This window comes from Petromyzon marinus, chromosome 9 (genome assembly GCF_048934315.1).
Source record: "Petromyzon marinus isolate PM22_M1 ecotype Great Lakes invasive population chromosome 9, UKy_Petmar_22M1.pri1.0, whole genome shotgun sequence".
In the NCBI taxonomy this organism is placed as follows: domain Eukaryota; kingdom Metazoa; phylum Chordata; class Hyperoartia; order Petromyzontiformes; family Petromyzontidae; genus Petromyzon; species Petromyzon marinus.
The window spans coordinates 10,195,778-10,267,866 of NC_133675.1; the positions used below are offsets into that span (position 1 = coordinate 10,195,778).

The window sequence follows — 72,089 nt, forward strand, 5'->3', positions numbered from 1 at the left end:
ATCGTGAGGACTGCGCGCCGTGGTGACGCCACCGTACGTGCGAGTCGTACTTCACCAGGGTGGTTCTGTGCGGGTTTGGGAATAACGGGGAGCACAGACGGGGCAGGGTAGCGGTACTATCCAGCGGTGGATTTTGTTGCACTGCCCATATGCAACACTGCCCGCCCATTCGAGCGCTATGCAGGCTCAAATCTGCTTGGCTTCCGAGATGTGGCGCTTGCCGGCTCCTGTACACTTACCGTAAGGCACGAAGCAATACCGCCACCCACTGCCTCAGCCAGACATTTCTCAGTGTGCTCGTTTTCCATGCGCGGTACATTTTGACCATGGGCCAGAGCAGACATCGGTAGCAACTAAGGCGGATTAAACTTTAGTGGTACCGCTTTATACGGCGAATGAGTGATTGAGAACCCCTCATTTCAAACGGTGTTGACATAATTCACTGTTATTGGCCACATACGGACATTGGAAACGCTCAAGTAATGTCATCTCGGGAGAAAGTGAAAATCTGGTCTATGCTCACGGTTTAATTTAACCTTGTTCAAGAATATCGCTGCACTACCATATACTGCTCATATTGCATTGAAAAATTTCCCCAATGTATTCTTAACGAGTTATTTACAGTACCCACGGGGGAGGGGGTATATCAGATGGGCTCACGAACCCACATGATGCAATGCTAACCACCTTTCTGCAAAGCCGGTTTGGGAGTTACTCAAATCTGCATGTGATCCACCAAACCTTACTTCCAGTATGCTGGATCATGGCAGGTTGCAACCAAGCTCAGCTAATTTTTCAACTTGCTCAAAGAAATCACAAGACTCCGTGCGGGTTTCTCACGTAAATATTTCACGTAAATTAACCAGTGTGCATGACGCATGGTGATGCGTGCTTGGAAATTCACACAGATGTTGAAATTCTTTTGCACCGTACGTAGCCAACCGTGCTAATCAGAGGTGTGGGGGAAGGACAAACTAAACACCAAAAAGCAGTTCTAAAAATAATTAAGTTTTAAATCTAGATTTAATCGTGCATAGCTCCAGTGGCTTCCTAATATCGGAAGAGCGTTCCAGACGACAGCAGAAGCGCATCTGAAAGCGCCCAATGGAGTGACCGCGTTAATTCGATGGCTCGCCAAAAGCCGCTGCTGCGAGGATGACCGTTAAGAAAAATGGGCTCGGGCAGGGCAAGTTGAGTCGGTAGAAGGGATGGCTGGTGGTCACGACTACCGATGTAGTGGCAGCCAAAGGAGCGATCGTGCCCAAGGTTACATCCACCACGGAGAGAGCGACAAAATCGGCCCCTGTGCAGGTACTATTTGGATCGTCACATAGCAGGACGGTACGTACGAGGGTGGCGAAGGGAGGCCCCCTTCATCCAGATGTGGATCGATCACGGCTTACGATGATGAAATTTGTCGTCACGTCTATGCGGCTGGATGTCCGTCACTGTTAAACATGAACAATTCGGACAGCGATGGCATTCGCACACATCCACGGACGAGACTTGACTAACATGTGTTTTTTATTACGAATCTGCAAGCCCTTTATTTGTATTGATAGTTGTATAGTATGTTATCAAACGCAAAAGCAGGCATGTGAACGAGTTCAGTACTGCAATTGCCATTGCTTATTTCTGTCGGCAAACTTCAAGAGAATTGGTTTTAGGGCATCAGCCAGTCGATGACACCGCACGCGAGTTTGTGACTACAAGTCGAACAAACCAAATTAGTTAATTCCCGATGCAAGGCGAGCCTGCTGTAACTACCAACGTTGTTGTATTCAAGTCGTACATCATACAGTTGTGCGCCATCGACTATACATTTACGCAAAAATGCACGCATTTCAGTTAAACGTACATTAAAAAAAAAACATCATTGCTTTTTTTCCCCCTACAAATGGACCCCTTATATTCACATCTTGCGAAAGAATCTGAAACCAACTCGGAAAGATTCATCTACGTCGACTCTCAAAAAAAAATCTACTTTATATCATTCCCCACTCGATAAAAAAAAAAAAATCCATCGCCACACCAAGTGGACAAAGATATGAATTCGTGTCACGGCCGCAGAGATACACCTGGGTTAAACCCAGCACAGGAGCTTGCAGCGTAACTGTCCAGTGGCTTTTACAAGTAGCACATTAGAAGTAGTTAAGTTGGGTGTCTCATTCTTTAAAATGCACATGGAAGGTGACGTACACACTCAGGCTCATATTTGAGACAATTAAAAATAAAAGGACAACGTTTAAAGCGGGGAGTATTATGCAGATGATTACTGCCCTTAATAACACGTCCTAATTTGAAACACTGCAACACAAAAAAACGTGCACTTTATACAATAAACTTCAAAAACGTGCCACAAAATGTACGTTTTATATTTACACAAAAGGGTGTAGACATGACCTTAACTTTCTAACATTCATAGACAATTATAAGATCCTTTATCATATGTTGCAAACATTAATGAGCATTCCTGGATACGAAGGGTGGCAAGAATGTGGACCACGATATTGATCCACTTATCAGTAGCAGGACGTGTCTCGTGGCTTCACACTGTGGCCAAGGTGGTGAGAAGTTAACTACCTCGCCTGGATTGCACGAGTTTTGCATGTTCTCGCCGTGGTCACGTGGATTTTTCTCCAGGCCCTTCGGTTTTCTCCCCACATTTAGAATCAACATCACGCATTTAAAGCATTTTTGTCACTATAAATTACCACGCAATAAGCCACTTCGTTGAGCTATTAGTTGTGGCCAGGTTGCTACTGGAAAAAAAAAGTTAAAGAGCTCAGTGGGCCTTAGCTGGTAAAATAAAAAGTAAAAAAAAAGTAGTTGACTTTATTGCTCAACGATCAAGTTCACACTTGGCCACTCGCTTTTCCTCGTGTGATCGATCAAAATAAACCAAATTCCAAGAACAAGAAATCACATTGAAACATCAACGTGACCAAGGAACGGGGTTCTCTTAAAAGCCCTGGAGAAATGAGACCTCTTTCAGCACCACGTGCACGTTTACACCGTTTTAAGGCAGCGTTGTTCTGATCTTACACGAGCTGCTCAACAACTCTTACTTCCGATATTAGGAAGCCACTGGAGCTATGCACTCTTTTAAATCGAGATTGGAAACTGCCTTCTTGAGAACTGTTTTTCGTGTTTAGTTTGTTGTCCTTCGCCCGCACCTCCGATGAACACGTTTGGCTACGTACGGTGCGAAAGAAGTTCAACATACATACATACAAACAAACAACACATCAAGCACTGTTTGTAAGTGACATTTTTTCTTGAAATTCTACAATTGTTTCCCCTACAAGGAAACAAAAAAATATTAACTTCGTATTCACACCTACTTGGTTATTGGTTTACGAGGATTATTTTTCAATTAGTTAGTATCGTTAATAATTGTAACTTATAATGCTATGGTTAGGGCTCAGTGTTACATATTATAGTTTGTTGTCCTTCGCCCGCACCTCCGATGAACACGTTTGGCTACGTACGGTGCGAAAGAAGTTCAACATACATACATACAAACAAACAACACATCAAGCACTGTTTGTAAGTGACATTTTTTCTTGAAATTCTACAATTGTTTCCCCTACAAGGAAACAAAAAAATATTAACTTCGTATTCACACCTACTTGGTTATTGGTTTACGAGGATTATTTTTCAATTAGTTAGTATCGTTAATAATTGTAACTTATAATGCTATGGTTAGGGCTCAGTGTTACATATTATTTTCGCAGAGCATGCTATTCTGTCGCATGCATCAAACGCAATTTTTCGTAGTCACGTCACAGAAATGACAAGGCCATCGTGTCACAGAGCAAGCACCAACAACCCAGGCAGTTTTAGCAGCAGCTTCAACACAAAAGTGGTTATTGATCACAACTTAGTGTTTTTAGAAATAAAAACTTGTAAACATTAAAAGTTATAATTATCACTAAATAAGAATGTGCTGTTAAACGCAAAAGACAGTACACACCAACTTAATCCCCCGTCGTCTTGAAAACGCGTTGGTGATCGTTGGATCGCATTTTTTGACACGCCGCCATAAAGCAAGTTTGTGTTCGTCTCCAATGAGACGACACGATCACACCATACAGCACAAAGTGCATTGCTTTGCAATACTGTGCAGATTTGTTTTAATAGCTGTGTCGATTCAAATAGAAGGCATTCTATGGATTAAGTGAGCGGCAGTTCCCATGAGATGCCCTGTGCAGCGATGGAAAAGTTCGGCACGCATGTGCTACTGCTGAACCAAGTGATATTACAGAGGAACCTGGCCACCCAGACATCATCTGACCAACAACCTTGCCTTCCTATCTCACAACCCAAAACCCACCAACTCACGTCATACGCTGGGCTTCATTTCAGACAAGGTCGGTCCAGGTTGGCGATGCGAAAAAAAAAATTTCTGCGCCCGGCACATCACGTCAAGCATGCACGACGCTTACTTATGGCGACAAGTCACAGTTGTGCTTGACCACACAAAGCATGTGCAACTGACTTCCTAATCCAGTCGGTCACACCTTGACAATGGTCCCCCGTCTCTCTGTCTCCAGGCCTGTGCTCCCCATTTACCAACAACCTTGAAAAAAAATATTTGGCGAGAAATTAAGCCCCGATCGTACCCGACACAGTGTTGGTAATGGCAAGTTGTCTGCAACTGGTTGAATGGCTTTTGAAGGAGAGGCACAATTGCCAGGGTGGGCTGGATCGATATGTCCGTGCATCGGTTGCTGTGCGTGCGTGGCTGAGCAGTGCAAATTGTATCTTTTGACAGCGTATTGCATATACACGTCTGGAAGCCACTATAAAAAAAAACAAAAAAACGGCCGAAGATGTGCAAACGCATACCAATTAAAGCACTTCTGCATTTACCCAAATACCGCCGACGGAAACTTGGAACCTGGTCTGAGACACCCGTCGCTCGGAAACCGCAGCCGGCAGCAACTACAATCGAGAGCTTGCCTGTTTTGACCAAGGTGTTATATATATATTTCCACAACCTCGACCGCCCACCCCCCCCACCCTCACTGCTCAAGGTGGCCTTCTCTCCTGAATTATCATTATTATTTTTTTTGTTATTAAAGGCAGACGAGCGGCGGCGTACGCGTCCGTGGCCACAGCTCGCAACGCCAAAGCGGCAGCGAGCGATCGACCGTCGCTCCGTCGGAAGTGGGGGTCGGGGAGGTGGATGGGGGCCGCTAGCGTCGCCGGCGCGGAACGTGTCCGCGCCGGCGACGCGGCGGAGGACGGAGCGCGGTAGAAGACGATGGCGCTTGGCTCAACGGGGCCGGGCTTTGACGAGCGCCGTCATGGCGTGAACTGCAGCACGAACTCGGCCAGCCTCTGCATGCCGGCTCCCGCGCGCACTCCCTCGGCCACGTTCAGCAACGTCCGGCTCTCCTCCTGCACCTCGGCGAGCACCTGGTTCGTGATTGTCGCAGAGCGAAATATAAAATGATTAGGCGTGTCGCAACAGCATTTCAATTGTGCGGCTTAAAAATGTAAAAGACTGACGCGTACTTATTTGGTACCAATGTAAACGACGCGTCGGATGACGAGCGATTCCTGAGCTCGCAATGCGTGCGTCAAATCACACGCGTGGGTCAAAGAGAGGTGATGCAAATTGCATGGAAATTACATGCCAATGTTGTGTTTAACTGCATGAAGCCATCACAACCAGAGACGTAGAATAAATGGACATTTTTTTTTAGTAAAATTGAAATTGAAGAAATACGATTCTTGTATTTCAAGCTCAATTGTGACAAAGGGGTGTTATGGGAAAGGAACTTAACAAGCATCAACATCAGAAAGCAGGCTTTTTGTTGACGGACAAATTACGTGGACTAAGAAGCTGTAGCGAACCAGTAAAGTTCATTGTGCGGCCCTCTGCAGGTAGACGGTACACTCGCGGATTGCAGTGTTCCAAGGAAGTTTAACACGTAGGCTTTCGCGACCAATATTATTCATAATAAAGGTTTTTGGGTGAGATTGCGCGTCGTAACCCTCCACCACCCAACACAGCCCATTAGTAAGGCATTTCTCACGTAAACAAACGCCAATTAGTCACTACTTCAGCCCACCGGTGTGTCGGAGAGTAAATCCACGAAATTAACAATTTGAGTACAACGTTTCGCTGGTATTTACATCCAGCATCATCGGGCGATTTGCCAGGATAGTGAAGCAATCCACCTGCTTCCGGTCTTAAATAGAGCAGCAGGACGACGTCATCACGGAACCCAATCAGGTGCAGAGATCAGAGGCGGAGGAGTGTTCCAAGGAAGCCATCATGTGCTATTAGTAAAAATCTTGGTTATTAACTTTTTCCAGGGCGCCGTTCAATTTACAAAAAATCACCGGGGAGGGGTGTAGACTGCAGCCTGCCGAGTGTGTAACACGTTACAGTTTAATCAGAGCTTATGACCAAATCACCTCGAATGAGCTGATGTGATCAGATCTCGACAGCTAAAGCAAGGTTAGAGCCGAGACGGTGCTTGGATGACGACAACCACAGACATAGAGGTGGTCATGGGGCGCTGTGGTGGCCAGTAGAAGGCACTGCAGACAAAGCAATTGCTGTACAACTGTACAGGCGGGCGTTCCGGTTTTACGAAAGACCGATCCACATTTACGACATTTAAACGATGCCATCACGGATCGATTTGCGACGCAGGAACTCGATTTACGACCGAGTCGTCTGGCTTTCGAAGCGACTTTGCGAAGATTTTTGTTACTCTCGGGTGTTTTTGTGGATTTTTTTGGTACCTATAAAATCCTGTTAAATGTGGCTGATAAACAGGAAAAGCACATCGGCCAGCAATGTTTCCACTGTTTTTGCTGCCTGGGGGAAAATAGGGCACCGATTAACGGCGATCCGAATTACGACGACAGTGATTTCCAGGAACGCGTTCTAACGTCTTTACGTCACAATGCGTTACCAGGAGGCCCCGATGTAACACTGGATTGACATAAAGGCCATGGATGTATGCAAAGGGGTCGGTAACCTGCGGCTCTTTAAGGACTGCTTCGTGACGTTATTCATTAAGGATCACCGTTTCGTAATTCACACATGCGTTGCGGCTCTTGATAGTCGTTTTTTTTACCGAATTCGAAAAAAATGTCTCTTTATTGTTATTTTTGGTTGCCGACTCCTCCCATGCCCCCGTGTATGTAGGCACACAATGTAATCAGCAAGCACTTACTCCGATCTCCTTGAACGTGGTCACGGCATTCCTTGCCAAACTCATGGTTGCGCTCTCATCTGAAACGCAACGACATGGGGTGGGGGGTGGGGGGGGAGGGAGAGAGGTGGGGAGGGCGTTACGCGAGTCGGGGACGCACGCTCACGGTGAACGGAAATCCTCGCCGACAACAAAACCGTGCCGAGGGACGGAGACTCACCGAACCCGGCCACGTGCCGCTCGGTGCGGTCCAGGAGGTGGCGGTGAGCCTTCTTCATGAGCTCGCTCTCTGGCGAACACGCGGAACAACGGAAGAGCAGCCAAAGAAAATATTTTGTTGGTGGGGTGCGAGGCCTGCATGTGTGTGCATGTGTTTTGTTACGGGGCTTTGTGACATCTGGGTGAAAGGCGCAAAGTGTAAATTATTATCGGCATCGGCAGCCGTCATGAGAGATACCGGCAGCGGAGGAAAAAAATTCAGTAAGATCAGGGTATCTTCTTTGGTTCTTTCGGTAAAGTCACGTAGAATGAGAATAAAATAATAAATTGATAAAATAAAATAACACAATAATATTCTCACGACGTTTCGGCCACAACACAAGCGGCCTTCATCGATCTTAAGGATATGTGGAATCCCTCCCCGTAGAGGCGGTTAAATTTCGATTTAAAGCTTTCGTGACTGCAATGATTCATCTTCTTTGGTTAAATCGAAATTTAAGATCAGGGTACTTGGTAAACTGTTTCAAATGAACAGCTGGACGATGAATGCAGTGTTTTGAACAGGGAGATCCCCCGGCGGCAGAGACTGTGCAGATCGCAAGAGACCCCAAGTGGTGGCGAAAGACATTTCCCAAAAGCACGACTGGTGCTCCCTGACAGCGAGGTGCCAATCCCTTCTTGCCCCCCTTCACTGGAACAAACTTCCACTGCACATGAAACAAATCATCTTCACTCACCTGCTTCCATCCCCCCCTTACGACAACCCCTCTTTTCTCCCTTGCCCATCCTACTGCTACTCTCTGCCCGCTAGCTAGGACCAGGCCTACCCATTCCTTAACCACTCCCAGTTGTCCTCTTGTTACCATAAATACACCACCACTTTTAATTCACCCACTCTTTATTCTAACCACTATCTTCATGTACGATGTTAAAATTATTGTAAAGTGCCTTGGACTAAGGCGTTATATAAATCTATATAACAGCAAGTTGTATTTGTTGATGACGGATGGAATGGACTGGTGCCGATGATGACGATGGTCAAATCAGCACAGTGAGGGATTATGAAGACAACAATACCGGGTAGCGGCTCCGTCAGGCCGTGCAGGAAAATGGCCACCGAGCTGTAGGCCTCGATGACAGGGCCAAGGATGCGCTGCAAGAAAATCATCCAGTCGAGCGTCTCCGACGGCACCAGAAGCTGCAAAGACAAAGATTCCCCGTTTAGCCTACATTGGCTGTTGGGGCAAGTGCTTTGAACGAGCACCTATTAAGGCCACCATGGTGGTACGAGGCGGTGGTGTGGCCAGAGCTATGCCCGGCATCAGTTTGTCTTGGCAGTAGCCCGTATTTACACACTGCATTTGGTACTCAATTAAGGCAGTCAATCTTGCGGAGACTCGGGACCAGTTTCACATTTGTCAGCGATGTTAGCCGAGGCCGTGAGTTGAAACCTGATGCTGAGCCGTCACGGGAAGAGGAGAGCAACTTCGAGACAGGCAATACAACAGCGTACACAGAGCGTGCGGTTCTGTGCTGAATTCTGGGAAACCTTCAATACAGACACGTGTGTAATAGTCAACAAGCGCATTGAGCACAGTGCCAATTAACACCATTTATAATTCTGTGTCAGTCATAGGTTTGTTTGGACCATACTTCAGCACACTGGTCAGTGCGGTGTGGGCTAGTTACAATCATTCTCACGATAATCGTTTCAATATTCAACTTGCTGGGTGTGTCCCTCTTCAGCGTCTTGTTGGGCAGTGGTTCTCAACCTGGGGGGTACGCGGACCCCTGGGGATACGTGGCAATGTCCAGGGGGGTACGTGAGGTGATTTATAAATGTGTAAAATTATATCAAACATGAGTCATTGGTGAATGATCATGTATGAGTCTGCCAATATAAAATAGCTACGGTGAAATTTGAATCCATATGGCGACCCAGAATGATATAAAAGACCTTTCTAAACTCAGTGGGTTTCCAAGAGTAACCAGCGAGTGCGAACAAATTACTTCGTGCATGCAGAGCGTCCGCTGAATTTAGTTTTTATTCGTGTGCAGTTAGTTAGGATACCTCACAAAATGTCCAATTGGTTAAAATATCGATGCTCATTATTGTCATCAGATCTCATACGTAAATTAATCTCAGAACCATGTTGGGTCAAACAAGGGTGTACTCTTAACACGTATGCTTTCACGACCAATATTATCCCTAATTGAGGGTTTTTTCCAGGTTAGATCGCATAAACATAAATGTGTCGTTAAACCCGTCACCACCCGGCAGCCATTTAGTAAGGTTTGTCACGTAAACAGAACGTTCCAATTCATGACTTGTTGTGGATTTGTTCTCCCACACACCGGTGTGCTGTATTAATAACGAATTGGCATGCTCTGTTTACGTGACAAACCTTACTAATTGGCTGTGTCGGGTGGTGGCGGGTTTAACGACACATTATTATATTTACGCGATCTAATGCCCCCCCCCCCCAAAAAAAACTAAATTATGGAAGGGAGTACTTGGTTGAAACAAAATTCAACGAAAGTACAGAAGCCAAACAATAATTGAGAACCACTGCTGTAGGAGGGTGCTGCGTTGACAGCGTTCTTGCACCTTGAGCTGGCGGCCGCACACGGCGCCCTCCTCGCCGAGGCTGTCGCTGCCCTGGTCGCTCCACGGCGCCAGCGTGGGTGACATGCGTCCCGACGCACGGTGGCACCGCTTCGTCTGCTTGCCTGCCACCTCGTCCTCGTCGTCCTGCGACGAGGCACGCACGCACGCGCACGCACATATTGGCGCACAACAAAGATCCCCCCCCCATTGGCTTTAACGAGCTCGTTTGGGGCAAGCGCTGATAGCGAAGGCCACCTATGAAGGCTGGAAAATTGTACTGAAATGAAATCTCGCAAATGAATCTTTGAAATGTTTTAAATGAAGGTTTTTAAACAGAACTTTAATTTGCTCCAAACAAAACTTACTGGTGTTGTTTTCGATTTCTTATCCGATAAGCTTTTGAAATTCACTTTGTAGGTGGAGTTTTAAAGTTCCGAGTTGGCTATGATATTGTAGTCTTTGTGGCAGCTCCTCCCGCCGCAGCACAGTAGCCCACACATGAGGTTCACAGGTAACGGAGGGGTTTGTTGGAGCGCGGGTACAGCGAGGAGGAGCTGGGCAGGACCCACCTCGGTACACGTGAACTTCCCGCGGTCAATAAACTTCTGAACGGTCTCGAAGCAAGTCTGCTCCAGAGTGTGGCAGGGCTGGAAAAGATGGTTTAATGAACATTCAATGAGAAATGCCATTTAAAATCATGAATACAAATGTTCACTTTCCGCTAACTTCACCTACCACAGCCACCTCCTTCAAAATCCCCACCATCACCTTTTAAACCATCACCTTTTCGCAACCGAAATCCACCACCTGTACAACCTCCGTCACCTTCACAAATTGCAAAACCACGTTTTAAACAAATTCCACCACCTTCAGCACCGCCTCTAATAACTCTACCAGAGACAAAGATCCTCCATATAGCGTTAACAGACTGTTGGGGCAGGTTCTGTTAGCGAGCACCTATGAAGGCCAGAACAGCACACACGGGAGTGGGTGGCCAGCACCACGCCTAACCGCCTTCGTCTCCGTAGTGGCGATGTTGTTAAGCACCACACCAGGTACTCATTTGAGGCTTAGTCGACCTAGGGGAGGCCCAGGACCGGTTCAGATAATCGTCACTGGTGTTGGCCGTGAGCGGGAGTCGAACTCGGGTCGTCAGGCTCGTAGCGCAGCACGCTAACCGCTACACTACCGTTCCCAACCAACACCGTCCCCCATATGCCATCGATCCCAATACGCCGCCGACACTCCCCATACGTCGCCGCCACCACTACGATCATCCTACCGGCAAGAGGTTGAGCTCGAGCAGCAGCAGCGAGGAGAGCTGCGTGGTCTTGAGCAGCAGGGCGCCGTGGTCCATGCTCACCTCGCTCGGCGCGTGGCCCATTGCCACGTCCGCCAGCCTCAGCTGGGCCGCGGCGTTCACAGCGCACGCTGCACGCAACAATCCCCCCCGCAACCACAGGTATAGCCTCGGCAAAATGATGGGGAAACGTGTTTTTAGCGAGGGCTTATCGTACGTAGATAGGTGCGGTGTCAAAGGATAGCACGGTGCACAAGAGGATGGTGTGGTCACAGCACCACGCCCAACCACCTTCGTCTCCCCAAGTGCTGATGTTTGAGACACTGCACTAAGTACTAATTTATGGCTGAGTTGACCTACAAAAGGCTCTGGACTGGTGCAGATACCACCATTGATGTTAGCTGTGGCCAGGATTGGAACTTGGGATGTCAAGGTTGTGGCGCAGTGCACCGACTACCCACGCTACCGCACGTGCACTCGCGCGCACACGCCCCACTGCCATCTTAAAGGGGGGGGGAGGGGGGAGTCGTTGCACTGGGAGCCCTGGATCAAGTAACTTGAAGAGATGGTGGGGCACCTTTCTGGGTGGCACTACGTCGAGGAGCAAGGCCTCTGGAGCCCCCTCCCCGCGGAGCTGCGTGTTTTGTGGGTGTCTCCGGCTCGCCATCAGGCGTGACGATGAATTGGGGCGTTGAGGCCATCGCTCTCACCTGCGCCCCGAGTGAGCAGCAGCCCGGGTGGGTGGGGTGGCAAGGTGGGGCAGGGTAGCGGGACAATAAGGATGATTGGATTTGTTGTGCTTTGTTGCTTTACTCTCACATTTAAGGGATGGTGGGAGGAGGCGTTTTCATTGTTATCTGGTCATCTTTCTTCATATAAAGGACTATTGTATAGGAGCTGTTAATGCTTTTGCGAATGGTCATTTCTCACTAAAAACATTACGATCGCCTCTTCATGCTGATGAGTTCGTTCCACCGTTCACCGCCAAAGCTGGAGTTAAAGTAGCAGACCAGCTGGCGGTGCAACATTTGGGAACTGTTTAACCCCGATTGGCTACCCGAATTCGTGCAATCAAACCGAGAAACTCGGCGGTGCAAGCTCACTCTGACACCGTCCCCACGTCGCACCCCGCCACCACAAGCCACTCACAACGTAACCTTCCATAAACGTCAAACGCTGTTTGCGCGCAAGTGCAGCGCTCGTACACAGCCTAAGCTTGCGAACGTGGTGTCTCCGTTTGTCCGAGTGTGTCCCGCCGTGGTAGGCGAGATGTTAACTACCTTGCCCGGTATACAGGAGGTCGTGGGTTTGATCGTGACCACGACGCCAGTTTATTTTGCATTTGCATATTCTCCCCGTGGTCGTGTGGATTGTTCTCCAGGTCCTCGGGTTTTACGTGCCACGTTTAGAATTATCATGCGTCTAGAGTATTCGCCTGCTATAAAGTACCACGTAACAATCCACTTAGTGGGGTTTAGTCCCCCGTTTGTGGGATCCGTACCTACGACAGCCTCCGGGCCGAAGACGGGCAGCAGCCCGCTGGCGTAGTAGGACATCTCGAAGACGGCGGGCACGTGCGTCAGCGGGCGGACGGGCAGCGCGTCCCTGTCGGCGTCATCGCGCTCAGCGCTGCTGGCGCTGGCGCCCGGCTCGCTCGCCCTCATGACGCCGTCGCTCAGCAGGCCCAGGGCATGCGCCACGGCGTCCTCCGAGCGGCCTGAGAAGCCGATGTCGTAGTGGCGCGATAGGACGAGCTCCTTGAGCCAGGAGAAGTCCTCCACCAGGTGGGCCTGGCTCACGCCCTGAGAGGCATCCCAGGAGACAAAGGCGGCCGATTATGATGTTGGCAAACCCAACCTCCTCATGTGCGTGCCAGCCTTCATTGGTTTGTGTGGGGAAAAAAAAAAGATGTCACGCTTTCTTCCAACGTACGTTTGTCTTTGGAAGCCGATGTGGTAGATTCACTTGCATAATGGCAAATAGCCCTGAAGCATTGGACTAACCACTAAAACACTGCTGCCATGGTTGAATGCATAAATAAATGGACTATTTATTAGGCATTATATTCTTGTTTTATATTTTTATTCTTTTATTATTTCCCTTCTACGTGACTTTACCGAAAGAACCAAGAATACGAATCCCTGCAGTCACGAAAGCTTTAAATAAAAATTTATTAGGCATTATTCATCTATCTTTGGGGGGAAATACATTTCTGCAAATTTTCAGTTTAAGAAATTAAGTGTTTGTAATATAATTTAAATAACATGTATTAATGAAATTTTGATTTAAAGCTTTCGTGACTGCAGTAATTCATATTCTTAGTTTTTTCGGTAAAGTCACGTTGAAGAGAAACAACAAAATAACAAAATATATATAAAACAATAAAAAAAAATTCTCACGACGTTTCGACCATAACTCAAACGGTCATCATCAGGTGTGTCGGTTTGCATAAATTTATTTTGAAAATGGCATATTTATTTATATATATAAAAAATAACGTTTGCGTCACGCACAACGATTGGCAGTTTGCCAGGACTAGTCCATCTATTTTTTTTTTAAAAGAGGAGGGGGGAGACGAAATTTGTTTTTTTATGTATGCTGTCTGAAAGCCACTGTAAGCGTGAACAATCAATCAAGAACTGAAATGATTTATCAAATCTTTCCAATGATTGCTAAGATAGAATCCATCTTCTCGGTTGAAATTGTCTCTGTGTTTGTATATGTGGATAGCCTCATGAACGAATCTCTCATGGAAGCCAGATGGCTTACAAAGAACCTCCGTCTTGGAAAAGTCAATGGCATGTGAGCCTACTGAATTAGAACAATGATCTGCTACGGCCGAGGTGTTGGTCCTACCGTGTTTAAGGTCTGCTTTATGTTCACGAATGCGGTCCGAGATATGGCGTTTGGTTTCTCCAATGTAACTACTACCACAGAGGCAACTTAGTTTGTAGACACCAGGGTATTGAGGCAGTCATATTGTCTACATGTTCCCAATCCGATGTGGACATTATTGCCGTCAATGATAAGTGTGATTTGTAGAGTGTCTTGTCTAACTGATCTAGTTCTGTGCGTATAAGTCTGATTTTTTCTGAGATAAGAGCTAAGCTAGTTTTGAAAAGAATTCGTTTCGCATTAGAAGAGAATTACTCGACGATGGTAGTTATACAAAAATAAAAAGAGATCCCACCAACAGCCTCGTCACACAAACCAACAAAATAATTTCTGATTCAACCGCATTAATTGATCATTCTAAACAGTTTTCGTTGAAACCTTCTGCTGCCAGGCCACCAAGATTATACGGCTTACCAAAAATACATAAAGTTGATACACCTCTTCGTCCCATAGTCTCTACTATCAGCTCCCCCACCTACAAACTAGCTCGTTTTTTGTCTGAAATCCTGCGTCCTTTCACTGGAAAGACCACCTCTGCGGTACAAAATTCTACTCACCTGGTATCAACAATCAAGGGTATTTCCCTGTCCCCAGACGACCTGCTTGTCAGTTTTGATGTAGTTTCCTTATTCACCAAGGTTCCTGTACCTGACACCATTGCAATCATTGAAGACTTGGTTCATCAAGGACTAAACACTGAGGTACCCCCCCTGGTGAGACACTGTTTAACCAATACATACTTCACTTGGAATGGAACTTTCTACAAACAAACTGAGGGCACCCCAATGGGCTCCCCCCTTTCTCCAGTTATAGCTAACATTTTCATGGAGAAATTTGAGACTGACGCCATCCAGACTGCCACTCTGCGCCCAACCTTATGGAAGAGGTACGTGGATGACACTTTTGTCATCTGGCCACATGGCCGGCCTGCTCTAGACCAATTCTTCGACCACATCAATTCCATACACCCAGCCATCAGATTTACCATGGAAGTCGAAATAGATGGCAAGATACCTTTTTTGGATGTCCTAATTAAAAAGAGACCTGATGGTTCAATGAGCCACTCTGTCTACAGGAAAGCTACCCATACAGATGCTTATCTGAAACCGGATTCCCACCACCATCCATCACAGAAGAATTTTCTCATCAAGACTCTGTATCATAGAGCCCAATGCATATCCGACCAGGAACACATAAGCAGTGAACTCAAGCACGTACACCAAGCTCTTAGGGCTAATGGTTACTCCGACTATACAATCCGCAAAGCTATCACTCAAACCATGAAGAAGAACCCTCTTGAGGAGCCTTTCAAAACCATCACTTTACCCTACATTGCTGGGATCACAAAAAAGATCTCCAAAATCTTGAATAAACACAAGATCCAGGTCCGTTTCAACACATTACATAAAATCCGTGATCTGGTTCCGTCTGTAAAAGATGTGATTCCGGACATACAATACCCTGGTGTCTACAAACTAAGTTGCCTCTGTGGTAGTAGTTACATTGGAGAAACCAAACGCCATATCTCGGACCGCATTCGTGAACATAAAGCAGACCTTAAACACGGTAGGACCAACACCTCGGCCGTAGCAGATCATTGTTCTAATTCAGTAGGCTCACATGCCATTGACTTTTCCAAGACGGAGGTTCTTTGTAAGCCATCTGGCTTCCATGAGAGATTCGTTCATGAGGCTATCCACATATACAAACACAGAGACAATTTCAACCGAGAAGATGGATTCTATCTTAGCAATCATTGGAAAGATTTGATAAATCATTTCAGTTCTTGATTGATTGTTCACGCTTACAGTGGCTTTCAGACAGCATACATAAAAACAAATTTCGTCTCCCCCCTCCTCTTTTAAAAAAAAAAAATAGATGGACTAGTCCTGGCAAACTGCCAATCGTTGCGCGTGACGCAAACGTTATTTTTATATATATATAAATAAATATATATGCCATTTTCAAAATAAATTTATGCAAACCGACACACCTGATGATGACCGTTTGAGTTATGGTCGAAACGTCGTGAGAATTTTTTATTGTTTTATATATATTTTGTTATTTTGTTGTTTCTCTTCAACGTGACTTTACCGAAAAAACTAAGAATATGTATTAATGAATTAATAGTCAGCCATGATCATTCCACTACTGGACAAAGGCCTCCCTAAGCAGTCACCATCTCTCATGCTTGCTGACCTGCCCACTGGACATCTGTAAAAGAGGGCTTAATGGCTCATTGGATTCCTCCAGTCAAATTAAAGATTCTGATGCACCTCGCTTTGTCTAGCACCTTGCTTCATCTTCACAGTGGACATCCTCTTGGGTGCATCTCAACCCTCGTTTGGCTGCCACTCTGCCCTTAGTCTCGGCGGCCAGAGCCATATCACGTGCCCTGCCCAAGCCCACTAGCTTAAAACAAAACATCATTGGAATTATGTCATTTTCACCTGCATGTGTAATCCATGCATTCCCCCTCTTCTCCATGTAATTCCAGGGATGCATCTTCACACCACGTTGTAATTTTTAAAATGGTTCATAAAAAAAAACATGCCTGGTGCAAAACACACGCAACGTTGACAGGACCAGCAAATGTTCGCTCACCTGCCTGTGCTTGTACAGGAGCAGGCACGCCACGATGTTGGTGGACATGATGGCGGAGCATCGTACAGCAGCTGAGAAGGAACACACGATAACACGAGCAAGGACACGGGGTTGACGTTAATTCTTGTGACGAACTTCTGCCCAATCTCGCAAGCTGGTAAGCAGATTTAAGGCAATCACGATGGGCTTACACACAAAACTGGAGCAGTTTGTTGGCTAATAAGGCTCGGTAAACTTGCGCGAGCTATGCCGGGGTACTTGTTTTGAGAGTACGGTCCAAACTAGAGCCGTCACAATGTTTTTCCTCCCGGAGAAAACAACATTCCATTTTTTTCCTCCCAAGTACAGTACCGCTAAGTGATTCCATGGCCGGAGGACTTGCGAGCAACCAGAATAAAGTCCCTTTGCCAATACGATTCCATTACGCTTTTAATTTATAGAGCACCCCACATGCAACCAAATCTGTTTCATGCTTTTGAAGAGGCACCTCGAGACACGATTTAACAGGGGGTAAAACGAGAGAAGGGGGGCCTTCAACCTGCAACGAACACCAACATAACTCGATTCACAGTGCTGTTACGAGTCACACCGTCTACAATTCAGGCAGACTGTGTGATGTCACGACTTGGGCACGTGCATCAACTCTTTACGCGTTGCCTTTCGACAAGACGAGATATTTGTGTTGTTTGGGATTCACACTTCTTTTAAACCCGTGTGACCACATGGCCCAGAATGCACCTTGATCTCCGCCACATCTCGGAAGATACGCCAGTTTGGGAGCCTGGATAAGTGCTTTGACAGAGGACCACCAGGACACAGAAACAGGCGCTGTAGGCTGCTGCTGCAGGCCTACCTTCGCAGCAGAGGGCAGGCCAGCAGAATCCATTGTCGTACTATCCTGAGCGGCAATGTCGCGATGGCTCCCCGCTTTCACAAACAGTTTATGAAATGCGCAGCACGACTCATTACGGCGTCACGGAGGCTCTCGTGCGGCGGTAAGCGTTGTATTAACAACATGGATTTGCGCGCGTGTACGTGCGCGTTCCTCGCAAGCGTGCGGGATCCCACTCACTGTAGAGGGCGTGGCTCGCAAGGTTGGCGACGTTCGCTCTGTGCACGGCGTTGACGTCCGGATCGGGGCGCCGGGGAGGCGACGTTAAAAATGGTGAACCGCGCACGCCAGAGGAACTGCGTCCAACAACGAGAGAGAGCAAAACGAAACACAGCGGAGGTTGCAATGTACGTTCAAAAACTACCCGCAAATTAATTATAGATTTGAAGCTTTCGTGACTGCAAGGATTCACCTCTTTGGTTTTTTCGGTAAAGTCACGTAGGTAAAATAAAATTTAAAATAAAAGAAAACTAAATTAAATCACGACGTTTTATTTTACCTACGTGACTTCACCGAAAAAAGCCAAAGAGTACCCGCAAATTACTTGTTTGGGTTTATACAGAGCAACTATCACCCTCTGTTGGCAGACTAAGTGCCCCAGGTTACTCTTGCAATTGACTCTATCCTGGTATTGAGATCTCACACCTGGTTAAACCTAAAAGAACTTGAAAACTGAAGTATGGTTATGAAGTCTAATTTACGTACGTTTCACATTATCAGTGTTTTTTTTGTTTTCTCCGGTCTACCCCAGATAACAGAGTTGACTGTCCAACGTGGTGCCTCGTATGAGAGCCACATGGTAACCTGGCCAGTGAGCAATACTTGCATGACTACAGCTTAGGTAAATAAACTGCACCTGTTGTTGAGGATGGATGGCAGCAGCTTGTGAGGCCGAGATGCAGCGATATCCATCGAGTTCATCGTCTGCATGTACTCCTAGAGGACAACACAAAACAATGCATCAATCCAGCGGTACAATTACAATTCGATTATCAATGATGCTATAGCTGTAAAAAACATTTGCGTTGTTTGTTTACCCAGTGAAAGCCACAGTGAGTCGCATGACTCTTATGCAGAAGGGTCCTGCCAAATTATGCACAGCTGGGAGGGGATAAATGCTGTGGCGATTCAAACGGAGTAAATCTGCGGGAATAGTTTCCAATTTGGGCAAAATTCGGACCCTTGACGCTGTTACACAATGTCCCAACTCTCTTACGGGTGACATCAAGGGATCTTGAACGTCCGCTGTGAAGCATACGGCGATTAGCATTTGTACGGTTAATACACCCGCGGTATTAATTCGGGCGGCCGATGGATTCCAACGCTGAACCTCTGCAACAAGCGACAACCGCGCTTCACCGCCGGGCCGCGTCACGATGATTGTAACGATAACGACAAATATACTGAAATGCCATTACGTGTTACGGAGGGCGTCCATTGGTTACCCATGACCTTATAACACATTTTTTTTTAGTGTGGCATGACCAGCACACGTACCGTTAAGGAATCACACGCAATTCCAAACGTCGCATAGTGATCCTGGGACGTGGACCGTGAGACTCGCTCGCCCCAACAGCGGTGCCCACTGTTGGATTACCGCAAGAGCCGCACACCTTGAGCGAGTAGGGCTGCGCAAAGTCCACGCGCACGTAGCCGTAGTTCTTCCACAGCATGCGCAGGGCTCCACCCAAGATGCCCAGCAAACTCTCGCTCTTCTTGGGCTGGCCCTGAGGGCACGTAAACAACAACAAAACACACGTCAAACACCACCGTGACGCTATGGTTCTGTGCAGCTGAGTGTAAAACCGTGGCTATGCACGTGGTCTGCAATCCAGCACCGCGGATGCGAGCGTTCGATTCCCGCTCACGGCCAACACCGTGAACCGATGCTGGGCCTCCCCTAAGTCGTCTCAGCCTCAAATGAGTATGTGGCACGGTGTGCGTAAACGTCGCCAGTCGGGAGACAAAGGCGGCCAGGCGTGGTGCTGGCCCCCCACCCTCCTTGTGTGCCGCACCGGCCTTCCTTGGTGCTCGCTAACGGCACTTGCCCCGAGTCCGTTAAAGGCTACACGGTGGGGGTAGGAACTTTGTCTTTTGTACCAGCTGCTCGCGGTTGAAGTTGCCCTCAAGGGCGCGGTCGTAGGCGATGCCGACGGGCACGACGAGCGCGTCCGGCACGGCGCCCTCGTTCACCGCGTCCACCAGCACAGAGAGCAGCCCGGCGCGCGCCGTGCCCGCCCGGCCACTGCGCGACCTCGTGCCCTCCACAAACACCTCCAGCCACTGGCCCTGCCGCACCAGCTCCTCCACGTACTGGGGACACGACCGGCGTCAGAATCGTCAGAATCGGAATATACATTTAGGCGACTGGAGGAATCCGGGTGAACCGTGAAGGTCTTTTTTTTCACAGACGTCCAATCGGTGTGGGCAAGAATGTAACAACTCGTACAAACACGGTAGGAGTGCAAAGTATAGGAAAGGTAAGCAAATCACTAACAAAAATAGACAAATAAAACGAATTACTAGGTGAAGTCAACGGAGCTATTTTGCTTCTTTTTTAGAAGTGACCTGGGCACAAATGATAGCTGCACGAATCGGCTTATCACGCGGAAATTTTCGTAGCCAATTAATCTAAATAATCGCAACGATGACCCGAAACGTACGGGTGAACGGACGGACAAATGCACACGGGCGCGGAACAGCGTAACGTTGCGAGGTTACGTTAGCCGCACGGTCGCTGCCGCTTCAAGCTGTGATGAACGAGAGGTGGTCAAGGTGGCGCAGAAGTCGGGGCACTGAGCTAGCGGCGTAGAGATCCTGGGGTTTGAATCCATGCAGTCGCCTGTGATTGAACCGGGTTCTCAAGCTTTGTGAACAGATGATATCGGCCTTGTCATCAATGATTACACACCATGAACACAATTACATCATCGCATTAGAATGGGTTCTTAACGTAATGGAGGTAAATTCCACCTCTGAGGTTTACTCTGCCATGTGACGAGCCACACTACTCACCGTATCAGGGAAGGCAGAAATGCGGCGCCTCATTGTGTGTACAAGAAATCGCACGAAGGAGTCAGAGATAGTTCTGCGAGATCCGCTTCTGCGGCCGCTCTCTAACACGAAGGGTTCCCGTGGTTCTGGGCGAGTACATGGAATTTTTTTTTTTCAATTTGGAGAAACATGTCTTAATTGTGGAAAAAGACAAATAAACAAATCAACAAAACGAACAAAACTGAAACAATAATAATTTATTTTTTTACCCTTTTATCTGGCAACAAACTGACATCTCTTTTACAAGGAGTCATGTTTGCATTGACCACAATACCTGCTGTCGGAATGCAAACAAAAAAACATAACTCTGATAATGTATGCACTGTCCTTGAAATTGATTGGTCCACACCCAAGACAGCTTTCCTGAGAGCCTAGTCTCACATGGTGAGTTATGTTTTTTGTTTGCATTCCGACCGCAGGTATTGTGGCCAATGCAAACATGACTCCTTGTAAAAAGGTGTCAGTTTGTTGCCAGATAAAAGGGTAATTTTTTTTAATCATATTCTGCTACTGGCAAAGGAGGTTCCAATGGTGTAAAAAACTGAAACAAGTCGGACAAAACACAAAGCTGTACACCGACGTATTCAAGAATCCGTTGCCGTACTGCCACAAAGGTTTTCTGCAGTGAGACTGATTCCTGTGGCCTTCAGGAGAGAGGACCTACCGTGTGCAGGAGAGAACGGTAGAGGATGTCTTTGCGGCCGGCCTCTTCATCCATCCTCCTCTTGATGAAAAACCCGCCCAGGTTTCGGATGAGACGCCTGAGACAGAAGGACCGCCGCACAACGTGATTGAGCACGTGGTGCAATCTGATTTGGGAACTCAATCACAGCCTCTTATGGAAGCCCCAATGAAACCAGCGTGTCTTGTTTTTAATGTCAGAAGTTTGCGCAGCACAATCATTATCATCAGCCACAGTTGGATCCATTGCTGGACGAAGGCTGCCCTAACCCCCTTGCCATCTCTCACAGTGCTTCGACGCCACAGTCCATCTCGCTGCCACACACGAGTTCATGTCATTGCTTCATCTCCGTGGTGAAATTCCTCAGGGTGAGTACACTCCTGTGGCTGCCATCCCGTTATTGATCTAGACCACTGGCCATCATCCCTTCTGGTGACATTGTCGTACGCCTGCACCCCACCCAGAATATTTATTTATACTGAAGGAATCCGATGAGCTTTAAAGCAATTTTTCACCTCGCCCACCCCACCGACCCCACCCCACCCACCCGACGATGGGCAGGTTGAGGTTGTCTCCGGACACGATGTAGGGCGCCTGCAGGTCGTGGCAGAAGAGGATGAAGGTGAGGAGTAGGTAATCCACGTGAGACTTGTGCACGGGTAGGAAGACCAAAGGCACACGTCGCTGTTTAACAAACACAAGAGACAAATAACCTATTATTTCGAATTATTCTTGACACCAGTGTTTTTTTGTATTTTGGGCAAAACATCTTGAAACCTGTCGTTTTTGATATTTTTTTGTCTCTAATTATCTGGTGAAAAGTGTTCCGGATTAAGTGTTTTAACCTAAACATTCCTTTTGCATTCCGGCAACGCCCGATGAGTCCAGCTTGGAGAGGTTTTACTTTATTTTTGGTTTTGTTTCCCAAGATTACAAAAGTGGTTTCCTGCGCACAATGAACATCGACCAACACTTCTGTTGAAGCCTAGTGGTGGAAATTCCACATTACTATGGTGGGGGACAGTCTATGCACAAGGCAACACTGTTTATTTACTACAAAATGGTACCGACTTTATTTACGCCTCCTCTCTCAGTGGCAATTGAGCCACACCAATTTATAACTGTGGGTGCACACAACTGTGATTCAGCACTATAGAGGCAAGAGTTGGTGGATATCACGGACTGTGATAACTACCACACATGCATGGGGGATGCAATGTGGTAATAAAATAGCAGTGCCTAAAAAGGTGGGTTCAGGAACGTCTGGATTATCTCCTCATTTGCGTAGTGAGTTTTCGCTCGGTAATTTAGTTTCCTTCTGTACAAAGCAATACATTCCTTCAAATAGAGCTAATCACACAGCATGCCGTTGCGAGACCATACTGAAACAGCATCTGTATCGTCAGCGAGGCTTTCCTGGATCAATTATTTCATGACTTTTGCTTTGGCTTATATTTAGCCTAAGCCTCGCTTTGCAGCCTTATTCATGAAGTTATCCTGGAGAATTAATTGTTTATATCATTTATAGTTATGACTAAGACACGATCATCATCAGCAAAATCTGAGATGAACATGATTTCCATCCATAATGGTGAATTCAGCTCATGGTCAGCTGCGAGATGGATCGTTGTACCTCTGCATGGCGACGGAGACCGCAGTGAATGGATGATCATAATCATCATTATTATTTAATAACAAGCTTAAATCAACAAACGCACACGAACACACAAAGCCAGCACTATCTTGTGCTGGAGCTTGTGCGATTGTTTATCTTCCGAGGGGAAAAAAAAACACCCATCAAAGTTTCACATTTCGTCCAGTCATCATGACGTGCCCGTAATACGGCCACAACAAGAACTCCCAGCCACCGTAGCAGGCATGTACAGTCTCTGGGAGCGTACCGTTCTCAGGTGCATATATAGTCAGGAACAGTCATAACAACTCCAGGGTGGCTTCCTCTCATTGGCACCTCGCGCTGGGAAGTCAGTTAGTCACGTTTGTGTGTTCATGCGAAGGTTGAAGAGTGAACCAGGAGGGATTCAGGAAAAAAGTTTAAACTTTATTTTTGTTAAACCAGGTGACAACTCAATGGACCAGGATAGTCTCATTTACAAGGGTGAAATGAGGCATTCGTTTGCGAGTAGCGAGCGATTATTGATATGTATAGACCCAATTTGGTAATTTGCAGGTAATATTTTGGCTGCTATAAATATCCACATAAGCCACTTCACCGGGCTCTCATTTGTGGCCAGGTCAGTGGACCATACCTGGTAAAATAAAAACGTGATATTTTTAGTTTTTGGTATTTGGCAAATTTGGGAGCCTGGAGCAGCCTGGTGAATATCTGAAATGCTGTCGAACGAACGACCGAAGTGGGCAGTGGCATTACGAGGTGGTCCACGGTTTGATATTTGGTGACCGGCGTTGCTCTGCGGGCCATTTCTTAATTGTCCATTCACGGAGGAGACGTCCGCGTCTACCGTGCAACGTTCCGACGCATTTCAATGTAGACCACTGTTTGTGGGGTAAAATGAAACTGGGAGGTTCTTTTGTGGCGTCAGGGGATTAAGTGTTTGTTAGAGACGTTGGCATTGCCCCAGGCTACTCTCTCCCGCTGCGCCGCGGGATACAAAACTGAGAGGGGTGAAAAGGAGGCATTGGCAAGCGAGCGAGTGCGGCGAAAGAACGAGCGAGCGGTTACCTCGGCAGCCGCCTGGCGCACCATCTCCAGCTGGCCGCGGTGCACCAGCACGCTGCGGAAGAAGCTGTTGAAGAGTCGGAGGAGCACCCAGCCAGCGAGCCTGCACGCGCACGTTGTTCACACGCGGGAGAGCTTCACCCATCTGCTTAGTTCAGAATCAGGGAATATAAAAGACCCCGGGGGCTGCCCACGATCATTGAGACTATCAGATTCGTTTAACGGGTTCTTTGTAATTGCGGACACTCTTCTTGATGCGCAGACAATGGCCTGTTTGTACTCTGACGTTGGGTAGTGGGGTAGAGTAGGGGTGAAGCAGTTCGTGCACCGAGCTATGAAACTGGCGATCTGGGTTCGATACCCGGCTGCTCTGAACATCAGTTCCCTCTGGACCTGTCCTTTTACCAAACTATGCTGCTGTTCACAGCAAGCTGAAGTAGTGTCAAACAACCTTCATGGCCGACAGGGTGTAGAGACGTTCATCTAACAGTGGCTTGTCAAAAGGGCTGTGATTTATGATGAACTGGATGCCAAGGTTGTAATTAAACAAAGAATCGAGAGGCTGAAGTTCAAACTAACCAAGGCCATAAACAGTTGCCCTATTGACATTCCAACAAACAGAAGGGTAAATAAATATTTTTTAGAAACTGGCAGTGCTTCGGTGGCTCAGAGGGCCAATGTGATATCAGTAAACTGAGCTGGCAATGCTGTGATCCTGGGTTCAAATACAGCCGCCCCCCCCCCCCATGATTCAGTTGAGTGCAGTTAGCCAAAGGTCTCTGTCACCAGCGACTGCACAAAAAGACCACTAGATTAAATGTGGGCTCTGGAATTAAAATGGAATAAAATCTGAAAAGTGTGCAAAGTAGTATGGAGAGATGCATGCTGGTGGGAGGGGTGGTGAATCACTGCTTTCAGAGTCGAGGGGTTAACCCAACAACAGACATCGGCCCTTTGGATAATTTTTGTTGTTTGATTTTCATATGACAACACTGTGTAACAAATTGTTCTTTTGTTCTATTTTTTGTTTCTGGGTAATAAGTGTTATTTCCTATTTGCTTAAGCCTCAAAAGTACAAAAAATGGCTATTACTCACCAGAAACTTTGCTTTTGTGACCAGGACAGTGATATTTTGAAATTTACCAATTTTCCAGAACATTCCAGATAGATTGAGTGCTGAGTAAACTTGGAGTAACTTCTAGAACATTCTAGAACTTTCCAGTAATATAAATAGTAGCATAAATACAGGGGCCTTAAGCCCACTGGAAGGTGCTGATGCCACCACCGCACATCAAATTGGGCCTCATGAAACAATTTGTCACAGCTGTAGGATAAGGAGTCGGCAGCCTTCAAGTACCTTCAAGACTTCTTCCCTAAGCTGTCTGAGGCAAAGGTCAAAGCCGGTGTCTTCGTCGGACCACAGATAAAGAAGATCTCGAAGTGCAATGAATTCCCCAAGAAGCTCACTAGAAGGAGAAAGCGGCTTGGGACAGCTTTGTCACAGTGGTTCGTGGCTTCCTGGGCAATCACAAGGTCGAAAACTATGTGGAGCTGGTTGAGACTCTGCTGAAGAACTATGGCACAATGGGCTGTAGGATTGTCCCTCAAAGTTCATACCCTTAATGCTCATCTTGATAAATTCAAGGAGAACATGGGAGCGTACTCGGAGGAACAAGGCGAGCGCTTCCACCAGGATATACTGGACTTTGAACGCCGCTACCAAGGACAGTATAACGTGAACATGATGGGCTGATTCGTGAAAGTGATTTACAGTATAATCGTAAATCTCGAAAAACTACTCACTTCTAAATCTTTTGTAGTCATTTTTGTATTACTTTAGTATAAATACATGTTAGTTTTGATTCATATGTTGTTTTTTTCTGACTTTATACGAACGACAAGACACTAATTCGCCCGTTTTCTCATTGAAAATAGGTAAATTTCAAAATATCGCTGTCCTGGTCATAAAAAAAAAGTTTGTGGGGAATAATAGCCATTTTCTATACTTTTAGGAATAAGCAATTACAAAATAACACTTACTACCCAGGAACAAAAATTGTGTAACAGTGATAATTAATCAAACTTTGAAGGGCATTAAAACGTCTGCACCTAGTGTGGATAAATGCCAACTAAAACAAATTCCGAGATAGTTGTGTGACATCATCTTCTGGGACAGTTCGTTGACACAAGGTCGTGCACTGGTAGCTGTTTCATGACAAACATAGCACAATTTGAAAAAACTTGGAAAATAAAAAAAATCCTAAAAGTTTTAATACAATTTGGAGAAACTGGATATACCACAAACCACTTTTTCATCGTCATGCTAGCAATTGCCCCGCATCGTTAGAGTGTCTCAAATTTACATTTAAAATCATGAAACTGTCACTGTATAAAAGCAGGAGGGAGAGGGGGAGGCATGGGTCATAGCCCAGAGTGCCTGTAGGTGCCTCGGCTTCTCATCGCTTGCCTCATTCCAATCTCGGCAGTGAATGCACCTCAAGGTGATGGGGGTTAGGGCTAGGTTTTGAATTTAGACCTTCGGCTAGTGTTAGGTTTACGCCGAGGGTTAGGCCTAGCCTTAGAATTAGGATGAAGATTAAACTTCGCAATAGGTGTAGGGTTAGGTTCGGGTTTAGTATATGGGGTAGGTTTAAGATTTGGGTTAGATTTAAGTTTCGAAAAAGGCTGAGGGTCAGATTTAAGGTTCAACTTAGGATTAGGTTTAGGGTTAGTTCTAAGTGTATAGGTCATCCGGATCCCATCGAGCTCTCTGTTCCGATCTCAGCGCTGCTCACTCGCACGCACCTCAGGATGACGGGGGACACGGTGGCAGTCATGCGCTTCAGGACACCCTGTGCCTTCTTGCGCTGCTGCGCCTCTGCCTTGGGATCCGAGCATGCCGACGTCTCGCTGATCGCTTGCCGCACCCTGGGGCCATGAATTTCAAAAGAGGAAACATTCGCACGTGAGACAGAGGCAACTCAGACGGTGGCGGCGGCGGCGGTCGTCCCTACAACTGAAAATAACAGCAAATTATTAATTATATACATTTAATCAGAAACGTAGACATTGACAGGAGAAAAGAATAAAAATCTGAAAAGTGAGCAAAGAAGCATGCAAAGATGCATGCTTGGAATGCGGGATACTGATTGCATAGGGTGTGGGCATTGGGATGATTGGCCAATTCCATTATTAACCAGAGTTTTGCATGCGGAAGGAAAGTGGAGCACCCGGGAAAAATCCATCATGCAGACAAGGGGAAAACACTCCAAGGGGCCGCACAGGCAGGTTCAGAAATTCACCGTCGGAACAGCCATCTCACAGCTCCACCGGTTCGGGAACTTGACAAATTCACATGACCTGTCAACTTCTAACCTTACAGATCCATGGGATCTACGCCAATGTCAAGAGAAGCCATCAAACATGGGTCAATGATTGATACTCGTTGATGTAATCGGTTATCAATTCTGAATTACAGGCATGCACTACCATTTGCTCGTTACATTTAATCAGTGTAGGGTCGCTTACCCCAACCTGCAAATATACGCACAAATACGTTTCTGACTTTGAATATTTTAGGCTATCTTCGTTTTTTTTCTGCAATTAGCATTGCCCTTTATTTGGCCACATTGGAGAGGCGCGGCTAGCATCACGACAGCCTCCCAGAGACATCTCCCGACGATCTACTTGAGGCTGCCGCCCACACAGTCCGGCACTGGGCATGCAGGTTTCCCCCAGAGCACCTTGTGTGGTTCAAGACGAGGTCCGTGACGTTCTTCGGGGCTCGCTCCTTATGAGCATCCCTCTCGGTGACAAACAGCAAATAGCTCAGGCGCCTGGCAAGCCACCCTCGGTGCCTGTAAAGAAACGAGGGAAGAACCAGACATGCATTGCCCGCGAGTGACTTCCATGATGCTTTCTCGCACACATGTTTGTGCCCGAAAGTGTTCAATTAGCAAGAACGGCAAGAAGTTGCAAGGAGTTCGCAACGGGATGTCGAGATATGATACGACAGTCAGATTGTCGTGGGCCTTGGCGCTGGGCGAATAAATTACTCGCTGGGCTTTTTGATCGCAAACCCTTCATCAATTTCGCCAGTTTTCTCTCGAATAGCAACGCAACTTTATACTAATGTTTAGTTGGTATTCTATTCTATTCTTGAGTATGGCGATATGCTCAAGAATTGAATGCCAAAGTCGAAGTCTGCTAGCCGCGAGAGAGCTGAGGGAGAGACTACAGTTCATATTGAACCATTTTTCTGAGTGTTATCTCATTAACCCAGTCATCTGCGAAACCCCACTGTACATGGACAAATATAAAGAAATAATGGATGAACGCTTTCAAACTAATTTGCAAAGCGTCATTTTCTTTCTTTAAAAGCCTTTTTAGATGAAACTCAATAAATCACATTGTACACTGAATAATCATATAAAATAGATTTCTGACCATCGTTTTCAGATGAATATGGAATGTAAAAATATAATCTGAATTCAGTAATCGGTTACTTATAAAGAGATGGCAAGTCTGTCCTGAGCACAAACACCACACTCGATTAAAAAAAGTAATTTAATGTTTTTTTCTTTAAAGTACATTCCTGTGGTTGAAAGAGTTTGTCATCACTGGCCCAGCTAGGGTCGCCGCATTCCTCCGCGAGGCATTAGAGACTCATTCGCAAGGGATGAGGAGTGTGTGCTTTGTTTACCTGGTGTGAGTCTCATTCACAAAGATGACGTTTCTTAAACCCAACGCTGGGATGGAAGACGTGAAATACATCTCCTAAAACGAACAAATAAAACCAGACGCACGCAGACTGTCAGTACAAAATCCTGCCCTTTTGTCAATCCACTGCTGGACAAGGGCCTCCCCACAAACCCGCATTGCGTGGGGGGGGGTCTTCATCTGACCATAATTCGGCACGTGCCGGTCATGGTGGGGATAGACCAAGGAGTAAAGTACAGCAGTGATTTTTTCTGCGCTACACTCCACTGCTCACGACGTAGCACCTGCTGCCCTATGACAACCCGTTTTGTGCATTTTGTGGACACCAAATCAAGCATTAACCAGGCTCCATCCTGCTTAGCTCCCAGGATCTGTAGAGATCGAGTGCCTTCCGGGTAAATTTGGACATTGGCGTTGATGGGAGAATGTACATATTTCACCACAATCATCGTCATCATCCAAACACTAATACAGTAGTGCCTTTCAACAGCTTCATCCCGAGTGGATCCTATGCAGATCAAATACAAGGTTACAACGCAACCTGGTGAATTACTGAGAAAGACAGTCGTACAAAAAAATTACCTTGCTGCTATTTTTCACGGGAAATTTCACGATTCAATAATAATTCTTACATTCAAGAGACATTCATCAGATCATGCACCTACAAATCAATTCGGAATTTATACGCATTACAAAAAGGCCAGAATAGAATGCCTCGAGAAGTATATTGTTTGTTGTTGTAAACAGCTGACCTGCTCCTACTGGATTTAGTAAAAGGAAGCATCATAGCTCATCAGATTCCTCCAGTCTAATTTAGGATTGTAATCAAATATTCTAATTCCTATGTAGATATAATCAGGAGGAGCTTATGATGGGTGGGGCACATATCGCTCATGACCCACATGGCATGGGGAGGACTTCATCCAGCAGTCGCTTGACAAAGGGACTATGCTTGTTTAACGTTTAGGATAAACACGTGAGGCATAACATGAGAGATTATACAAATGCAATGGACAGTAAACACAAGACACTGCAAACGAAACAAATAATTGATTACTGACCCTGATTCATGACAACTAATCATCGCCTTTGGTGGGGTGAATTACTACATGCTTTATGTGCATACAGCGATAACCAATGTTGTGTTGTATAATGTTCCGACATGTATGCTCTCCACCTTCACCAGCCCGCAACGCCCATTGTGCAGATTCACCAACCCACGATGATCAGCCGACAAGGTATGGTCAAATAACCCATACAATTTGCACTGTATAGAGGGGCCCTTGTCCAGCCCATTGACAAAATGAGTTTTACATTGAACGTAGGGGATTAAAAAAGCCTATACACGCGTGTGCATAATTAGCAATCCCATAAGAAATTATCTACATTGAGCCATTCCTGTCACATGCATACTTACTAGATGGGAGCTTTACCACTTACAAACTTGCACAATAGAATGTCACATTTATTAATAAAATAAAAGGCTCGAACTACATTGCAAGCCCTTAACATAATTCACAGAAGAATGTTAAGACCCAGTAGATTAATGTTCATGAAGGTACAATAGCACAAGTATAAAATTCCAGGCCAAAAGCTGATTAGCTAAGTGCCAGAAGCTTATTTGAAAACTTGTCGCCTTACTTCTGTTATGACATACTTGAATAAAAATAATAATGGCCTTCATCCTGGAAAACCTCACCCTGTCTCACGACTCTTGCAATGGGATATTTGGGCAATTCCCTAAGTGAGTGTTTGACATGTGGCTGGAAACTGGACTAACCACACATGAGAGGGGGTGACACTCAAAGCTCCGCGCAGATAGATTAAAGAATCTATAACAGTATTTCCATCTCCTGTTAACCCCGTGGTCGAAGCGGCCAACACCTGGCAGTCAGACTCAACAAAGATTATCTACCACTCGCGTCTCTCCCTACTCTTTCGTCGGTCGTCAGATGGCAACGAACGATGAGGCTGGACAAACGTCTACAACTCCGTCGTTTCTCCAGTCATGGCGATCGCTTCCTGTACAGCGATATTATTTATCTTTGAAGTCCCTTCAATACGCCGACGATCCACCTCTTGCCTCTACGACTTGTTCCTTCGACTTGGCAGTGCAAGACCATCTGATGGTAAATTGCTATCGCCAAAGCTCCCGCTGCCCACGTTACATTGACTTGAAAGCAACGCAGCGCTTTTGAAAAATGTATGAGCCCGAGAACAAAATTCAACTCTCTGCACCATTGAACATATTTACAATTCAATAAGCATTAAATATAAATCGTAACAAGTTGGGGGGGGGTTTGTCGACAGCAGCACAAATATCCACCTTCTGCCTTTAATCAATAGCCGTGTTAAATAATCTAGAAGTATGTTTTCTGCAACTGTATTGCAATGCACAGGACAAGCAGTGGCGCAGTAGCAAGCGTACTGCATGAATGAACCCTGCGAGCCGAGTTAAGCTCAGTGGCGAGTTATATCTTTCGAACCCCCTTCACCAACCTGCGCTGGTGAAGTATGGTCAAACAACTCTCATGACTGAATGTGGTAGGCCTTCATCCAGCAATGGTTTGACAAAAGGATGTAAATTATTATATTTAAAAAAATTACCACAATGCATAAAACTATATACACACATTCCTCATTTCACATGGTAAATGCTTTCGTGAAAAGTGATGCATTAAACTGGGGAATCACTTTTACTGAATCATATTTGTACTATAAAATCAGCCTGCAGTCATCTTACAGTGGGACAGAACTGAGATGACGGTATGCTGCGTACGGTATCATTTCGTGTACCGTATCATACCACTGAGTCGCGCAGCTCAAGAAATTAGCCCATCGCCGAACGCTCGGAAAATACGTTATAACGGTGCGCGTTCTGCATTATAATGACGCGCGTTCCGCGAAAAGTGTTCGAGAAGAAGAACCCGTGTCATTACAGAGAAAATGCGTTATGCGAAAACAAGTTAAGCGAGGACTTGCCCTACTGTACTTAACAGCAGTCTTGTGACATGCGGCTAGGTTATTATTACATTGAAAGGTAGCATCTGGGAAACTGTATCACAGCTATTAAGCCCATGTACTTCAAAGATTAAAAGTGATGGAAATCAAAGCTATTTATACACTGCAGCAAGACGCCAAATCTACGGATTAGTTTCAAACTCCACACCAAACTCAGCTGCGAGCAACTGAAGAGGAACCTCAGGTGCTATAGGCAGTCCTTGAATGTACCATTGACTACCCCCCCCCCGCTCCAGGGCTAATCGATTCAACTGTCATAATTCGGGGCCACACGTAAATGGAAGTATAGAGTTTATGTATCGTTTGCTACGTCTTGTTTGTACACTTTTACTCGTTCTATTAGTCTAAACGTAACGTTAGTCTAATAATTTGCACGCAACTGACAAATTATGAAGCGTGATATTTTTACACATATTTGATGCTTGTATTGTCAGCATAGTAATAAAGTTTAATCCAGGAATTAATAGTTATATGCTTGGAAGTGTATATACATAGTGCATGGTATAAGGTACCATTACGCTCGGCAAGTAACATTCAGACCTTTATGAAACCACTGCTGAATGAAGGCCTCTTTACGCCAAGTCAATCTGGACATCTGTGGAAAAGAGCTTCATAGCTCATCGGATTCCTCCAGTCTAAATAAAGATTCTGATAAATAAATATTCCGAGTGGCGTAATATGCCCGAGCATATTACGCCACTCTGCTTAGTATGTTCTTAGAGAACCGGAGGAGAGGGGAGAATGACCCAGGACCAGTTCAAACCACTCGCCACCGATGTTAGCCGGGGCCGGGAATCGAACTCGGGTAGCTGGCTGGGTTCAAAGCGTAGTGCATTAACCATCCAACCACCGCTCCACACAAATTGCGCACGAAGGAACTTTCACTAGAGCATTCACATTAATGAATTGCACATTCACCAGCAGTAAGCTGATAAAACTTTCCAGAGAACGAGCCAAGATTAATCTATGTAGGGGGCGAACTAAAAGCCTTTTGTTACTGTTGTAAAAAAAGGATTTTGAGCACGCGTGGGATTGTAGCAATTCATGCAATGGTGCTACGCCAAACAGAATCTGAGCAGGACCACCATGGACTAACGGCATCATCAGTCGGAGATGATGATCCATTTGAGGCGGTTCTGTAGGCGCACCTGCCTATTCTTGACTCATTCACCAGGTGCACACATGTGGTTCCCTTAAGAATACGTGCATGGAAGCCAGCACGTGTATGCCCCATATTCGGAAATACAAACTGTGAGTCAGATTTAATGAAATACCACACCCTTAATAGTTCTCAATCTAACAATCGCTAAAAGATGCACACCCTCTTTACACAGTCCGAGTGCCCTTCCACGTAATAATGAAGAATATTTTACAGCCTTTTTCTCGATGTATTGCTGGGTAAAGGCCTCCCCCCCCCCGGCCTCCTTCCCCATGCCGTGTTGTTCATGGCGTCTGTTTGACAACTACGGCACGCTGGTCGGTGCGGGTGAGGAGGGAGGAATCAAACTCAAGTCGTCAGGGTCATACTGCAGTGTGCTCACCTGAAGTACCACCGCTCCTTGTCAGCATACTAACAAACACACGGTGCTTGAAATGTGCCGTGTGTACATGTGCAATCTTCATTTATATATATGGAAGGGGAAGCCTTGCCAGTATTATGAAACCATGTGCGTACTTCTGAATGTATAAATCATGCATGCAGTGTCGCTTAAAAGAAGTGCATTATCCTTTTGTCCGAGACAGAGGTGTAAATCCAAGTGGAATAGAGAAGTGTTCTGAATGAAATATCCCATGTGGGTGAGGTTACCCTGCTTCTGGGAGTGCAGATACCACAGCTCCTTCCAAGAAATGGCCTCACGCTGCCCAGGAAGGTCTCGATTTGATAGGGAGACTTCTTGAAGAAAGACAGTTGGCTGGTCACCTGCAACAATTCCAGCAAAATATATAAATTAAACATAATTTCCATAAAGTCTTTTTTTTAGAGCCCCACCACTGATTAGCGCAGTTAGCGACGTACGATGCGAACGAAGTCCAACAAACACATGGCACGTCTTCAATGTCATATTTAAAATAACTTATTTTACAGCCCTCTGTCAACCCATTGCTGTGTGAATTAAGTCCTCCTCAGGCAGTGTTGATCAATGGGAGCTCATATTCTTGGTTCTTTCGGTAAATAATACAAATATAAAACAATATTATTTTATTGTTTCCCTTCTACGTGACCTTACCGAAAGAACCAAGAATATGAATCCCTGCAGTCACGAAAGCTTTAAATCAAAATTCAATGGGGGCTCGTTGACCATACATCACCCTGCCGCTTTGTGGGGGGTTTGGCGAACGGGAGGGTAAACCCCAGGAGCAGTTCAGACAACACTCGCCACGGATGTTAGCCTTCACCAGGAATTGAGCCACTCTGTCACTTGCTCTCCACGTCTGCCACATACTTGGTGCCAACGTCTCCCCCCCCCCCCGCCCCTTATCCTACTCTCGTTAGGAACAGTCCACATCACGGCCTCGTACAAACTTCCTCACCACAGGGCTTCCTAAAACCACCAGCGAGCTAAATGAATCGCTTGCCTTGCACTCCGTTATAGGTTGGAAATTGAATTCCTGTTCATTCTGAAAATGATTGACCAAGTCGCTGATGACGTCAAATGTTGACAAAAGTTGATTTAGCTGCGACAGCGCCAATTCCCATTTCGATCAGCATTTGCACGTTCTCTCAACTCCAAAATTGTATTGTTAAATCACTGCAATTGTTCCGGATGATCAATGATCAGTTACAACAAGACAAATTGGGCCAGCGAGGCCAATAATATAGTCCTGCAATGGTTAGGATTACAGTCGGACGCTATCAGTATCACGTGCGCATTGACATAGACGGACCGTGAAGGATCATAAGTGGACGTCTCTTTTTCAATCCACTGCTGGATGAGGGCCTCACCGCGCCGTGTGAATGAGGAGCACGTTTTACTCTTCTTGGCCACGCCGGCGAGTGCTGGGTTGGTGAATGAAGGCCGTGGTCGGAAATAGAACTCCGGTTACAGGGTTCGTAGCACATTACGCTAACCACGGGAATTGCCAGCCCCCGACATAGGCTAACGATATGCATCTATTAAGCACTTAAAAAGGCCACATCTTCTCATTAATTTCATGGCCGACCGGGATTTGATTTTTTTTTGGCATTGGGCGGTGGCCGAAATGGTTCACCTACCGGGTTCGCGTTGGCATCGGCGGCAGCTGCAGCAGAAGCAGCAGGAGGAGGATGATGATGATGAGGAGGAGCAGGTCCTGGCGGGCTCACCCACCCGTTGCTCGCCGCGGCCTGCTTGCCGTGTCGCGGGACCGAGAAGCCGGGCGCCGGTGGACGAGGCGGCCCGCGCAGTGACGAGGGCGGCGCTGCAGGGGCGATGCCGGCGGACGTGGGGCTGATGGGCTGGCGGGAGGAGGTTGCGGGATGCGCGAGTGGAAGCCCAGGCACCGAGGACCCGGACGGAGCGGCTGCACATTTGGAGAGGCCCGGCAGAGAAGCTCCTGATGAGGTGGGCACATAGTTCGTGGGCGGCGTGAAAGCGGAGCCGGACAAAGGGCGCCCGGCGAGAGGCGACCCAGGGAAAGCGTGTCCCGACAGAAGTGACCCCGACAGAGCCGAGCCCATGAGCGAGGAGCCCGCGAGAGAAGACCCCGACACGGAGACCCCCGCCGGAGGAGAGCTCATCAGCGAGGCCCCCGCCGGAGGAGGCGGCGACGAAGAAGCCAGCAGCGTGGCCCCGTGGTGCAGGCCTCCCCCATTAGCCATCACAGTGGCCGCAGCCACCACAGCTTCTGCCGCCATCATGGGGTACCCCGCCCTGTTGCCGGAGGTTGCCGGGGTACGCAGGAGGGAGCGACGAAGAGGCAGCGAGGGCCGAGGAGGTCAGCGGCACGTGGCGGTGGTGGCGGCGGCGGCAGCAGCAGCGGTGGCAAAGCCGGGCACGCGCTGCGCCATGTCGAGCAGAGAGAGGCTCGGTCCGACTCCCGCCTCCCGTTACAAATCGTACACCGCATAGGGGTGTCGCCTCGAGCCACGGCTATTCAATGGCGACGGGCGGGCCCGGGTGGTGGGGGGGGAGTCACGTGAACGAGACGTTGGCCAATAAGGAGAGCGCAGGTTGCGCTTTAGTTGTACGATTTTAAAAGGTGGGCTTCACCGGCCGCAAGGGCCGCAGTGTGGGTGGGCGCCCACGTGAAGGTCGTGGGGGTCCCCGAGGGGGGGTCACGACGGCCGCGATGACCTTCGCCGGAGACGTGTCCCACCGATAGGACACTTTATGCAATACATGGGTCAACAGTTTTTGTTTATTTAATAAATTAAACGTGTATTTCAGCGTAGGAAAGTCCTATAAAGTAAAATTGAGACAAAATAATGCAAATAAAACGTAATAAAATAAAATTATCACGACGTTTCGGCCACAACACAAGTAGCCTTCCTCAGGTGAATAAACAGAACTGTCGGAAAGACAGCGCTCCAATGAACACTGCTAAGCTTGGCAGCGTCTTTTAAGCTGTGTCGGAGGAGCAGAGCGCCTTGACAAAGGAGTTTACATGTCAACAGAAGAATTTAGCATTGAATTAGCTGTGTTAATGTGATAGATTATTAGGATGTTAAAGTCAGAAATTAGCATGTAACTGGGAGATTAGCATGATGTTAGTGCGAGGGATTAGCATGTAACTGGTCACGGAAGTAGCTATGTTAAAGTCAGCGTTTACATATCAACAGAGACATTTAGTATATTGACGCTAAATAACTGCAACTACCCAACTATCATACAATAAACCGATGTGAAAGAACTAAATATAAACTACATCAATATAGTCAATGTACTCAATATATCTCCAATAAGCTGAGCTATTAACATAAAGTAACTGGGTATACACTACACTATATAATGAATACCATATAGTAAACTGATAAAAAAAAACTAAAATTGTGACCGAAACGTCGTGAGAATTTTATTTTATTATGTTTTATTTTAATTATCTTATTATTTCTTTTCTACGTGACTTTACCGAACGAACCAAGAAGATGAATCCCTGCAGTCACGAAAGCTTTAAATCGAAAAATGAAATTGAGACGTAACAAATTGTTTAAATAAATTGTAAGCACAATGGTTTTGTAAATTTGTCTTAAGACGTTAGTGACCCTGAGGGACCCCACCTTAATATTTTACTGTCAGCTGTAGGATCTTGAGCACCCATTCATTCAACCACGCGGGAACCCATTCAGTGAAGTGCAGGCGGTTTGACAAAACCCAATAACCCACATTTATAGGAAGATTTGTTTTTACATGACTCATCTTGCCTTCATTTAACTACATTGACAAATAACAAATGTTTGATCATTGTGATTACAGTATATCACAATGAACATATTCCTGAAATTTTGACTTTAAACTTTCGTGACTGCAGGAATTAATATTCTTTGGTTCTTTCGGTAAAAGTCACGTAGATATAAAAAAATAATAATAAAGTTAATAAAAATATCACGACGTTTCGATCGCAACACAAGCGTCGTCATCAGGAAAATGAGTTAGCCTCTAAAGGCAAACTGTTTATAAAGGTCCTAATCAAAAAGAGACCAGATGGCTCAATGAGCCATTCTGTCTACAGGAAAGTTATCCATACTGACGCCTACCTAAAACCTGATTCCCACCACCATCCATCCCAGAAGAATGCCTTCATAAAAACGCTACACCATATAGCTCAATGTATCTCCGACCATGAACACCTAACCAGTGAACTCAAATACATACACCAAGCTCTCAAGGCGAATGGATATTCTGACTACACAATCCGCAAAGCCATCACCCCAACCGTGAGGAAGGAGGCATCTGAGGATCCAATCAAAACCATCACCCTGCAATACATATCAGGGGTAACCAAAATATTTCCAAAATCATAAATAAACACAAGATCCAGGCCCGATTTAACACAGTACATAAAATTTGTGATCTGATCCCATCTGTCAAGGACAAGATTCCTGACATGCAATATCCTGGCGTCTACAAACTAAGCTGTATCTGCGGCAGCAGTTATATTGGGGAAACTAAGCGACATGTCTCGGACCGTGTTCGTGAACATAAGGCAGATTTTAAACACGGTCGGACCAATACTTCTGCCGTGGCTGATCATTATTTTAATGCGGCTGGCTCACACGAAATTGATTTCTCGAAGACGATGGTACTTTGCAAGCCTACTGGCTATCAACAAAGATTCGTTCATGAAGTCATCCATATATACAGACACAGAGATCATTTAAACCGAGAGGAAGGTTATAGACTCAACAATCATTGGAAAGATGTCATCAACCACTATGGGTCATGACTTGACTTGTGTTTTCTTGTCAATCAACCTCCACCGTCAGCAGTGTGGTGTGTGGAGCGGGGTGCAGGGATTTATTGGAGGCCATTTGCTGCATTGGCATTGCCGCTGCATTGCCATTGTTGCTGCATTGACATTGCTGTTGCATTGACATTGCTGTTGCATTGACATTGTTGCTGCATTGACATTGCTGTTGCATTGACATTGCCGCTGCATTGCCATTGTTGCTGCATTGACATTGTTGCTGCATTGACATTGCTGTTGCATTGACATTGTTGCTGCATTGACATTGCTGTTGCATTGACATTGTTGCTGCATTGACATTGCTGTTGCATTGACATTGCCGCTGCATTGCCATTGTTGCTGCATTGACATTGTTGCTGCATTGACATTGCTGTTGCATTGACATTGTTGCTGCATTGACATTGCTGTTGCATTGACATTGTTGCTGCATTGACATTGCTGCACCGCCCATGCTCCTGGTGCTGCTGATACACTTGGGCTACGCCCATTCCCAAACCTTTATAAACAGTTTGCCTTTAGAGGCTAACTCCTTTTCGTGATGACGACCGCTTGTGTTGCGATCGAAACGTCGTGATATTTTTATTAACTTTATTTTCATCATTATTTTTTTTCTATCTACGTGATTTTACCGAAAGAACCAAATAATACATTTTACTTAACTTAATTCGTAACTTAATCCACCATCAAGGCGTAACCCTACCTACCACTAGCATCGTGAACCAATCTCACGCCAACCTCGGATTAATTGGCCCCACGGTGGCGAGACGTTAACTACCTCGCCAGGTATACAGGAGGTCGTGGGTTCGATCCCGACCCTGACACCTGCTGTATATTTGGAGTTTGCATGTTCTCCCCGTAGTTGTGTGGATTTTTCTCCCGGTCCTTCAGTTTTCCCCTGCATATTCATAAACATGCGTTTCGAGTTTTTGGCTGTTTTACATTTCCACGTGATAAGCCACTTCGTAGAGCTATGATTTTTTGGCCAGGTCTCTTGAAAAATATCTGAATAGCTTCGTGGGCCTTATCTGGAAAATAAAATGTATTTGATCCCAATTAGATTTTTTTTGGATTGTGTTATGTACAATACGAAGATGTGGTCAATTCAACAATGTTTGAGGGCCTCCCCACACGAGGTGGGTCGCGGGGGTTATTTGACCATACTTCACTGTGATGGTCAGTGCAGGTTGGTTGACAACGGAGAGGACAGATTTGTGAAGTTTGGGGACGTACATAGCTCCACATAAAATATGAAAAGAGGGGAAAACACGCGTTAAATACACTTGACTGTTATGGCATAATTTAAAATGGTAATTGGAGAATGTGCGAGGCTGTCATAAGGTGACCAGACTGGCGAGTAAGGAATTCGCGTGTAAACATCAGTCTATGAAAGTAAATGCGGGCGCGCAGTGGCACAGTGGCCTGTGCATTACGTGATGAAACCGGTGACCTGAGTTCGATGTCAAGCCACGGCTCACATCAGTGGCGAGTTATATACAAACCGGTGTTAGCACTTCCCTCTTACCAGTGTGGACCAGCGTGGTTGCAGTTTGAACAAGGAACCCATTTGACCGAAAGGCGTAGGGTGGCGTTCATCCAGCATCCAGCAGTAGGTTATAAATACATAGTCGTAGAAAAGTAACTACGGTATTCTCAGACAGATCCAGTGGCAAAGCTCTTTTCACAGAGGCATGGGAAGCTTGTGATGGGAAAAAGAGCTAATTTTAAAAAAAAATCAAAGCGTCTCCCAAAGCCATCTTCTTGTCATGAGAGTCTTGAGACGTAAGGCGTGTGGTCACTCACAGAAAGCTGGGCATACATTTTACTCAAAAGGGATGATGGCCAAGGGTAGAGACTAACGACGGAATGACAGCCGGATCCGTTAATTCAACCGAGAGTTCACCCACCGCGGAGATGGAACGAGTAGCTGGATCGTTGCATCGTGAGACCGTAAAAGATGGGCTACGGCTTGGAGATGCTTTCATGAAGCATCGGATAGATCATGGCTGATGATTACAAACGTGTTTACATAAGTGTTGGTTAAAAAAAACAACCAAGAGCACAGCAAACTGGCCATACTCGTTTGTTTTACCAAGTATGACCCAGCTCGCTGGCAATCAGTTGCACAGTTCTTTCTTGTTTCAGCATCTTTTGTTTAATTGTAAAAGTCCCGTGTGTTGGCGTTTCAACAACAAGTACAGTACATATTTTGGCAGAGAGTGGCAATGCGAGAAATCACTGACACATCTGGCACTTAAAGGCCGTCTAGCCCACGGTAAACAGAATGTGTTGCGTTAATAATTTAACGTCACACTCTGTTGACTCGTTAAGATAACACAGTCCAAACTACCAAGTTGCAAAAATGTTTTACAGATAAAATCCTGTAAATAATATATTTACGGACTAGACGTATCATCACAATTATCTCTCGATGTGCGTGTACAGCCCGTTTGTCAATCCACTGCTGGATGAGCGCCTGCCCACTCCGTACGGCCCACAGTACTTCACCATGCTGGTCATTGATGAGCAGGGAGCATAGTCAAGGGAGCATGGAGGTATAATACAACAATGGATTTTACTCTGCTGCCGACAACGTATTTCCGCAGCCTAAAACACAATGTTTATCCATGGAAATCATCCATAAGAAATCCTTATTGAGGCTAAAGCCTGCTTAGATTTTGGGATCTGATGAAATTGGGGGCATTCCAAGTGATTTCGTCATCGGTGTTTCCTTGTGATCCAAGTAGAATGTGTATACGTCACCCATAATTGTACACATAACGTATGTCATTTTTCTTACATGTCTTATGCATAATTTTGAGTTGTGCTTTCTTTGTTCTGAGACCCCCTGTGATTGAACGTTTCCACTTTCACCACAGGGTGAGATCTAATTATATAAATTTAGTATGTAAGCCCTTTGTTAATCGACTGCTGGATGAAAGCTTTTCCATTCTGTGTCAGTCATGGGGGTGGGGGGGGGTTGTTTGGCCATACTTCACCAAGCTGGTCACTGTGGGTTGGTGAAATAAGAGGCCCATGACCGCTTTAAATATCACTAGCCACTGATGTTGGTCGTGGCCATTAATCAAACTCAAGTCGCCAGATTCATAGCACTGGGCTCGAACCACGACACCACCGCTCCCTCCTCAGATTTATATCCTCGCGACTTATAGGGAGACCATACAACCAAACTTTTAAATACTGTACATTTTAAATGTGCCGATTAAGGCAAGTGTTGGTCATAATATTAAAGGGTTAACTTCGCAATTTCAGCAATGAACGAGTGAGCAACGATGCGAGTGCGGCTAAGCACATAACCATGTCATTTTCCTCCTAATGTGATAATGAGATGCCGGCATAAATCAAACTTAATACCGCATTATTTATTCAATAACATTTTGAGTATTCATAATCTAACAACGCTCTGCCTGACATTAATGCCCCATATATTTTCCACGTGTGTATAATAATTCATGCCTGAAACTGGCCCAATCGTTGTTGTATCTCCAACTGGCAATATATAAATTACCTGCTCCAGATGTAAACACTATTTTCGTTCATCAAAATCTTTTAAATATATATATGGTCATTTGCCCCAATTTCATCACGGTTGTGTTATCGGTGTCACGTCACTATATGAAGTAACCATACGGAACTCCTGCAGAGCGGTGCAACTCTTCGTGCTCGAGAAAGGTCCATGGATGTAAAAACCGCGGAGCTTTCTCTGCAATCTCTTCACGTAACATTTCGTCCACACGGTCAGGGGCAGCACTTATCCCACCTGGCCTGCCACTGGTAGTAATGTCCATTGCATAGCAGTAAAACCAAAATATTTGTTCTAAGAAGCGTATGTTTAGCCACATTTAGTGCGGTACCAAATGTAAAGTGATTATGGTTTGTGCTGCACTGGGATCATCAATTCACTCAGTAAACCTCTACAGATAAATATTCATTTAAAGGCTGATACATTATTTCAACCAGAAAAGCAATGTCATTTTCCTACATGAGTATATGTGTATTTTTGCCAATGGCTGCGGCAGAACATCAAAAATGTTTTGGTAGTGTACTCACAGTTATTAGTTTAATTACGTATTGAAATGTATAACCCATGAAACGCTGAACTGGATGCATAAAACAAGTGTTGTCTGCTGCTGTGGGCAGTGCGACGTTGTGGACAGTGCAGCAATAACCATCGTTGGATTGTACTTTCTATGACCCCCGCGTCTGTGGTTCCCCATCTTTTCCAACCCACATTGACCAGCATGGAGAGGAATGCTCACCTGCAAGACCTGGCATGGCATGGGGAGGCCTTCATTCAATGGTGGATTGATAACGGTGCTGTTTGTGTGCATGCATATTTACTTTATAAGTCAAATATTTGTGCCACGTGCCACTGATGCTCATTTTACCAGGGTCACGGTCAAGGTCACATTGACTAAAATTGCAAATCTCATTTTGCGCGTTGTTTGCTTTCAGGATAAGTCTCAGACTCTCTGACCGTTCTGAACAAACTTTAGATGGAAACACTGTTCCATTCACGATGACCTCCACAAGATCACGCGGGCACGCCACTGCGCACTTCCATCATTCTCCGGCAGCGTTTCAGAGATTCATTCACCAGGGAGGCTACCCCCTGAAGACCGCTCCCAATTGGCTCACCGACCAACCTCCGCATGAACACGTGAAGCACGTTGCTGAGCAACTTCCCGCCGTGCAAAAGAAGACGGTGACCCGTGCACGAACATTGATAATTGAGTCGGACGGTCCTCAAACCAACCTGATTACAATGACGAGTCATATCAATGAAATCAAGTGCTTATGCTGCAATTATTTTTAGTATAAAGATGCATTGATTCACTGAGTAAAGTCCACTCCTGAATTCAAGACACGCACGTTAAATTGCACTTTGTTGTGTAAGAATCGAGGCGGGGGGGGGGGTATTTTCTTTGTATTATTTTTGATGCAGAATTTTGTACGTGCAGGTGGTGCGGCAGTGCTTTGCGTACTGCACGACCAACCCAGGCAAGTCGAGTTCGATTCCCGGCCACGGCTAACATCAGTGGCGAGTGATATCTAAACCGGTTATGGACCCCACTTTCACCAACCCACACTGACCAACGTGGTGAGGTTTGGTCAAAACAACCACCATGAGCACTGACGACACACGGTCTGGGGGGGGGGGGGGGCAACTCATCCAGCAGTGGATCGGCACACGCGTGCCGTACGTGTCCAGTGAACTTGGCAATGCGCGTGAAAGACCACGTGGTGGCACTCCTCCCTCGTGTCTGACGCCTCAAAAAACCCATTCCCCCCCCCCACCACCGCTCTGGCAAGTTACCATATCATCTGAATTATAAGACCCCCCCCCCCCTCCGGTAGGCATGTGTGTTACCAGTTTTGTATAACTTTGACACCAGGCAGACGTATAGAGTGCGTCTTACTTTCAGGAGCGTCTTATAATCCGGAATGAAGCGACGTATTTGGTGATACTGAGTTGGGAGCGGTGTGCAAGCACGCAACAGCAAAACTAACATTGGTAAAAAAAAAAAAACTGTCTTAAAACGAAAACAATGTATAATAGGCGACGTTTCGGGGAATGACCCTTCTTCACAGCACGCACAGAGGCCCGAACAAGTAGAGTATGTGAAGAAGGATCGTTCCCCGAAACGTCGCCTATATATCCATGTTCGTATTATGCATGTCATCTGGAGACGACGGTTATACATTCGCGCACACGTTCTGGAGTCGGGATAACTGTGGAACAGTACATAATCTCACTCAATCAGAACATTTATTGATACGAGAGGAATCCGATGAGCTATAAACCACTTTTTCACAGATGTCAATTAGGGAAGGGTCAGAACGTTACAACAACAGTACAAAAAACATGGTAGTTGTACAAAGTACAATAATAAGTAAACAAATCGCCAAAACATATACAAATAAAACTAAACCATCCCCATCCTATCAGGCAAAGCCCAATGAGGTATTAATTTATTTTTCAGAAGCGACCTGGCACACAAATGATAGCTCAACAAAGTGGACTATCATTTGGACATTTATCGCAGCAAAATTAACTAAATAATATCAATGCATGTTTCTAAATGTGGAGGGGAAAAACCGGAGGACACGGAGAAAAAAAATCCACGCGATCACGGGCAGAACACACGAACTCAAAATATGCAGGCGTCAGGGTCGAACCCTCGACCTCCTGCATACCAGGCGAGATAGATAACATCTCGCCACCGTGGCACCCCTGAAATTAATAAATAAAGCATATGCCTTTAAATTGCATAATCAATTCCCAATCTTTGGAAGGGCAGTAAAACAACAGCAAAAACAGTCCCGAACCACACCATGACAACAACACAGTCCCTCAATAAAAAAAAAACGTAACTCTCAATATATTTATATTCTTAGTTTTTTCGGTAAAGTCACGTTGAAGAGAAACAACAAAATAACAAAATATATATAAAACAATAAAAAATTCTCACGACGTTTCGACCATAACTCAAACGGTCATCATCAGGTGTGTCGGTTTGCATAAATTAATTTTGAAAACGGCATATTTATTTATATATATAAAAATAACGTTTGCGTCACGCGCAACGATGGCAGTTTGCCAGGACTAGTCCATCTATTTTTTGAAAAGAGGAGGGGGGAGACGAAATTTGTTTTTATGTATGCTGTCTGAAAGGCACTGTAAGCGTGAACAATCAATCAAGAACTGAAATGATTTATCAAATCTTTCCAATGATTGCTAAGATAGAATCCATCTTCTCGGTTGAAATTGTCTCTGTGTTTGTATATGTGGATAGCCTCATGAACGAATCTCTCATGGAAGCCATCTGGCTTCCATGAGAGATTCGTTCATGAGGCTATCCACATGAACGAATCTCTCATGGAAGCCATCTGGCTTCCATGAGAGATTCGTTCATGAGGCTATCCACATATACAAACACAGAGACAATTTCAACCGAGAAGATGGATTCTATCTTAGCAATCATTGGAAAGATTTGATAAATCATTTCAGTTCTTGATTGATTGTTCACGCTTACAGTGCCTTTCAGACAGCATACATAAAAACAAATTTCGTCTCCCCCCTCCTCTTTTCAAAAAATAGATGGACTAGTCCTGGCAAACTGCCATCGTTGCGCGTGACGCAAACGTTATTTTTATATATATAAATAAATATGCCGTTTTCAAAATTAATTTATGCAAACCGACACACCTGATGATGACCGTTTGAGTTATGGTCGAAACGTCGTGAGAATTTTTTATTGTTTTATATATATTTTGTTATTTTGTTGTTTCTCTTCAACGTGACTTTACCGAAAAAACTAAGAATATGAATTACTGCAGTCACGAAAGCTTTAAATCAAAATTTAAAATCTCAATATATTGTTTGCATTTTGACCACAAATATTGTGGTTAATGCATGATTCCTTGTAAAAGGTTTCAGTTTGAGTTGTCACGTGTCCCAGAGGGGATCCTGCGATTCACGTCACGTGGAACAACAATAACAACAATAGTCGCCGCTGTTCTCCGCGAAGTGGCGGTGACGTCACCACGGCGTTTGTGCCAGACTAGGTGCACCTTGAGGTCACGTGAAGTGTCGAAAGGCTCGCGAGCTGGAGGTCGCGGGACAAATGCAGATGTTTATGGGTTGGTTGTCTGGGATGACTTGCAGACGCTGTGTGCCAGCTCGACCAATTTCAGATGCCCGGCGATCCGCTCGTTATTGTGAGTGTCGCTTATTTGCCTCCAGCTGCCCAGTAGCGTCCATCGCGAGTTTCCTCCACAGAGGCCGATCTTGATACCGTTTGGTGCAATTCCAATCAGCTCCATATCCTCCTGTATCGAATCAGTCCATCTCTTCTCCAGTCCGTACCGCACCCGTATAGCCACCCCCCTCTATCCCTCCAAACAGAAGCCAAACATCACGTGGTACAACACCGAATTGGTGCCGGCCGCGCCACGTGGAACGCACGCGTAGAAAAAAACAAAGACCCCCCCCCCCCCTATAGCCTTAACAGACTGTTGGGGAAAGTACTGTTAGCGAGCACTCTCACACCTACGCACACACGCGCACACCATTTAAATCTTTATTTGAATCTGCGCTATCTACGTCACGCACGGAGGACGTGTTCAGCAACCATCGGACATGTGCGGAGCGTCACGATTTCATATGTATTTGGACGGACGTGTAACTACACAAAAAAATAACCCATTCGTCAATTTCATTGTGGGCTCAAATCGAAAACTATCGACTAGGCGACGTTTCAGGCAATGACCGTTCTTTATAGCGCATACATATATATCTGAAAGGAGGCACTCTAGTAAACACGTTGCGTTGTTGCTAGCTCGAAATTGAACTGGGGATCGTCACCCCCCCCCCACACCGCCCTTGCCTCCCTTCCCTCCGTCCCTTAGTCAGGATATCCTCAAGTTTCTAACACCCCCTCCTCTCTCACGCTATATCTCAATCCGCACGCGTTAGAATATCACCGCCGCAGTTTGACCCACTCGGGTGAGCGCGACCCCCCACCACCACGCACGCTACGCCTCTGCTTGCTTACCGTTCCGATCCGCTCCGTGCAAATACAAACTCGGCCGCCGCATTCTCTCATTGTCAACGTAGTGGCATTTGAAAGAATGGGCTACGTCTACTTAAATCCGCGCGCGTCGACTCGCCGTGTGCATTTGTACACCAGTGTCAGCCGATCGGGAGGTCGCGTGGGGGATGATAAAGTGTTGGATGCTCCCACTTCTTTCAACACGTTCGACCAGCGTGGAAGAGTCGACCATAACAACCTCTCCCGTGTCAGTTTAACGCGTAGACTTTCGCGACCAATATCCATAATACGGGTTGTTTTTTTTTGGGGTTAGATCGCGTAAATATAAATGTGTCGTTAAACCCGCCACCACCCGACACAGCCAATTAGTAAGGTTTGTCACGTAAACAGAGCATGCCGATTTTTTTTACTAGTACAGCAACACCGGTGCGTTGGAGAGCAAAGCCACAGCATTTACAATCTGAGTGGTTACTGGCGAAACGTCATACTCGGATTGCAAATGTCGTGGCTTTGCTCTCCAACACACCGGTGTGCTGTACTAGTAACGAATTGACATGTTCTGTGTACGTGACAACCCTTACTATTTGGCTGCGTCCGGTGGTTGCGGGTTTAACGAAACATTTAGATATTTACGCGATATAACCAAACAAAAATCTGTATTACGGAGGTAACATTTTGCCACCGCGATGCCCCTGGGTAAGCACCAGGTAAGACGCAGATTGGCCCGCAAGACTAGATTAACACTTGGGCGCCAACCAATTCGCTCGCTGCAGGGAATACGTGGAACTGATTTGAGTAACTATTAAATTATATTCTTGGTTCTTTCGGTAAAGTCACGTAGAAGGGAAACAATAAAATAATAAAAATATAAAATAAGAAAATTCTCACGACGTTTCGACTGCAACACAAGAAGCATCATCAGGTGTGAAAACCACAGCAATAAAATTTGAAAAAAGTTGCGGTTTTTTTTTACGTTAGCACCACGGAGAGCGATTTGACAGTTTGTTCAGATGGACAAACTGTCAAAGATCCAAAATGGTTTATCAAATCCTTCCAATGATTGCTAAGCCAGAATCCATCTTCTCGGTTGAAATTGTCTCTGTGTTTGTATATGTGGATAGCCTTATGAACGAATCTGTCATGGTAGCCAGATGGCTTGCAGATAACCTCTGTCTTGGAGAAGTCAATGTCACGTGAGCCTACTGAATTCTAACAGTGATCTGCCACGGCCGAGGTGTTGGTCCTACCGTGTTTTAGGTTTGCTTTATGTTCACGAATGCGGTCCGAGACATGTCGTTTGGTTTCTCCAATGTAACTACTACCACAGAGGCAACTTAGTTTGTAAACGCCAGGGTACTGTATGTCCGGAATCACATCTTTTACAGACGGAATCAGATCACGGATTTTATGTAATGTCACTGTCATCATGGATAAAATAGAATATAACAACAAAATTCAAGAATTACTCAACGATGGTAGCTATACAAAAATTAAAAGAGATCCCACCAACAGCCTCGTCATACAACCCAACAAAATCATTTCTGATTCAACCGTATTAATTGATCAAACCAAACAGTTTTCGTTTAAACCTTCTGCTGCCAGGCCACCAAGATTATACGGCTTACCAAAAATACATAAAGTAGATACACCCCATCGTCTCTACTATCAACTCCCTCACCTACAAACTGGCTCGTTTTCCGTCTGAAATCCTGCGGCCTTTCACTGGAAAAACCACCTCTGCGGTACAAAATTCTACTCACCTGGTATCGACAATTAAGGGTATTTCCCTGTCCCCAGACGACCTGCTTGTCAGTTTTGATGTAGTTTCCTTATTCACCAAAGTTCCTGTACCTGACACCATCGCAATCATTGAAGACTTGGTTCATCAAGGACTAAACACTGAGGTACCCCCCCTGGTGAGACACTGCTTAACCAATACATACTTTAATTGGAATGTAACTTTCTACAAACAAACTGAGGGCACCCCAATGGGCTCTCCCTTATCTCCGGTTGTAGCCAACATTTTCATGGAGAAATTTGAGACTGACGCCATCCAGACTGCCACTCTACGCCCAACCTCATGGAAGAGGTACGTGGATGACACTTTTGTCATCTGGCTACATGGCCAGCCTGCTCTAAACCAATTCTTCGACCACATCAATTCCATACACGCAGCCATCAGATTTACCATGGATGTCGAAAAAGATGGCAAGCTATCTTTTTAGGATGTCCTAATAAAAAAGAGACCTGATGGTTCAATGAGCCACTCTATGTACAGGAAAGCTACCCATATGGATGCTTACCTGAAACCGGATTCCCACAACCATCCATTCCAGAAGAATTCCCTCATCAAGACTCTGCACCATAGAGCCCAATGCATATCCGACCAGGAACACATAGCCAGTGAACTCAAGCACGTACACCAAGCTCTTAAGGCTAATGGTTACTCCGACTACACAATCCGCAAAGCTATCACTTCAACCATGAAGAAGGACCCTCTTGAGGAGCCATTCAAAACCATCACTTTACCCTACATTGCGGGGATCACAAAAAAGATCTCCAAAATCTTGAATAAACACAAGATCCAGGTCAGATTCAACAAATTACATAAAATCCGTGATCTGGTTCCGTCTGTAAAAGATGTGATTCCGGACATACAGTACCCTGGCGTCTACAAACTAAGTTGCCTCTGTGGTAGTAGTTACATTGGAGAAACCAAACGATATGTCTCGGACCGCATTAGTGAACATAAAGCAGACCTAAAACACGGTAGACCAACACCTCGGCCGTGGCAGATCACTGTTATAATTCAGTAGGCTCACATGACATTGACTTCTCCAAGACAGAGGTTCTTTGCAAGCCAGCTGGCTACCATGAGAGATTCGTTCATGAGGCTATCCACATATACAAACACAGAGAGAATTTCAACCGAGAAGATGTATTCTGGCTTAGCAATCATTGGAAGGATTTGATAAACCATCTTGGGTCTTAATTCATTGTTCACGCTTATGGTGGCTTTCAGACCGCATCCATAATTTTCGTCTCCCCCCTCCTCTTTTCTGAATATAGATGGACTCGTCCATCTGAACAAACTGTCAAATCGCTCTCCGTGGTGCTAACGTTAAAAATAACCGCCACTTTTTTCAAAATTTCTTGCCGTGGTTTTCACACCTGATGATGATTGCTTGTGTTGCAGTCGAAACGTCGTGAGATTTGTATTTTTAATATTTGTATTATTTAATTGTTTCCCTTCTACGTGACTTTACCGAAAGAACCAAGAATATGAATCCCTGCAGTCACGAAAGCTTTAAATCAAAACTATTAAATCGTGCCCGTAAAAAAAAAAAAAAATCATTAACGAAAAAATAAAATTACATAATATACGACGTTTCGATTGCAACACAAGCAATCATCATCAGGTAGAGGAAACACATAATCGCAGATATATATACAGACCTTAAGTAGAGGGAATTAACACAGATATACCAGGGGATACAGAGAGACGGAGCATCACACTAACTCTCTCTGTATCCCCTGATATATCTGTGTTAATTCCCTCTTCTTAAGGTCTGTATATATATCTGCGGTTATGTGTTTCCTCTACCTGATGATGATTGCTTGTGTTGCAATCGAAACGTCGTATATTATGTAATTTTATTTTTTCTTATTTCTACGTGACTTTACCGGAAAAAAAACAAAGATTTATTCCTGCAGTCACGAAAGCACCAAATCGAGTTTGAATCATTAACGAGTGTAGTATATCATCCGCAATTTGAGTTTGACCTGCCAAAACCGAACGATGAGTACGAGTGAAACGACGCCTTAATAAACAGAGTCGTGTAAGTGGAAACGGAGGCCCCATACAGTGAAGAGGTCATCATTCTTTATGAGACTCGCGGGGCATGCGGGCGACTTGATATCATCATCGCACGGTCATTCTATTACGGCGCGCACAGACGCACACACGCACACACACAGACGCAGAGACAAAGATCCCCCGTATAGCCTTTAGCAGGCTGTTGGGGCAAGTGCTGTTAGCGAGCACCAATGAAGACCGGAGGGGGTGGGTGGCCAGCACCACGACCGACCGCCTTTGTCTCCCTAGTGACGATGTTTACACACCGCACCCGGTACTCATTTGAAGCTGAGTCGACCTAGGGGATGCCCAGAACCGGTTCAGATAATTGTCACTGGTGTTGGCCTTGAGCGTGAATCGAACTCGAGACGCCAGGTTCGTAATGCACCGCGCTAACTGCTGCACCACCGCTCCCCACACAATACAATACCCGCCATTCGCCACTAAGTGACGGTGACGTCACCAAGGCGCCTGTGCCAGGCCAGGTGCACTTTGAGGCCACGTGAAGTTTCGCAGGCTTGCTGACAGGAGGTCACGGGACAGACCTATGTGCCATGGGTTGACTGACTGAGATGACTGGTAGATGCACCAGCTGTGCCCCCTACTGTGCCAACTTGCTGAATTTTAGTCGCCCGGCCCTCCGCTCGTTGTTGTGGGCGTCGCTCCTCTGCCCTCCGTTGGTGTTGGAGGGCGACTGCCTCCAACTGACCAGGAGCGTCCTTCACGAGCCTCCTCCATAGCACCCCCCACACACAAACACACGCACGCGCATACCCACCCAGCGCCCCATAAATATCCCGCAGACACAAGGACTGCGAGCTTGTATAAATAAAAACGCTTTAAAAAAATAAAAGGCCATGACAACAAGGACGGAGCGAGTGGACGATTCGTGGATGTGACAACTGCCTCGCGTAAATAAGACGCGTGCGCAATCCCGAACGACACAGCCCCCCCCCTACCCCGTACCTACAGCGGTGTAAAGTAAAGGCACAGGCTCTGCACTCGCTTGCTCGCGCGGCTGCTGGGCGGAAGGGTCTCCACTGGAGGGAGCTCTCTAGAAGAGAGCTAGCCCGTTCTAAATCACGTGGGACGCACAGTTATATCCGCACGTGTACACGTGGGAGAGGCTATCGCCCGATTAAGCTGGTTGTATTCAGCAGCGAAACGTCGTACTCCAACTGTAAATGTCGTTCGATCGCGACCCTGCCGCCTGTTGTATATGTGGAGTTTGTTATGCGTGTTCTCCCCGTGGCCACGTGTATTTTTCTCCGGGTCCTTCGGTTTTTTTCCCCCCTCCACGTTTAGAATGAACACGCGTTTAGAATAATTTGTCCGCTTTACATTTCCACGTGCGAAGCCGCTTCATTGAGCTATCATTTGTGGCCAGGTCGCTTCTGAGAAAGAGCTAATATAGCTCAGTGAGCTTTACCTGCTAAAATAAAAGTTCAGTTTCGTTAAAATCTCCAGCCGGGACAGACCGGAACGGTGAGCAGTCGGGAGTCACTTTGGCACGCCACAAAGTCCATCTTTTCTTGAGTGTCCTTCGTGAACGTGCCATGTCCACATCATGTCACGTTCTCATACGGGAACGCGGCTTGTGCACAGAGCGTGCTGGCCCACGTGAGCCCTTCGAGCGCCGTGGCGGCGCTCAGTCGGCGTTCGCATGAATCACGTTGCCGATTTTATGGCAGCGTTTTTTTTATTTTGCTAAGGCGTGCCCCCTGCCCCACTGCCCCGCTCCCCCCGAAATAAAGACCACTGCCCCCCCCCCCAAAGAAAAATATGTTACTTCGGACACAAAAAAGCTCACTCACCTATCTACTACTCTAGTGAACGCGGTGTTATTAAGAAGTTTAGTTCATGTTGGGTGCAGTATTAGTTTTGTGATTTGTCGCCGCAACGTGGAATCCTGTATTTTTCAGGACTCTATATTGTTGTAGTCATTAATATTTACTGAATGAGGCCACTCGGCCGAAGTCTTTAGAGTTTTTCTTCTTCCTGGCAGTGAAAAAAAAAAAAAACACATGCATGTACTTGGTTTTAAACGAATGTGATGTTCGTTATAACAATCACGAAATAATTGATTGTAAAAGAATATATTTAAACTCAGTCTCAAGGATCCTAATCGGGAGGGTCTTGCTTGTAATGAATGCAGAACACATTTGAAAAATATACTTTGAGGGTTAGGGAAGAGATTGGCGTACCTGGAGAAACCTCGCGTAGATGTGAGGAAAACATACAAAAATCATAATACGCATATGCATCGCGATAACTGCACATATAATTCACGTAGAACATCGTTACCGAGTGGTTGATTTACATTCTCATGATGTCCTAGTGGAGGACGAGAGAACTGAAATTTGGCATACAACACATATCCATGACTATGCTTTTTTTTACAACATATACAATTACAATTGTGGGCTCCCAAACTTACGGTATGTAGGTTTATTAGTTTCGCTCATACATGCCAGAATCAGCGTACGATTCCGAATTGCTTCAAGTGTAATATCCTGCGTGAAAAGTGAACCTATACTATATAAGTAATTGGCCTCCAGAGGAGTGCGACGTTGAAGCCGATAAAAAGCGGACTACTCCCGCTGCCGGTAACGAGCAGACGGCAAAGGCGCAGCGCTGCAATGGTTTTTTTTCCTCTCTCGCGCCACAGCCGACAACAAAGGGCCTCCCACAACTCGAGGTACCCCCTGGAAAACGCCTCCCGGGGTGGGGGGGGGGGGGGTGTATTTTGGCCTACTCTTCTACCCACACGGGCCAAACGTGTTAGAAGTGGTGGAAGTAACCCCCACTTTACCCCACTCCACGGTTGTCGAACTGCGGTGCACCAATTCATGTTGTTGAGTGGACAGAGACGGGGAGTGGTGGTGGTGGCGAGATTTACGGAAATTGTCAAGAGTTTTCAACTGCCACACCGTAAGATCGGATCGTGCCGGCCAGCCTCTGGATTGCAAGTCCAGTGGGCCAGGCAATCATTACACCACGGTAGAATTCCCTCGATTACTCGTATAGATGAGCGTATGGATATGTTTGTATATGTTCACGTGTATATATAGGGTGACCCAAAAGGCAGGGAACGTAGGGGTTATTTTAATTTACTGTAACACTGGCAATAAAACATTTTAGTCGTTTATTCGATTAGCACGGTTGGCTGCGTACGTTCCTAAATAAGTTCAACATACGTACAAGTTCATTTTTTAAATCAATTGTTATCATAATTAATATTTTACTTTCCGTGTGGGTCACCTCAAATCCGTCGTTTATAAAACTCGACCAAGGGAGCCTGCCAATTAATTGAGAAAACAAAACATAATTGATGATGAATGGTCAAATTATTACACCTGTAATCTATGTTTTATTAATATAAAGCCCTAAATTAATTTCGAAAGATGATCCATGCTTTGTGCATTCATGTTAATGGAAGTCTGTTTGAGCATTTGTTAAAATAAATAAAATAACCCTCTGCGTCCTGACTTTTGAGCCACTCTGTATAAACCTTCCGTGAATTTTCCTTATTTTGGACGCTACGTGAATCTAGATTGTTTTCAAATCTCGCATCGCACCACACGCGGATGTGTGTCCTTTTTTCCTGGTCGCGGCCAATTACATAGCATTAGCCATTACCTTGCAGCGTCGCGCAGTAATTCAGGCCACTTGATTTCAGCTCTCGCTTATGATTAAAACTCGGTGGGTGGAGGAGGCGCGGAGGTGGGGGGGGGGGGGGTGGGAGACAAAGCCCTCGTGAGATCAGATGGCTAACATGTGCTTATGAATTGAGGCGACATAAGGGATGAACGCGCCTGACTGAGACGAGCATCTCGGGCGTGCACAGAGAGGGAGGAGTGGAGGAGAGAGGGGGGGGAAGAGCGGCGTCATCGCACGGTGGGATTTTGTGAATTGTGAGTTATGAAAACTTGCGTGCAGTGCACGTGGTACAAGCCCTTTTATGTCAATCCACTGCTGGATGGTGGCTTCCTTCCCCGCCCCCCCCCCCCCCCCCGTATCGTATTTCACCACGCCGGACAGTGCGGATTGGTGAGGAGGACGTGCGGGCTCGCTACACCGCTCGCCTCAGATGACGTTCGCCGCGTTCGGGAATCGAACGAACTTACGTTGACCCCGATTATAGCAGCGCGGTGCGCTAACGACTGCGCCACCGCTCCCCCCCACCCCCCCCCACCCCCCCCCCACCCCGTTATCTATTACAAGGATCCCTATTTACGTGGAAGCAGGCCCCGCTGTTTTGCCCGGGCCCCCCTTTGCAAGGCAGGGGGGCCCCGGGGTACTTGCTGCGTGCGATGATTCGTGAACGCGGCGTGTGTGCAATTATCCCAATGATTGGGGAGCGCTCTGCAGGGGGAATGGGACCCAATCGCTTTGAAGGGTTGCACAATTACGGCTCTTCTCTGCTATTTGGATTATTTCATGCACGCGCGCGCGGTGTGTGTGGTGTGTGTGTGTGTGTAGTGCTGCAGTTAAGATTAAGCGAGTTAACTCAGAGCGGCGTAGGGCAGGGACGCGAACGCGTGGGTTGTTATGGGTGCATAATACGTGCACGTATACACCCATTAAAACACGTGCGCATATACACTCATACATATGAACACGTGCATACATACGTACGCACACACGTGCACATATACACCCATAGACACGCGCACATATACACTCATACATATGAACACGTGCATACGTACGCACGCACGTGCACGTATATACCCATAGACACGTGCATAGAAATGCTCATACATATGAACGCATACATACATACACACATTGCACGTATAAACCCATTAAAACTTGCACATATACACTCATACATATAAACACATACATACGTACATACATAAACGTTGTATACTCACGCACGCGCACACACATACGTATGTACACATACATGCAACGGCAATGACCCTCCGTATAGCCTTAACAGACTGTCGGGGCAAGTGCTGTTAAGCGAGCGCCTATGAAGGCCGGCACGGCACACGAGAAGGTGGATGTGCATCATAAACATACATATGAACATACACGTACACACATGCAGGTATACGCTGACGTGCATATGGACATACACACATATGAACAAAAGCAAATAATTCAAAGGTCCCCCATAGAGTATAAAGACTGTTAGGGGGCAAATTATGTTGTCGAGTACCTTTTAGGGCAGTTACGGCAGCAGCAAATGTGCACACACACATTAACACTCGCACGTTACATGTGTCAACGCATGTGTGCACGCGCACACGTAGACAAAAGACACAGCCCCCCCCCCCCCCCTTATAGCGAGCGCCTATGAAGGCCAGCACAGCACACGAAGGGAGGGGGGGGGGAGTGGTCAGCACCAAGTATGAGAGGCTCAGGACCGGTTCAAAAATTCGTCACTGATATCGGCCGTGAGCGGGAACTCGAACTCGGGCGGGCCGGGTTCGTAGCGAAGTGCGCTAACCACTACATGACGCCCCCCCCCCCCCCAACTATATGCGCACACTCAACAAATGCACACGCGTGCACATAGGCAGACGCACGTACAAGTGCCCAGACACTCGCATAACCACGCACACGCAGTCTACGCATGTATATAATGGCAATCTAAGTACACTTCCTCATTGAGTCTCTGATGTAACAATCGATTGAATATCGATTCATGCACGTGCACATATAGTATATATACACACACATCAACACATTCGTCAATAACATTGTGGCATTAAAAAGGAAAGCAATATTAAATAGGCGACGTTTCGAGCAATGGTCCTGCTTCACAGCGTTACAGAGAGGCCAAAGAAGTAGAGTGGCCACTCCGAACGCAGTCTAACCATCGAGTTAGACTCTTATACGTTAGACTCTGTGTGTATTGTTTCACAGCAGATCCCAAGTTAGCTACAATTGCAAACACAGGGTATTATGTCCGGTCTCGGTAGATTATGGATATCTAAATGAACACACAGTTGTCTGTTTAGCATCTAGAAATACAATACGGTATTTTGGACGTCTCAACCTTTTACGTCGTTTCGCAAACACGCCGTCGCTTTATGAATACCGCGACCATATTTACATCGCCTCGACCCCGCACTTACGTCGTTGACAGCATCGTCCGTCCTTTCTCGTATCCGTTGCCTCTCGACCTTCACTGCCAGCCACCCACCACTAGCCCGGTAGATCTATTTGATTTAACGTCGTTTCGATATTCGTCGTCGCACATTTCAGGTAACGCATCCCCGGCGTGGAGCGGGGTATTACTCTATACTGTGCTGTAGTAAATGTCGAATTTCTCGACCTTCTGGAACAATGCTGTTCAGCGGTATTTGTAGAAGGAAGAACCACCCTGCTTTGGTTTTGACTTTCAGGGTCGCATCAGCAAATTTAAACAATACAGTATTCTAGTGGGGGGGGGGGGCTTATAAAGGTTGATAAACCTAAATGAACCTGATTTAATTTCAAGTAATGTTACCTTCTTTGGTGACAGGACAGACCTGGTCGTTAATTGTCTTTAGATGTATTACCCATAATCCCCCACGTAGTGCCTATTGTTTTTCGACTGCACTGAACAGGTCCCAGCATGAGCGCTGTTGGTGGAGAGTTCTTTATTGCCTATAGCACCGGTGGCGCCCCGTGGTATTTGTTTACCCCGCCCATAATAAGAGCTTCATGGCTCATCGGATTCCTCCTGCATAAATACTGATTCTCATTAACAGAACACCGCCGACTGATGAGACTCCGACAAGGCAAGTACAGTGCAGGCTTTGCCTGCTTCAAGCAATGCCGTGTTGCAAACCATTCAGAAGGCCCATTGCCTGGCAAGTATGAACCGTAAATCCCACGTGTATTTTTCTTAATGTAAAGGCGCAGCCTTGCAATTGCGTGCTCATGCCACTGCTGGTGGAGGAGCTTTTACCAGAGGGAGCTCTCGAGAGTCACTCTGTACGGTGTTTGGCCAACGCTTCCACGCTGGCAAAGACGTTTTGGAAGATTTATAAGTACCCACACTTTACCCCACCACCTATCGGCTAAACCGTGATGAACCATTTATATAATGCCGGGTGGATAGAGGCGGGGTGAGATTTAATAAACTTCCTCGTTGTGTGGTTTTGGAGTGAGGGACGGGTGAGGAGCGGGTGGGGTATGAAATATAATCTGTATCAAACAAAACTATTTTTTTATTTTACAAGGGAAGGCCCAATTAACTATATAGCTCTTTTTAAGAAGCGACCTGACAGCAAAGGATAGCTCAACGAAGTGGCTTTTCACGTGGGTGTTTACAGCAGCGTGTTTCTTAAACGTGGAGCGGAAAAACCGGAGGACCTGGAGAAAAATCCACGCGACCTTGGGTGTTGAGAGACACGCAACCTCCAAATATACAGCATGCATCAGGACTGGGATCGAACCCACGATCTCCTGTATACCAGGCGAGGTTGTTAACATATCCTAGCCACCGTGGCGCCCGATCAACTCCCGCGCCGGGAGATCGAATCGAACCGGCGACATCTGAGTTACAATTCCATGCAGCAGCGTTGCTCATAACCTGCACGGCAACCACGGCAGCGGAGTCCCCTCCCAATATTTCCTTCTATGTGTCTCTGCCATATTTTATCTTGGAGTGTTGATAAATAAACCCGAAGGGGGGGGGGGGGGATGAACACGAGAAGTAGAAGAAAGAAAACAATCGTGAGCCTCGCCATCTCTGAGCCCCGTGGCCCTCCGGACCGCCACCTCCCCTCCTTTTACCGGGGCGAGACCGGGGCCGGCCACGAGTTTACCGAGCACAGAGAGGGCCCACCGCCCTCCTTCGTTTCCAACTAGAATTTGATTAATATGCAAATTCGCTCAATACTATGTCTAACAGTTTCCAGGGAGGTAATTACTCACCTTATAAAGCAAATTAATACATATATCAACTTTGTCAGGAACATGCTTAGCTCAATCGCCCGTAAAATTGAAGTTTGAGGAATTACGGGCGGGTGTACTGCGGCTCGCGTCCACACAGCCCCACATCAGTGCTATTTAGTAATCAATCATTCCCTCCCCAGACGATTGAGCCATCTATACCTCCTCTCGAGCAATCGCGAGCTTCTCAGAGAGAGAGAGAGAGGGTGTGCGAGCGAGAGAGACATCGGGGCCACGATAAATCTCCTTCTTAAAATGCCTTCCCCCCCCCCTACTAAAGTTACCGCTTCGATTTTTTTTGTCGAGCATTAATTGCGGATTGAAAGGGTAGCGCTTTCTCCCCGCACTCTTTTATCCGTCGTCGCCGTTCGATCGATCGATGCGCGCGTTGGGGAGGTGGTGAGTGGATGGGGGGGGGGGGTGGATGGGGGGGGTCACCGTCTGCCGTCGTTGTTTATCGCCCAGGACATTCGCCTGCGTGATTTTGAGAGATGGGGCGAAGGCGAGCAAGCGCGTGGCTGAGATTTGAACTACGCCGACGGGATGGCGACAAATGCGCGGTTGTCAAATCGGAGTTCGTGTTGGGGAGGGGGAAAGTATTGTCATCCACTAAATCGTCATCACCATCCGAGATTCATCCTCTACAGGTCTTCATCCAAGCAGTGGATTGACCATGGCTGATGGTTGTGATGATGTCAATCTACTGCTGGATGAATATCTCGTCGCCTCCATCCTCCCCACCCTCCCCACCCACCGTGCCGAGTCCATCGTGGGGGTTGTTTAACCATACTTCACCACGCCGGCCAAGTTCAACATCGCAATGCGCTGACCACCGCGCCACCGCTCCCACACGCACATTCAAAACGACAAAGACCCCCACCCTCGTATAGCCTGAACAGACTGTTGGGGCAAAGTGCTGTTAGCGAGCAGCACCTACGACGGCCAGAATGGCACACGAGGGGGTGTGGGTGGCCAGCACCACGCCCGGCCGCCTTTGTCTTCCCAGTGGCGATGTTTACACACCGCACCAGTCGACGTAGGGAAGGCTCAGGTCCGGTCTAGATAATCGTCACCGTTGGCCGTGAGCGGGACTCGAACTCTGGTGGGCGGGTTCGTCGCGCAGCGCATTGACTGCTGCGGCACCGCTCCCCACATACCCAGACACACACATTCACGTGTACACTACGCACAAACACAAACATACACATATAAACACGTAAATACTCACACCCCCTCCCCACGAATGCACACACGCGCACACACGCACGCTCACTCACCCGTCCACACCCATTCACTCACCCATCCATCTCTCTCCATTCATCACCGCCGCGTGCTAATTTTTTCCTATCGGCGGGCAACTCGCTCACTCACAGCCGCGATTTCTTTCACCATCATCATCATCAGTAGCGGCATCATCGCCGCCACTCGATCGCCGCCAGGGCCGTATAACATAAATTACAATCATCTCTGCAATCACCCTCATTATTGTTTTACTACGCGGTCACGCTCTGCGGCTGGGTTGTTTGTAACGAAGCTACATTAATCGCGCGCTAGTTATTTATTTCCTGACGCATTCCGGGAGAACGCTCCTTCAACGCGTGGGATGCCAAACGGGTGTTTATCATTGCGACCACTGCCCATGATGGGATCGCAATCCAGAGGATTCCATTCGATTCCCTGGCGCGTGCAGCAGTTTAAAGCAACGGCGAAGGTGTTCAATATATATGTAGTATAAAGCCCGCCGCCTCTGTTCGCTCGGAAGTGTTATAAAGCATTGGCGCCACCATGGTTGTATTCGGTCGGCAGGTCGCGTGTGGCGAGGTAAATTGTGGGAGCGGCTCATTCAAGACGACCGGCAAACGTGGATGGGAAGGCCGGTACACTCTCTGGAGAGGTAATCTACGTATGTGGAACTTCTTTCGCACCGTACGTTAGCCAACCGTGCTAATCGGAGGGTAGAGCCCTTCTGTCAGCCCTTTACTCGTTAACCTTAATTAGGATATGCAATGCCCGACGTTTCGTGCAATGGTCCTTCTTTATAGCATTTGCTATCCACAAGGGCAATTGTCCGAATTGTGTGCTATGAATGAGAGCCATTACGAAGAACGTCGCCTATTATACATTGTTTTCTGTTAAGGCCACAGTGTTGGGTGGTGAGTTGTTTTGTTACAATGTGTATCAAGCCTGCGTGGCAGATGGCTGTGGGTGTTTGTAAGTCCGACGTTGACCGCCTGGAGGGATTGTAACAATGCATAGGTTCATCAATACAGTTTGACTGTTCATTGTTCTGACTCTTTCCCCCAATTCTATTCCGTTGGTGCTGTCGGTGTCGTGTCGTGAATTACGAATCCAGTCGGATCACTCGCAGAACATTGCAACGCAACGTGCTACCGAACAGCCCGCGGAAGCGGACACCACCGAGCTCCCTCCGATTTCTCGTCACGTGATATTTGGCCCGCACAGTAGGGGGCAGCACCACCCCATCCGTCCACTGAGAAGAAAGCTATTTGGAATGCGTTGGGAATATTCGTCCCAGTGCATGATGTGAATAACTCCCAGCAGTTAATGAACGATGACGGTGATGTATCAATTCTGATTAAGAGCGGTGGTGATGGTATACATTTAATTTACGGATATCCGTATTTAAAAATTTAAAAATACTATATTTTGTTTCGATGGAGCACACCTGAGATTGCAGTCCTTCCGAGCGGAGAGTTTGGTAGATCATGTCCATGTTTGTAGAACTCACAATTCCGCTGTGCTGCGTGGTGACCACGAGATGGCAGGACAGCAAATGGAGGGTTTGTGAACTCGTCTGAATTCTATCTCCGAGTTTTCATGGTTGGGTTTATTTTTTATTCTTCCTCCGCCTTCGCCAGTTTCCTCTTATTCGCACAAGAAACATTTCTTCAATAACGGGGCCCTCCTAAACTACGATTAGCTCAGACAACCCTCTCCTGGGTAAATAAAATAAATTGGACAAACATTTAAATGCACTATCCTAAAAAAAGTCGCGAGACTTGTGGTTTAAATACAATAAATGGCCGAACGTACCGAATGAGGACCATCCTACAAATATTTATTGAGAATCGGCGAGGCTTTTCTGGATATCAAAATAAAAATACGAATCGGTGTTAGCCATGACAAATCCAAAACTGGTCGAAAAACTCTACGGTCCATCGCCATCTCTCGCGACGCTTCTGCGATGCAACAAACCGCTTGTCTCCTGCACATGAGCTGACTGGATCAGTGATTACTTCTGTCTGTTGATTAAATGTCCTTATTCTTCGTGGAATCCTCCTCTCTTGTGAGTCGTTGTTCGTTTTGACGAAGTTTTCGTCTGCAAGTGAAAAATCTGATGATTCGTTAATTGCGTGTTTATATTTGTTGTACCCACTGTGCCTCGTTAATGACTTTTACAAATCCTTGCCAAGTCATCCACAGCCCTGGCCCGTCGCTGTGACGCTTAGAAACATGGCTCTCATGCACGAGATCAGAGGGGATCGCTCGTGTTGGGTTTGATTCTTAGTCTTTTGAATTCGGTAGGCAGCTTGTGTTGACGTAACAATCTCAGAGCTGTACACACAAAAGACAAAGACCCCCCCCCCCCACCCGTATAGCCTGTCACAGGCCTGTGGGGCAAGGGTGCACCTATTATATGGCCGGTACAGCCCCCACGAAGTGGTGGGTGGTCGGCACCACCGCTCTGCCACCTATGTCTCCCGAGTGGCCATCTTTACACAGCGCACCTGGTACTCATTTGAGGTCGAGTTGACCAGGGGGAGACCCTGGACTGGTTCAAATATTCGCCACTTTTCTTAGCCGTGTGCGGGAATCGAACTCGGGTGGCCGGGGTTTTAACGCAGTGCGCTAACCACTGAGCTCCACAAAATAAAAAGACAAACATCCCCCGTATATCCTTAACAGACTGTTGGGGCAAGTGCTGTTAGCGAGCACCTATGAAGGTCGGAACGGCACACGATGGGGTGGGTGGCCAGCACCACGCCCGGCCGCCTTTGTCTCCCCAGTGGCGATGTTTACACACCGCACCAGGTACTCATTTGAGGCTGAGTCGACCTAGAGGAAGCCCGGGCCCGATTCATATAATCGTCACTGGTGTTGGCCGTGAGCGAGAATCGAACTCGGGTCGCCGGGTTCGTAGCGCAGCGCGCTAACCGCTCCCCACACACGCACGCGCGCGCGCACGTGCGCGCACACTCGCGCGTGCCCCTGACCTTCCAACCCTCTATTCGGTGCGTGTCAAAGTGTCGTTTCGGCCGGCAAACGCCTCGGCGAATGTGACAGACTTTAAATTCTCATGTCCTCGCGGTTTAATGGCTTTCACGGAGTGTTCCACCGCCGTCACAATTGCTCTCCGTCCAGCGACCAACCTCGTGCCGCGCGGCGAGGCGAGGAGATGCGAGAAAGGAAGATCGTAGATGAACCGCGGCAGCCTTTCCCCCCCCCCCCCCCCCCGTACAGCGACGGCTGTGATCTTTTTTTTATTTGTTATTCCACACATTCGGCAATGACGGTGTGGCTTTAAATGTTTTTTTCGCGGAAGGTGTTATTGTCGGGCGACGTTTCTGGCAACGGGCCTTTGTTGTTCACGGCACACAGAGAGAGGCCAGACAGGTAAAGTGTCACACGGGACGGAGAGAGGCCCCTTGAGACGGTGCGTGCGCTGGTTAACGTGTCGCATAGATCGGGCCACAGAGGTGCGTGTATGCACGAGTGTATGGGTCTATGTGCCACCCAGCACATGATGAAGGCCAGAGAGGTGTGCGTCACTCTCCCTCTCTGACGTACAGTATCTATGTGTCACTCTACCTCTATGTGACACTCGACATCGCTGGCCTATCTATTTGTTGTGTGGCACACACCCACACACCTGTACATACATAGCATACCACAGCAAAGATCCCCCGCTAGCCTTGACAAACTGTTGGAAAGTCCTATTAGCGAACACCTATGAAGACCGGCACAGGACACGAGGGGGTGGATGGCCAGCACCACGCCCGGCCGCCTTTGTCTTTAGATATACACCAGGTACTCACTTAAGGCTGAATCGACCTAGGGTTAGGTCGACTCGGATTAGTTCGGCACACGTGCATGTGTGTGTACACGCACATGTGCTCACCTCTAACATACACGTGTGTGTGTGTGTGTACACGTGTGCGTGTACACACACACGCCCACGTGCAGACTGCCAAACAACAGGGTGTGGCTCTTCTTTTGAACAAAATAATGAAGGTGGCGTGGGAGCGTGGCGGTGAGGTGTGGGAAGCTGTAAGCCCCAGGCTACTTTGGGCTCGCCTTCCCATCAACCGGAGGCGAGGAGTGGTGGTCGTGGTTACTTATGCCCCCACCGAAGACGAACATCCGTGGAGGGATGCAGGCAAAGCCGATGAGTCAGATGCCTTCTATGACCTCCTGTCACAGGTGCTGGCTAAAGTAGCCCCTCGGGATAGAGTCATCTTGTTGGGTGACTTCAATGCCCGAGTTGGTCATGATGCTGGCACCTGGTCTGGAGTGATTGGAGGGCATGGGCCAGATCAGCTCAATAACAACGGTAGGAGGCTGCTAGATTTTTGTGCAGCCCATGGGCTTGTAATTACCAACACGCTGTTCCGGCATTGGCGCATCCACACAACATCATGGATGCATGCCGGGTCCAAGCAAGAACATCTGCTGGACTACATAGTGATGGACCAGCGGATGCGAGCCCATGTCCTTAACACCAGGACCTACCGTGGAGCTGATCTGCCCTCTGACCATCGACTAGTCATCTGTAAGATGCGCTTGCCATTCTTCCACTCCGGTGGTGGGTGTACACCCAGGACCCCATTTCAACCTAAAGTGGCCTGGTCTCAGTTATCTGACGAAAGTTGCAAGCGAGAATTTCATCATCGCTTGCAGCTGGGATTGGCATCGTCCCCGACTCCTCCTGATGTCGAGGGTAAATGGGCAAGGTTTAGGACTGTGACTCATGCAGCTGCAATGGCTGCTTTGGGTACGCGGTCCAGACCTTCCCAGAGACCCTGGCTGACAGAGGAGGTGTTCAGGATAGTTGAGAAAAAGCGACAGACCCACTGTCATCGGCCTACGAATCCCACGTCAGCCTTCGCTCGGAGGTTCGGAAAGCCGTGAGGTGCTGCAAGGATGGGTGGTGGTAGGAGATTCCTGAGGAGATGGAGTCTGCCTCAGTGGCCCGCGATCACAAATCTCTATTTAACTCCATCAAAAAAGTAACCTGCAGCGCCACACATATTACCATCATTAGGGGAAAAAACGGCGATCCAATCTCCGACCTCCAGAAACAGGTTTGCAGATTTTCTGAGCATTTCTGTGAGGTCCTGGGGGAGGGGAAATCCCTCGGCCAGGAAAACATCGTGGCACAAAGTGGGGATGACCCTGCTGAGGCTGCAGTGCCTCAAATATTGGAAGAAGTCACCCCCTGTGAGTGGCTGGCTGAGGTTCCATCTGTTGAGGAAGTACTGAAGGCGATCCGGAGTCTGAGACCAGGAAAGGCACCGGGTAGAGATGATCTCCCAAGCGAAATGCTGAGGGAGGGTGGCGTTTGTGCACAGACTGCCCTATATGACATCATAACAACAATCTGGACCACTGGACGGGTTCCGCAGGATTGGAAGAATGGCCTGGTGGTCCCCCTCTTTAAGAAGGTGGACCGCACAGACTGTAACAACTACAGGGGCATCTCACTCCTCAGTGTGCCGGGAAAGGTCCTGGCAAGGATTATTCAACATCGCCTTGCCAGGCACGCTGAGGAGAGGCTTGCGGAGCCCCAATTCGGTTTCAGGAAAGGGCAGTCCTGCACAGATGCCATATTTTCTGTCCGTCTGCTACAGCAGAGGTGTAGGGAATTCCAGCAAGACCTACATCTCTGCTTTATTGACCTGGTCAAAGCCTATGACACCATCAGTAGGCCTGGGCTCTGGGTTGTTCTTCGTGCTTTTGGAGTCCCTGACCCTCTGCTCACGATCATTAAGGACCTTCATTATGGTGAGCGGGCCCGGGTAAAACTACATGGCCGGGAGTCAGAGCCATTCCCTGTACACCTTGGGGTGCGACAGGGATGTCCTCTGGCTCCCACGTTATTTAACATCTATTTTGACCACGTAGTTCGTGAAACCTTCAATAGCTGTACCGGGGGAATCTCCATTTGGTACAGATATAATGGGAGGCTGATCGACACCCGGGTGCGGTCAAGGGATGGCTCCCAATTGGTCAACCACGTTATGTATGCCGATGATCTGGTAATTGCAGCTCACTCAGAGGAGCAGTTGGAGACGCTGCTGCTGAGACTGGAGCATGCCACTAAGAGATGGGGCCTTACCATCAGCCCCACCAAAACTACGCACCTGCCTGGGTATTTTGTACCATCGGACACTCCACCCCCACAACTCCCAATCGGTGATGGGGCAGTTGTGGAGAGAGTGGAGAGTTTCCCATACCTGGGCAGTGTGCGTATGACCGGCTCCAGATTAACAGCAGAGGTCTCACTCCGAATCAGTCGTGCGGCAATATCTTTTCATCGGTTGCGTAACGCTGTGTGGAAGCTACCTGGTCTGTCGCTCCGCACTAAGCTTCAGGTCTTCTCGGCCACGGTCATTCCCTCCCTTCTCTACGCTTGCTAAACGTGGACCCCCCTAATGGAACATCTTCGCCGGTTAGAAACATTTAGGCTAGCCTGCCTACGATCCATCCTGGGTTTAACCAGGCTGGATTGTGTGAGCTCACAAATCCTTGAAAGATCTGGGCAAGGCCCCATCGGTGAGTTCCTCCGGCAGGCAAGGCTGCGTTGGCTGGGTCATGTAGCCCGCATGCCCAGTCACCGCATGCCGACACAGCTTTTATTCGGCCGGATCGAGGGGGCTAAACGAGCGCGGCACGGGCTAAAGAAGAGATGGAGTGATGTGCTACAGGAGGACGTGGAGCTGAGTGGACTTGCCGATGACTGGTACCAGCGGTGTCAAGATCGGCCTCTGTGGAGGAGGCTCGTGAAGGATGCTACTGAGCAGTTGGAGGCAGTCGCCCTCCAACAACAACGGAGGGCGGAGGAGCGACGCTCACATCAACGAGCGGAGCGCCGGGTGGCTAAAGCACAGCAGATTGGCACAGTAGGGGGCACAGGTGGGGCATCAGACAGTCATCTCAGTCATCTTAGTCAGTCGACCCATGACACTTGGGTCTGCCCTGTGACCTCCTGCCAGCGTGCGTTCGACACTTCACGTGGCCTCAAGGTGCACATGGCCTGGCACAAGCGTCATGGCTGCCGTCACCGCCACTTAGTGGCGAATGAGGGTTGTTGTTATGTGTGTACACGCATACACGTGTGTGTGTACACGCATACACGTGTGTGTGTGTACACGCATACACGTGTGTGTGTGTACACGCATACACGTGTGTGTGTGTACACGCATACACGTGTGTGTGTGTGTACACGCATACACGTGTGTGTGTGTGTGTACACGCATACACGTGTGTGTGTGTGTGTACACGCATACACGTGTGTGTGTGTGTGTACACGCATACACGTGTGTGTGTGTGTGTACACGCATACACGTGTGTGTGTACAGGCACTTTCTACCCCCCCCAATCTACCACCCCCCACCCCTCCATCCCCCTCCTCCCCAACCACACTCAACATCAGCAGCACTCAACATCAGCACGTGTATGCGTGTGTGTGTACACGCATACACGTGTGTGTGTGTGTACACGCATACACGTGTGTGTGTGTGTGTACACGCATACACGTGTGTGTGTGTGTGTGTACACGCATACACGTGTGTGTGTGTGTGTACACGCATACACGTGTGTGTGTACAGGCACTTTCTACCCCCCCCAATCTACCACCCCCCACCCCTCCATCCCCCTCCTCCCCAACCACACTCAACATCAGCAGCAGCAGCAGAATGATTTAGAGCAGACAGATAGACCAACACAAGTTAATGCGCCTGATTATGAGGGAAGACCTTTGCTTTGCAGTGGGAAGCCATTCATCAAACTTCTATTTTCCGGGCTATTGCACGCGCAATTTTTCTTCCGATCTATACGCGTCCGCGGCGCGGCGAATGAATAGCCCCTAAACCCGCGGCCGCTGCCTTATTCGTTATCTCTAACACAAGTGGCATTCTCATGACATCTTGCAAAATGCGCTCCAAATCACTGCCACGGATTACACACAACAACAACAGCAGCAGCAGCGCCTTCCCCCTTGACTCCCCTCGCACACACGCGCACAGGAGGAGGAGGAGGGATGATCATTTTCCTCTCCCGTCTTTATTTATTATTTGTTATTATTTGTTTAAATATATTAATGCATTGTCGGGTTTTGGTCTCTAATTCATCGTGCTGGGGGCGGGGGGGGGTAACAGGGGAGAGGCGAGCAGTGTGTGTGAGTGTGTGTATGTGTGTGTGTCTACACGTGTGATTGAAGTGGAGCGGTAGTATAGCGGTTAGCGCTACGCTGTGCCACGAACCCGACGACCAGGGTTCGATTCCCGCTCACGGCCAACACCGGTGACGATTATCTGAACCGGCCCTGGGCCTCCCCTAGGTCGACTCAGCCTCAAATTAGTACCCGGTGCGATGTGTAAACATCACCACTAGGGGAGACAAAGGCGACCGGGCGTGGTGTTGTGTGCCGTGCCGGTCTTCATAGGTGCTCGCTAACAGCACTTGCCCCAACAGTCTGTTCAGGCTATAGGGGGATCTTTGTCTTCTTTTTATGGTGCAGTGGGGAGAGCGATGGCAGCCGTGCTTAAGTGCACAAAACTTAGCCAACCTGAGTTCGCATTTCCGCCCACGGCCAACATCAGCAGAAAATATCCGAACCGATCCTCAGCTTTCCCTTACGTTGACTCATTCTTAAATTAGTACCTGGTGCGGGATTGTTTTTTTTTTTTAAAAACATCTTCACTGGAGAGACAAAGGCGTTCGGGCTTGGTGTTAGCCACTCCACCAGCTCGCTCATAGCACTTGCCCCAACAGCCTATGTAAGGTTATGCACTGAATGTGTATCTTTGATGCTGTGTGTATGTCTATATATAGATGTTGTCTATATGAATAGATGCTGACTCATGTCTACCGCCACGTAGCCCTCTCTCAGGATGTACCCTTCTACCTTTTACTGCCACTATCACACACCCACATGCAAAGATCCTCCGTATCGCCTTCGCCAGACTCTTGTGACACGTGCTGTTACCGACCACGTATTAAAGCCACAAGCATGCCCGACTACTTTTGTACTCCTTTAAGGCTGAATCGGCTTAGGGAAGCCTGTCCTCGCCGTGGATGTTATTCGTGGTCGGGAATCGAACTCGAACGCCACTTTCATCAGCGCAACGCGCCAATCACTCCATTGCCCATAATCCAGGTAGTTTTTTGGGGTTAGATCGTGTAAATATATAAATGTGTCATTCAACTCGCCACCACCCGACACAGCCAAATAGTCAGGGTTGTCACGTAAACAGAACACGTCAATTCGTTACTAGTCTAGTGACAGAGCTGACTGCTGTACAGCAGCTGCAACTGCAGGTGGACACTGAGCGCACACGCCGTTGAACATATACACGGGTGTGTGCCCGGCAGGGCGGAGGAACTGGGGCAAGGGTCACGGTAGATCTCGTGGGGAGGCCCTGGAACACTCTGGTGGGTTCGAGAAGGGAGGCGCGGCTAGGGCGGAGCCAGGCCGCGCAGAGGGGAATAAAAGCAGCGGAGAGCGGGAGCTCCGGGCTGCCCGTTCTCGTCGTCGCTGTCGCCGCTGCTGCCCGCGCCCGATCACTGCGCGGCCGGACGGTTGTCGGCTGTCCCGGTCGACGCCGTCGGTGCAACGCGGGCAGGGTCGTGACCGGGCCGGGCCGTAGGGCAGCGTGGTCGTAAGAGAGGGGGCCGGAGTTGGTGGCGTGAACGTAGTAAAGGAGAGACGGTGCCTCCTGCGACTACCTTGTCTCCGACTGAGTGTGTGCGTCGCACGCCACCCGCACGCACACACACACACCACCCGCACACACACACACCACCCGCACACACCACCCGCACACACACACACCACAACCCGCACACACACACACACCACCCGCACACACACACACACACCACCCGCACACACACACACCACCCGCACACACCACCCGCACACACACCACCCGCACACACACACCACCCGCACACACACACACCACCCGCACACACACACACACACACCACCCACACACACACACACACACCACCCGCACACACACACACACACCACCCGCACACACACAACACACACCACCCGCACACACACATACACCACCTGCACACACACACACGCCACCCGCACACACACACCCCACCCGCACACACACACACCACCCGCACACACACACGCCTCGAGAAGGGAGAGAGAGGGAGAAGAGACCTACGACACTCGACTAGTTCAGCAACACCGCTTGTGTGTTGGAGAGCAAAGCCACAACATTTACAATCTGAGTAATTACTGGCGGAACGTCGTACTCAGATTGTGAATGTTGTGGATTTGCTCTCCAACACACAAGCGGTGTGCTGTACTAGTAACGAATTTGCATGTTCTGTTTACGTGAGAAACCTTACTAATTGGCTGTGTCGGGTGGTTTCAGGTTTAACGACACATTTACATTTACGCGATCTAACCCAAAAATATATATCACGGATGATATTGGTCGCGAAAGGCTGATACGTGTTAAACTCACTGCACCGCCACTCCCCAAGTCGGAAGACTAATTTCGATAATGCGCCCTCAAATGTGAGGGCCCGATGATTGATTCGCTTGCTTCGCAAAATAGGGTCAGCCTAACATCCCAACTCACGTGCCAAGCACACACTCACAATATACGATCTCCATAATCGGTGAACCAAGTAATTCGCCTCCCGTAGAGTGTGACACTGAAGTCGATATAGATTGGACGATTCCCGCTATTAGTACACGCATGCACACATACAGTATACATACAGTATACATGCATACAGTAGACATACAACAAATACCGCCCTATAGCCGTAGACCGGCAAGTGCTGTTAGCGAGCACCTATGAAGGCCGGCACGGCACGCGCAATGAGAGATTTGACCAGAACGACACCTGGCCGCCTTTATTGTTCCAATACTGATGTTTGCACACCGTACCAGGTATTATTCCCATTTATGGCTGAATCGACCTAGCGGAGGCCCAACGTCAAATCGCCACTGATATTAATGAAACGAACTCAGGCCGTTGGATTGGTAACGCAGTGCGCTAACGTTCCCCAGACAGACAAATAATGTCACCAGGGCGCAGGTGCCAGGCTAGGTACATTTTGACACGAAGACAAATACAAAAATTCCCCGTCTAGGTTCGACAGATTGTTGTGCTGTTAGCCAGAAGCTACACGGTACATGAGGGTGTGGGTGGCCAACACCACTCCCGGCCGCCTTTGTCTCCCGAGTTGCGATGTTTACGCACCGCACCAGCTACTCATTTGTGGCTGAGTCGACCTAGGGGAGGCCCAGGACCGGTTTAGATAATAGTCACTGTTGTTTGCCGTGAGCGGGAATCGAACTCTGGTCGCCCGGTTCGTAGCGCAGCGCGTTAATCACTGCGCCACCGCTCCCCACAATTTTTACACGCACAACGACCGAGACACAGACACACACGCTGAAACACACAGACACAAGGAACACACACTTACACACGGCAGACACACACACTGTACCACACGCACATTGACGCACACAAGCACAGAAACACACACACACACACGCTCCGCACACACAGCGGTGAGTCAAATAATTTCCCATCTATAAAACAAATAAATAACCCATACATACTATGCACAGTCAAATACGGCGCTTGCTACAATCCCAGCCACGAATGCGTTGACCCCCGGATCATAATTCCTCGGCATTGAGCTGAGTGGTCATATATAGTCACATGCAAACCACGCAGTCCATCGCGAATTCATGTCAACACAAACACACGCATTGGGAAGGCCAGAGTAGCTGCGTGTGCGTGCGTCCAGTCACACGCTGACTCTGTTAGGGATAAGCGAGGCAGATGTCACCTCGCTTTGACAAACCACTTCCGACACAATTGAAACGCCTAGCCGGGTAATGACTCCAATTAAACACCAATCCAATAATGTACGCCGTGCAGGCGATGAAATATTGACAGTCCCGAGCGAGCGAGCGAATGGATGGGCAGCAGGAGGAGAATTTAATATTCGGACGACGAAGAGAAAATAAGGGTAACCGCACAGCATTACTATTTATATAGATATACATTTATACATATATAGGGGGAATGGTAAAGGTACTGCTCGCCGTGACGTTGGAAAGTCCTTCTCGCGGCCACGTCTCAACACACATACTTTCCTCTCGGATCGACGAATCGGAATATCCATTCATTCTGCAGGAATCTGATGAGCTGTAAAGCCCTTTCGCACAGACGTCCAGTAGTTTTCACGGATGTGCAGTCGGCCTGCA

The 72,089-nt window shown here is 47.4% G+C and overlaps 1 protein-coding gene across 2 annotated transcripts; it reads right to left on the reverse strand.

Annotated features, from left to right (window-relative positions):
• Positions 1-1,506: 1,506 nt before the first annotated feature.
• On the reverse strand, positions 1,507-35,944 carry GPAM (glycerol-3-phosphate acyltransferase, mitochondrial). 2 transcript variants are annotated; one of them, XM_032950521.2, is made up of 21 exons: positions 35,088-35,944; positions 33,681-33,794; positions 28,836-28,909; positions 27,877-27,990; positions 26,939-27,061; positions 24,137-24,236; positions 21,983-22,119; positions 21,418-21,514; positions 19,800-20,012; positions 19,313-19,426; positions 18,556-18,635; positions 17,880-17,995; positions 16,808-16,878; positions 12,810-13,110; positions 11,291-11,439; positions 10,578-10,655; positions 10,009-10,152; positions 8,478-8,598; positions 7,402-7,470; positions 7,203-7,261; positions 1,507-5,424 (listed from the first exon to the last, which is right to left on the reverse strand). In XM_032950521.2, exons 1-21 carry the CDS (start codon positions 35,709-35,711, stop codon positions 5,311-5,313), a joined length of 3,012 nt encoding a protein of 1,003 aa, XP_032806412.2. In that variant the 5' UTR covers positions 35,712-35,944; the 3' UTR covers positions 1,507-5,310. The 2 variants fall into 2 exon arrangements, with proteins under 2 accessions (XP_032806412.2, XP_075922010.1); XM_076065895.1 differs by lacking the exon at positions 35,088-35,944 and adding an exon at positions 34,184-34,362.
• Between the last annotated feature and the right edge of the window lie 36,145 nt (positions 35,945-72,089).

Excerpts from the sequence above, each read along its gene's own strand:
- GPAM (XM_032950521.2), bottom strand. The coding sequence starts at position 35,711 with ATGATGGCGGCAGAAGCTGTGGTGGCTGCGGCCACTGTGATGGCTAAT. Across the intron at positions 13,111-16,807 it reads TCCTGTACAAGCACAGGCAG|GGCGTGAGCCAGGCCCACCT; the intron begins GTGAGCGAACAT and ends GATGCCTCTCAG. Across the intron at positions 5,425-7,202 it reads CCACGTTCAAGGAGATCGGA|GTGCTCGCCGAGGTGCAGGA; the intron begins GTAAGTGCTTGC and ends ATCACGAACCAG.